Raw genomic sequence first — 72,089 nt, forward strand, 5'->3', positions numbered from 1 at the left:
GACACCCACAACATGTTAAAGCATGGATGCAATGATATATTATGAAACTACCTAAAATTTTAACCAAGTTTAAATAAGGCCAGAACAATGAACGAGAATTCGAAAAAGTCCCCATATGTAATTTTGTATTTGCTACAGATCAGCCTAAAACACAATTTTAGAGTTGTTAAGCAAAAAAATGAATGTCATTATGTTGTTCTACACATTTTCTAGCCAAGTTACATATATGAAACATTTTAATCATAGCTACGGTTAAATAGTTTTGAATTAATTCATTTTGACAAGGCATCTAAATTTTTTAATTAAACATCAAGTTTAAACATTTTAAACATGGTTGAAAGTTGGATATTGTGAAACTACACATAATTCTAAGCAAGTTTCATGTATGAAGTTTTTAAATTTGATGCACGGTTAAATCGTTATTAGCAATGCAAAATGATGCAATGAATTGATATTGTTGAAAAACATAGGGGCCAAGAAACAATATAACTCGACCGAATTGCAACATAGTGAACTAGTCGAGGGTGATTTGGCCCAAGTGGTGGTGTCTGTGCAAAAGAAAAAGGGAAAAACATGGAAGAAGAAAATGGCGAGTGTGAGATTCTAACCGAGATCCCTTGGTTCGATGGATCAATGCTAAACCACTAAGCTAGCTGGGAGATCGTGGCCAAGGAACATTTACGGTTGAAGTGTAGCTTGTGTGCCAAATTTTAACACAACAACAGGAAAAATTGAGGTGGGTGGGACTCGAACCCCTGCTACTGCATATGTTTGTGAGGAAACATGACAACAATGCAAAATAACCCCTACACACAACAGATATAGGAAAAACGAACTTTCAGGTATGGGCTCATAGCGGAAAATAGAGGTGAGCGACATGGCGATGGAGAGACGGTGATAGGGGAGGTCCTGGCCATGGGGCTGTGGTCGGGGACCGATCCGAGGGCGCCCGTCCCGTTCCCAATCGGCAGCGAGGGGCAGGGCAAACGACGGCGAGGTTTGCTGCAGCGGACAGGAAAACGAGATCAGGCAGAGAGCTCGTGCAGAAGATGAAGCAGAGGAAAAACATGGAAGCTTCAGGTGCGGCAGCGCTGCTGCTTACCAGCGACATGACCAGTGGTCGAGTGGAACTACTGTGGTGACGGCTTAGCGCTTCATGACGAGGTTGATCCCGATGACGGCAACCTAAGCGGTCAGGTTCGGGGCAGCCATGGCGTTCGTCTCCTACACGAAAGAGCGAGGAAGAAAAATATGAGAGGAACGAAGGAGAAAGAAAAGAGACGGGGCACGATGCGATGCGGGCACTGCTTACCGGCGCGAGGACGGGGAGCCTCGCACTACCTACAGGCGACGGAAGCGTCCATGAGGAGACGAGGGGAAGGATTGAGGTTGGCCCAACACGAAATTCAAGGGGCAGAGGTGGATGCATCTGGGGAGCTAGTTGGCCGTGGTGGTTGGAGGAGGATCCCGATGAAGGAGATGCTAGTGGCGGCGGGTTGGAACAAGGTGGAGGATTTTTAGGGTTTGGTATGATTTGGACTATGAGTAGTCTATATATAGTAAGTTAGACTAGGTTTGGATCCTCCGATTTAGATTGGACTGTCGGGAAAATTAGGTTAGGGGCCCAATTGAAAAATTGATGATGGTTTGGGGTATTATGGGGTTGATCCGGACCCAACGATCACGACTGTATGTTTCAGGTTCCGGGACGTTTTTGGGCTAGGTTGCACGTAGGGTTTGTGCACTGTGTAGAGGGGCTAGGCATAGAAGAGAGGGAAAATGGGCAGCCCGGTGACAAAGTTTAAAGGGCCAATTCCATTTCCCCCCTAATTTTGGCCCGACCTCATCTTTACCCCTAAATAAAAAGAGTGCCCAACTATAGAAAAACCCTTCCGTACATTTTCTGTCCAGTCAAAGGCCTTTGACCGTTAAGTGCACGTATAGAAAAATGTAACGGTCAAAGGCCTTTGACTGGACGGAAAATGTACGGAAGGGCATTTCTATAAGTGCACTTAACGAAAGAGGGGTATAGTTGAGCACTGTTTATATTTAAGGGTAAAGATGAGGTCGGGACGAAATTAGGGGGACATATGTAAATGTTTGTCGGGACCCCGATCCTAAGCCATAGGAATCCTGCCTGTAATACATCGCATCTCTTTGCAGTCTCACGCACGGTTAACCCCACGGCTGCAGCCTTACCTTAGCCGGGACCGTTTGCGCCTTTTGACTCGCGTATGAATTTGTGTCGCTAGCAATCCAATGACAAAGAACCCGGATCAACATGTCTAGTCATAAACCAAAGTGGCAGTTCCGCACAGGAACATGCATACATGACCCAGCAAAGCAGGTGTTGGTCACCAGCGAATGTAGACGAGTCGTAGCAAGCTACAAGGACATCATTACATCGCGTGACATTTCCCCAAAGGGGACAGACACAACAGCTAAGAAGGACACATGCCGGTCAACCAATGTATCCGGAGCATTAGCGAACTACCATGGCTCGTTGGATCACAAAGGGGCATTTCCCTGTAAGGAATGCTACTAAAGCCTACGGCTAGGTAATCGAACCCCATACATATCAAGTGCGACACACGTACGCATGGCATACTGATATGTATAGATACATCGATGGCATCACAACATAACCATAAACATACATGCTTTATTTAAAAGGCTCGGAAGAGCCTCACACATAATATTACACAGTAGGGGTCTCACGACCCATCATAACAGTCATTCAAGTTACAAGCCAGCGGAAGTAGATAAACTGTCTGAGTACAGACAGATGAAACTAGAAGGCACATGGCCTGACTATACTACAGACCCACCCTAGGGCCAGATCATAGCTGGGATACTAGCTACTCGTCGTCGTCGATGTCTACGAAGAACCCTCCATTAGGGTCATTAACAACCTCTGCAACAAATTATTAAACAAACATGAGTACAAGAGTACTCAGCAAGACTTTAGGATAACTATCTACTCATGCAATGTATCAATAAGGAATTGTGGGGTTTCATGCGGAAAGCCAGCATTTGACTCGTGGCTAGACAACTTGCATTTTTAAATAATTTTGACAACTTGATTTTTCGCACACGAGTCCACTAACACCATAACAATACTCCATTGTGGAATCATTCCGTCTCCATACGGAAATGCCGTCCACGACACCCACGCTTATCTTGACAATTTTATGAGTAGCCATTAAAGTTATCTGTGAACAACATATGTCTCCAAGTAGTCCATATCCGCGGACGCGGCTATTCGAATAGATCATAACCCTGCAGGGGTGTACTTCTTCACACACGCTCTCGCCACTTATCGCCATGTGCACGTCATGCACCTCGGCAACCTTCAAGTGGAAGCCCAACGAGGGAGTCGGCCACAACCGTTAACCACACTAATACTTAGTCCAGGTCTATCGCCTATCTGAGGGTAACCTGCACGGAAGTCCGGCCGAGGTTTCCTCCACGGCCCCAAAAAATGTGCGCAGGGTTTCCAAGCCCACCATCCGGGTGCCACTTGGTACACCGTGCCACTGCCTACCGCATCATAGCCCACCTCTCAGGTCAGCGCTATGCACGGCCTCCAGTATGACTATAATCACCAGAAACTACTTGCAACTCCTGGACCGAGTACTAGGCGATTAATAAGTCGAGCGGGGTCATATTTCAGGGCCCAGCAGGTGGTAGTATCTCGTCTTGGATTACATACACGGAACTCAGTTCCTAAGGACGGTTCCAATGAAACAACCCACCATGTACTCCTACATAGCCTTTCACCGATACCTTTACCAAATCAGGTTCAACACACAACCTTTACTTACTAAACACATTCTCACAATTCTGTTCATCTCCCAGATGACAGACCATACACAACTCTAAGCATAGCATGCATAGCAGGATAAGGCACATCATGGCTCAAGCATCTACCAGGTATGCTAGGTTGCAAGGTTGAGCTATTTACTGTGACAAAGACAGGTCATGCAAAGGAAGTGGGTTCAAGTAACGTGGAAAAAGCATTTGAGCATTTGATCCCAATGCAATAAGTAAGTGCAGGAGCGAGAACATGGGATTTATCGGGATGATCAAAATGGTTGCTTGCCTTGTTGCTCAGAGGAGGGGCAATATCCGTCAGTCGGACATTCGGTGGAATCCGGAGGAGCGGAGCCTACCGATAGAAATGACATCAATCAATAACAATCATATGCAACAAAATGATGCATGATCATGGCATGAAGATGCATGGTGGTATGCTAATGTAGCTATCATTTATTATGTTTGAGGTTGATTTGAATCAGATTCAATTATCACTTCAAACGAGGTATTCTTGAATACCATTTTAATTGATTCGACCTGATGCTCAGATCAACTTGTTTTTAACATGCATGGAAATGATATGTTAAGTTGCTGGTTGTGATTGAACAATGTTTGATCATAGCATTTGAAGTGGAATTCAAATGATTTTCAAATTCCATCTCCAAAGCACTTATTAAATTTAACCTATTCATTATTCTACATGGTTGGTCCAGTAACATTTTCAAACATGTTTGAAAATGAGATATTCAGATTCCTTGGATTTTTTTGATACCTTTTCATATATAAATTATTTTCATTGGAGTTACAGATTAATTTCTATGATTTTTTGAAGTTTTGGGCATTTTCTGGAATTCTTTTAAATCAGAAAATCCAGTTATTGCGTCAGGCCCACGTCATCATGGCGTCAGCCGTCGGCTGACCTGATCAGGTCAAACCCGACAGGGAGGCCCACTGGTCAGCCTCACAGGGTTAACCCCCGCGCTGACCAGCCCCTGATTGCGTTTGACTTAGGCCTGGGCCCACTGGTTAGTGACTACTTAACGTTTTAAACATGGACTAGCGAGGCCAGGTCATCCCCCGCGGGAGACTGACCGGCGGCGACCAGATCCGCGACGGATCTTTGCCGGAGAGTCGCCGGAGATGGCTGTAGTGCTCGGGATCGAGAGCCGAGAGCACTGGGAGGATCCCCACGCTCGGTCTCATCCAGTATTGGCCTCAGGGAGGGCTGGGAAGGACCGGAGGTCACCTGCGACGAGCTGAGGCGACGGCCGGAGCTCAGGCTCGTCGGTCCAGTGGCTAGGGGGCACGAAACCGAGGGGAGGAAGAGGGAAAACGAGCGCAAGCTCATGGGGAGTGGAGTGGAGGGCTTAGACGGCTCGAGGAGGCGTTGTGGGCGACGAATCGAACGAAGCTCACCGGCGGCCGAAGCTTGAAGACGACGGTGCCGTGGGCGTTGCAGGGCTCGGGGGATCTTCTGCTTCTGCAAGGATGGCCAGCTCGTCGAGGCGGAGCGAATGGAGCACTCGGGGGGGGGGGGGGAGATCCTGTGGCTAGAGGCACGGGCAGCTCGAGCTCGAGCTCCTGTCAATGGCGGCAGTGGGGAACAGAGCAACCGAGAGGAGAGGGGAGGAATGGATCGCGGGGATGGATAGGGTCGACTGCGGGGAGGTTATCCCCGTCTTGCCAGCGCACCGGAACGTCGAGGCAGGCAGGGAGCTGCGTGGAGGCGCCGGGCGTCGCGGCGGCCACCTCCTGCTCCTACTGGCGAGGAGGAAGACGACACGGGAGCTGGGCCTGGGCCACGTAAGCGACATGTAGGTGTTTTGCCTTTTTTTTCTTGTTTTGTTTTCTGATTTACTAACTATTTTGATTTGCTATTTATTTCAGCTCCAGAATAGTTTATAAAATTATTTTTAACACACCAGAATATTAGTTGGAATATATCCAACCATTCTTGAAGTTTTCAACATTTTTGAAAACATAAAGTTTTTGAATTCAAATTTAAACTTGAATCCAGTGGCTTTTTGCATTTAAATAAAATGCCAAAAGTGTTATGAAAATAGTTTTCTTCACTGCTTATTTGCTTTCAAGAATTATCAAAAAAGTTGAACTTTTCTTGAGGCCATTTTGGGTTCATTGATTTTAACTAGTTTGAAATTTCCTTTAAATTGAGAAGTGGCTAGGGTTTTTGAGTTTTTCTTCACCACTTGCTTTGATCTTGTTGAAATTTTCTTGGATGCAATGCAAAGAAGATATGAGCACAATGCTATACTTTGGTTAGGGTTCCAGGGATGTGACAACTCACCCCCACTCAAAAGAATCTCGTCCCGAGATTTGGAAGTCGTTGGGAATAATGCGTGATACTCAAGTCGGAGACGATCCTCTCTTTCCCTTGTTGCCTCCTTTTCAGAATGATTTGACCATTGAACTTTAAGAAACTTAAGGTTTCGACGTCGAGTGGTATGCTCAGCTTGATCAAGAATACACACAGGGTATTCTCGGTATGAAAGGTTATCTTGGAGATCAAGCGTTTTGTGGTCCACTTCACGGATAGGATCTGAAAAGCAACGTCTGAGTTACGAGACGTGGAAGACATCATGAACCTTGGAAAGATGCGGAGGAAGTTCCAATTGGTAGGCAACTTCTCCTCGTTTAGCAAGAATGCGAAAAGGACCCATGTAACGAGGAGCCAACTTGCCCTTGATACCGAATCGATGGGTACCCTTCAAAGGTGTAACCCGAAGGTAAGCCTTCTCGTCAACTTCAAAGTTCACAGCCTTATGATGACGATCATATTGGCTCTTTTGACGAGACTGGGCTGTTTTCAACTTTTCACGAATAATGCGAACCTGCTCTTCTGCATCCTGGATCATATCCGGGCCAAAGAGTTGCCTCTCTCCGGTTTCTGACCAATTAAGAGGTCTTCGACATCTTCGTCCATAGAGAACTTCGAAAGGGGCTTTGCGAAAGCTTGATTGATAACTATTGTTATAAGCAAATTCGGCGAATGGAAGGCACTTCTCCCAATTCATACCGAACGATATAACACAAGCTCGGAGCATATCTTCTAGGATTTGATTCACTCTTTGTACTTGACCACTTGATTGAGGATGGAAAGCAGTGCTAAAAGATAAGTGAGTCCCCATGGCATTCTGAAAACTTTCCCAGAAGCGAGAAGTAAAGATACTCCCACGGTCTGAGTTAATCTCTAGGGGAATACCATGAAGAGACACTATTCGAGAGATATATAACTCTGCTAGCTGGCTAGCTGTTATACTCTCACGAACTGGAAGAAAATGAGCTACTTTGGAGAGACGGTCAATGACCACAAAGATAGCATTATTTCCTTTCTTGATCTTGGGAAATCCGGTAATGAAATCCATACTGACTTTATCCCATTTCCATTCAGGAATAGCTAAAGGTTGAAGGGTGCCAGCAGGCCTTTGATGTTCTGCCTTAACTCGACGACAAATGTCACAGTTAGCAATGAACTCAACAATTTCTCTCTTCATCCTAGTCCACCAAAACCTCTGGCGTAGGTCCTGATACATCTTAGTACTACCGGGATGAATGGTGAGAGGAGAATCACGAGCTTCCTTAAGGATTAACTGCCTTAGATGTGGATTCTTAGGAACCACTAGATGATTCTGGAAGAACACAACACCTTGATCATTCATGGAGAATTCATTAGCGTTTCCGTTAATAATATTCTCCTTGATCCATGATATACCCTTATCACGCTTCTGGCCAGCTATAATTTGATCCTTAAGGGTAGGCTTCACCACCAGGGTAGAAAGGAATCCTTGAGGAACAATATGAAGATTTAACTTCCGAAATTCCTCATAGAGATGTGGTTGACCTCGTTGTAGCATCAGATTGTTACAATAAGATTTACGACTTAGTGCATCAGCCATAACATTGGACTTCCCCAGGGTGTAAGTTATCCCTAAGTCATAAACCGAGATCAACTCAACCCACCGTCTTTGCTTGAGATTCAAATCCGACTGGGTGAAGATATATTTCAGACTTTGGTGATCAGTGAATATTTCACAACGATTACCCAGAAGGTAATGTCGCCAGGTTTTAAGTGCATGGACTACAGCTGCAAGCTCAAGATCATGTGTGGGACAATTATCCTCATGTGCACGCAACTGTCGAGATGCGTATGCAATCACATGACGATCTTGCATGAGAATGCAACCTAATCCTTGTCGCGAGGCGTCGCAATAGATAACAAAGTCCTTAGAGAAATCTGGTGGTAGCAACACTGGTGCGGAAGTGAGGTGTCTTTTCAGTTCCTGAAAACTATGCTCACAGTGTGGTGTCCACTCGAACTTTTTTTATCTTTCTTGAGGAGTTCAGTTAGAGGCTTTGCAACCTTGGAGAAATTCTCGACAAAGCGGCGACAATAGCTTGCTAGACCAAGAAAACTCCTAACTTGCTTAACCGATTCAGGTTGAGTCCAATCAAGGACGGCTTGAACTCTCTCAGGATTGACAGCAATACCCTTACCAGAGATTACGTGACCTAGATAGGTCACTTCTGGTAAACAAAATTCACATTTTGAAAACTTGGCATAAAGGCGATGCTCTCGAAGTTTCATCAATACCAGCCTTAGATGCTCGGCATGTTCTTGTTCGTTCTTTGAGTTGATGAGAATATCATCGAGGTATACCACGAAGAATTTATCCAAATACTCCATGAAGATTGAATTCATCAAGCGAGAGAAGGTGGCTGGGGCATTGGTTAAACCGAAGGACATGACGGTGTACTCGTATTGGCCATAACGAGTAACAAAAGCCGTTTTTGGAATGTCCCCGTTCTTGATCTTGATTTGATGGTATCCCAACCTCAAATCCATTTTTGAGAAGACTGAGGATCCATCGAGCTGATCATACAGGTCGTTGATCCTGGGGAGCGGATACTTGTTCTTTATGGTGACCAGATTAACTGGTCGGTAATCTACAACCATCCGATCTGTTCCGTCTTTCTTCTTGACGAAGAGGACGGGACAAGCCCAAGCAGAAGAGCTAGGACGAATGAAACCTTTATTCAAGGCCTCATCTAGTTGCTTCTTAAGTTCGGCTAGCTCGAGGGGTGCCATCTTATATGGTCTTTTGGCTATTGGAACAGTTCCCGGAACAAGATCTATCATGAACTCTACATCTTTGTCAGGTGGAATTTGTGGCAGTTCCTCTGGAAAAACATCCGGGAAGTCACGGACTACCGGAATGTCTTCAAGTTCCGGAAGGGGTTGGCATTGAGGGAATAGAGTTGGCAGTTGGCAACTCGAGTAGAGACATTGACTATCTCACCCGAGGGATGGGTAAGCTGAACATTTCTGAAATGAGTATCAATCTTGGCATAGTGAGCTGACATCCAGTCCATACCCAAGATGATATTAATATCCGAAGATTTCAAGGCTATCAATGAGGCTAGGAAAACTAGCATGTCTACTAGAATTTCATTGTCATAGGTTATCCTAGAGGTTTGCCACTCACTACCAGGAGTTTGGACAACCAATGGAATTGGCATATCACAGAAAGACATGTTATGCAACTATGCATAACTTTCTGAAATGAAGGAATGAGAAGACCCAATGTCAAAAAGAACAGACGTTGGGTGATGATTAACAAGGAGCGTACCCAGTATGACGTCGGGATCCTCTGCAGCTTCTTCTGCTGAGACATAGTTCACACGGCCACGTGCAGGAGTTGGCTTCACATAGTAAGCTTTGCCCGACTTGCCTTGCCCGACGGACTTTCCGGGTTGCTTGGCACCCACATTCTGAGGACACTCACGGGAATAGTGCCCTGGTTCTCCACACTTGTAACATATCACTTGGTTGGCACGTGGTGTAGCATTGCTAGCTGGACCACCATAGGTTTTTGCTGGAGGGTTGGTCTGATTCGTCTGAGGCGCCACATAGGATGTCCTCGGAGTGTATCTTGGCGGCAAAGAACTATTTGGAACCCACAACCTGCATTTTGGAAACTTGGAACCAGATGACGAGCCAAAATCACGGGAGTGCTTCTTTCTGGCTTCGTAGTCGGTATGACCAGTCTCGGCACTGATCGCCTTGTTGACCAGGGCTTGGAAGCTTGTACACTCATGGAGGCGCAAATCACGATGAAGCTTAGGGCTCAGACCCTTACGGAATCTTGCTTGCTTCTTGGCATCAGTAGACACCTCCTCTGTTGCATAGCGGGCGAGGTTACCGAACTCGCGGCTATAGGCATCCACGGTCAACTTGCCCTGGGTGAATGCACAGAACTCCTCTCTCTTTCTGTCCATCAGGCCCTATGGAATATGGTGCAGACGGAAGGCTGCACTAAAGTCTGCCCATGTGGCTGCTGGTTCAGCAGGACGCATAGCTTCAAAGTTCTCCCACCACAGATTGGCGGGTCCTTACAAAAAATACGCCGCAAAGGTCACCTTGTCGGCCTCAGAAACATTCGCAGAGCGAATCTTACGTGAAATACTGCACATCCAATCATCAGCGTCGAGGGGATCGACGGAGTGATGGAACTTTGGAGGATTCAGCTTCACAAAGTCATTGAGGGACACTGCAGCATTCCTAGGCTGACGAGCCGTATTTTGCTCAATACGCTCTAACAGTCGGTTAGTCTCCCTTTTGTTTCTCTCTGCCTCGAGCATAACTTCCGCCAGAGAGGGCGGGTGAGGCAGGTCTTCCTGCGACGCTTGACTACCCTCGCCTTGCTCATGAGCAGGGGCACGGTTCAACCTGGTGAACACCATCCTAACAAACAAACTCACAGCTTAGACCAATATCAACATCAATGCTAGCTATGGATTAAGAATGCACTGAACACATGGAATGCGGAAATGAATATCCGAACAACATGGTAACAAGCAACTGCTATATATACACCATGGTTCATACACACCCTTACATAGTTCAGTACAACCTTAACCGAAGAGCAAAGTACTGAAATTATGAAACTACTCATGAGAGGCTTAAAGCTTCCTATACATTATTTATCTATGCCCCCGGAATTCATTTCACGTCACAAGCATACTACACAAGTCACACAGGACTGTGAAAGTACAGCTACTACCATACTATCCTTCCACTCACGGTTCAGGCATCCGCATAGAACATCTCATAAAGATTGCCTCCATGGCCTGGAAGCTCAACCTGCGGATCAGGAAATACTCTAGCCTGAGATCCCTGGGATCCGTAAGGACACGGATGTGGCCTTGGTCCCGTGACTGGTGGTAGTAGGGGTCCCCGAAGAGGGGTGACTCCTCCTATAGCGGGCCAGTCAACATGGGCCGGAAGATGGGTCCTAACAGGGTTCAGCATCTCCATATCTCCATACCCTGTCTGGACTACCGGTGCCAGTTGCGTCAAAGCCGTCCACAGACGGGCACGTGTAGCATAAAGCTCCATGCAGAGGGCACGAGCATCCCTGTCTCTATTCTCTAGCATCTCAGCAGTGGACTGCAGTAGCGGATCCTCCATAGAGGAATCAAAATAGACCCCACTGAGGTATCCTTCTTCACCTGGCTGAGAGGCAAGAACATAGCAGAACTCTGAATTCTGCAGGAGTGCATGTCTCGCCCTCATAATGGTCAGCATTGAATAGGCAGCATCTTGTACTGCCATCTCAACAGTGACTCCCAATCCATAAGACCAATGGATTGGCTCCTCAGCTCCAGGGTAGTCTGGAAATACCCTAACAGTGCAGATATACTGGCTCTGGTTGAAGTCTCGGTACTGTTCCTCCACTGTGTACTCTGGGTACCAGCGGTAACCGCACACCGACATCACCCTGACCAGCATGGCCGTATGACCCGACACATCAATGCACCTAGACAGACGAACCACCTGACGAGAAGGACGGTCAGGCATCTGAAAATAGAGAGTAATGCAAAAGCATTAGAGCTCTGAATGCAAAATTGGGCAGCATAACGGCTGTAAATGCTCAAAAACAATTTTGAGACAACCCAGAAAATAGAATAGCGTAACCACTCAACTATCAAGTTCAATTCTCTGATCATCAAACTTACTTCCTTTTCCTAGGGATAAAATAAACCCAAAATATCTCTCGACCCGTAGTCTTATAATCTACCGATCAGAAACACGAGCCTAGAAGAAGATGAGTAACCTAGTCCTTAATTCCCACAGAAAAGACGAGGATGACCAGAATAGAATAACTTGAGAAGAGAACAAGAGTCTTACATTCCCTTCCACAAACAATTCCCTTATATATAACTAAAGCAATTCTAGACTCAACTTCGACCAGTTTGGCTTAGTAGTCCTACAGTCAGTCAGGCTCTGATACCAACGCTGTCGGGACCCCGATCCTAAGCCATAGGAATCCAGCATGTAACACATCACATCTCTTTGCGGTCTCACGCACGGTTAACCCCATGGCTGCAACCTTACCTCAGTCGGGACCGTTTGCGCCTTTTAACTCGCGTATGCAATTGTGTCGCTAGCAATCCAATGACAAAGAACCCGGATCGACATGTCTAGTCATAAACCAAAGTGGCAGTTCCGCACAGGAACAGGCATACATGACCCAGCAAAGCAGGTGTCGGTCACGAGCGAATGTAGACGAGTCGTAGCAAGCTACAAGGACTCCATTACATCGCGTGACATTTCCCCAAAGGGGACATACACAGCAGCTAAGAAGGACACATGCCGGTCAACCAATGTGTCCGGAGCAGTAGCGAACTACCATGGCTCGTTGGATCACAAAGGGGCATTTCCCTGTAAGGAATGCTACTAAAGCCTACGGCTAGGTAATCGAACCCCATACATATCAAGTACGACACACGTACGCATGGCATACTGATATGTATAGATACATCAACGGCATCACAACATAACCATAAACATACAAGCTTTATTTAAAAGGCCCGGAAGAGCCTCACACATAATATTACACAGTAGGGGTCTCACGACCCATCATAACAGTCATTCAAGTTACAAGCCAGTGGAAGTAGATAAACTGTCTGAGTACAGACAGATGAAACTAGAAGGCAGATGGCCTGACTATACTACAGACCCACCCTAGGGCCAGATCGTAGCTGGGATACCAGCTACTCGTCGTCGTCGATGTCTAGGAAGAACCCTCCATTATGGTCATTAACAACCTCTGCAACAAATTATTAAACAAACACGAGTACAAGAGTACTCAGCAAGACTTTAGGATAACTATCTACTCATGCAATGTATCAATAAGGAATTGTGGGGTTTCATGCGGAAAGCCAGCATTTGACTCATGGCTAGACAACTTGCATTTTTAAATAATTTTGACAACTTGATTTCTCGCACACGAGACCACTGACACCACAACAATACTCCATCATGGAATCATTCCGTCTCCATACGGAAATGCCGTCCACGACACTCACGCTTATCTTGACAATTTTATGAGTAGCCATTAAAGTTATCTATGAACAACATATGTCTCCAAGTAGTCCATATCCGCGGACGTGGCTATTCGAATAGATCATAACCCTGCAGGGGTGTACTTCTTCACACACGCTCTCGCCACTTATCGCCATGTGCACGTCATGCACCTCGGCAACCTTCAAGCGGAAGCCCAGCGAGGGAGTCGGCCACGACCGTTAACCACACTAATACTTAGTCTAGGTCTATCGCGTATCTAAGGGTAACCCGCACGGAAGTCCGGCCGAGGTTTCTGCCACGGCCCCAAATGATGTGCGCAGGGTTTCCAAGCCCACCATCGAGGTGCCACTTGGTACACCGTGCCACTGCCTACCGCATCACAGCCCACTTCTCAGGTCAGCGCTATGCACGGCCTCCAGCATGACTATAAACACTAGAAACTACTTGCAACTCCTGGACCGAGTATTAGGCGATTAATAAGTCGAGCGGGGTCATATTTCAGGGCCCAACATGTGGTAGTATCTCGTCTTGGATTACATACACGGAACTCAGTTCCTAAGGACGGTTCCAATGAAACAACCCGCCATGTACTCCTACATAGCCTTTCACCGGTACCTTTACCAAATCAGGTTCAACACACAACCTTTACTTACTGAACACATCCTCACAATTCTGTTCATCTCCCAGATGATAGACCATACACAACTCTAAGCATAGCATGCATAGCAGGATAAGGCACATCATGGCTCAAGCATCTACCAAGTATGCTAGGTTGCAAGGTTCAGCTATTTACTGTGACAAAGACATGTCATGCACAGGAAGTGGGTTCAACTAACGTGGCAAAAGCATTTGAGCATTTGATCCTAATGCAATAAGTAAGTGCAGGAGCGAGAACATGGGATTTATCGGGATGATCAAAATGGTTTCTTGCCTTGTTGCTCAGAGGAGGGGCAATATCCGTCAGTCGGATATTCGGTGGAATCCGGAGGAGCGGAGCCTACCGATAGAAATGACATCAATCAATAACAATCATATGCAACAAAATGATGCATGAGCATGGCATGAAGATGCATGGTGGTATGCTAATGTAGCTATCATTTATTATGTTTGAGGTTGACATGAATCAGATTCAATTATCACTTCAAACGTGGTATTCTCGAATACCATTTTAATTGATTCGACCTGATGCTCAGATCAACTTGTTTTTAACATGCATGCAAATGATATGTTCAGTTGCTGGTTGTGATTGAACAATGTTTGATCATAGCATTTGAAGTGGAATTCAAATGATTTTCAAATTCCATTTCCAAAGCATTTATTAAATTTAACCTATTCATTATTCTACATGTTTGGTCCTGTAACATTTTCAAATATGTTTGAAAATGTCATATTCAGATTCCTTGTATTTTTCTGATGCTTTTTCATATATAAATTATTATCATTGAAGTTACAGATTAACTTCTATGATTTTTAGAAGTTTTGGGCATTTTCTGGAATTCTTTTAAATCAGAAAATCCACTTATTGCGTCAGGCCCACGTCATCAGGGCGTCAGCCGTCGGCTGACCTGATCAGGTCAAACCGGACAGGGGGGCCCACTGGTCAGCCTCACAGGGTTAACCCCCGCGCTGACCAGCCCCTGATTGCGTTTGACTTAGGCCTGGGCCCACTGGTCAGTGACTACTTAACGTTTTAAACATGGATTAGCGAGGCCAGGTCATCCCCTGCCGGAGACTGACCGGCGTTGACCAGATCCGCGGCGGATCTTTGCCGGAGAGTCGCCGGAGATGGGTGTGGTGCTCGGGATCGAGAGCCGAGAGCACTGGGAGGATCCCCAGGCTCGGCCTCATCCAGTACTGGCCTCAGGGAGGGCTGGGAAGGACCGGAGGTCACCTCCGACGAGCTGAGGCGACGGTCGGAACTCACGCTCGTCGGTCCAGTGGCTAGGGGGCACGAAACTGTGGGGAGGAAGAGGGAAAACGAGCGCAAGCTCATGGGGAATGCAGTGGAGGGCTTAGACGGCTCACGGAGGCGTTGTGGGCGACGAATCGAACGAAGCTCGCCAGCGGCCGAAGCTTGAAGACGACGGTGCCGTGGGCGTTGCAGGGCTCGGGGGATCTTCTGCTTCTGCAAGGATGACCAACTCGTCGAGGTGGAGCGAATGGAGCACTCGGGTGGGGGGGGGGAGATCCTCTGGCTAGAGGCATGGGCAGCTCAAGCTCGAGCTCCTGTCAATGGCGGCAGTGGGAACAGAGCAACCGAGGGGAGAGGGGAGGAATGGATCACGGGGATGGATAGGGTCGACTGCGGGGAGGTTATCCCCGTCTTGCCAGTGCACCGGAACGTCGAGGCAGGCAGGGAGCTGCGTGGAGGCGCCGGGCGTCGCGGCGGCCACCTCCTGCTCCTACTGGCGAGGAGGAAGATGACACGGGAGCTGGGCCTGGGCCAGGTAAGCGACAGGTAGGTGTTTTGCCTTTTTTTTCTTGTTTTGTTTTCTGATTTACTAACCATTTTGATATGCTATTTTTTTCAGCTCCATAATAGTTTATAAAATTATTTTGAACACACCAGAATATTAGTTGGAATATATCCAACCATTCCTGAAGTTTCAACATTTTTGAAAACTTAAAGTTTTTGAATTCAAATTTAAACTTGAATCCAGTGGCTTTTTGCATTTGAATAAAATGCCAAGAGTGTTATGAAAATAGTTTTCTTCACTGCTTATTTGCTTTCAAGAATTATCAGAAAAGTTGAACTTTTCTTGAGGCCATTTTGGGTTCATTGATTTTAACTAGTTTGAAATTTCCTTTAATATTGAGAATTAGCTAGGGTTTTTGAGTTTTTCTTCACCACTTGCTTTGATCTTGTTGCAATTTTCTTGGATGCAATGCAAAGAAGATATGAGCACACTGCTATACTTTGGTTAGGGTTCCAGGGATGTGACAATGTTCCAAGTTTAAAATACCGAAATGTCAGACAATTTGACCGGTTATAGTGCCACTTTATGTTTATCCAATGGGATATCAAATGACCTCCAATTGCATCGAAATTTGGCAGGCGGTCTACCTACCCGACAATAAGACCGCACACCAAGTTTCAACCCAATCTGAGAAAGTTTTATACACACTTTCAAAAACAACATTTATTGATGTCGGGAGCACGTGCGTGTGTGGTTGGTCTCAAAACGGTGAGCGACAAAAATGGAGAGAACTGGCAATTAATAACGGATGCAAGTTTTGAGAAAAATGGCGAGAACGGAGTGCCGATGAAATGCGGATGATGCGAATAATGCGATGATGAATGCATCAACCAAATAAGTCACACGGGGATAATGAAATAAAAGGGGAGTCTTCCGGAGCGTCGGTTCCGGGCTGTTACATTTCCCCTAGTGGCCGGCGGCCAAGGGGTGGCGCAAGGGTTTGGGTTCCCCCCAAGGTGCCTTGCGAGGCAAGTTTAGGGTGGTCGGCGGCCCTAGGGGGTGTGACCCCCTCCTTAGCTGAAGTGGGCTAGTTTGGGTGGCGCCCGACTCCCTAGTGGGATGGTGTGGCCCCTCTCCTTGGCCCATGAGGCCCCCCAACACTTGTCGCCCCCCCCGAAACACCTTTCGGTACTCCATCGATTCATTGGAATGCCCCAGAACACTTCCAGACTCCGATGCCCTTCATCGTATATATCAATCTTCACCCCTGGACCATTGCGGAGTTCCTTGTCACGTCCGGAATCTCATCCGGGACTCCGAATAACCTTCGGTCACCAACATAATAACACGACTATGCTTATGTCGTCACCAAACGTTAAGTGTGTAGACCTTGCTGGTTCGAGAACTATGTAGACATGACCGAGACACCTCTACGGCAATAACCAATAGCGGGACCTGCATGTCCATATTGGTTCCTACATATTCTACGAAGATCTTTATCGATCGAACCTCGATGTCAAGTATTTAGCCAATGTTGTACGTACTTTGCTTTGTTCATCGGTATGTTACTTGCCCAAGATTCGATAGTCGGTATATCCATACATAGTTCAATCTCGTTACCGGCAAGTCCCTTTACTAGTTCCGTAATACAAGATCACGTGACTAACTCTTTAGTCACATTGCTTGCAAGCTCATTATGATGTTGTATTACCGAGTGGGCCCTGAGATACCTCTCCGTTGCACGGAGTAACAAATCCCAGGCTTGATCCATGCCAACTCAATAGGCACCCTCGAAGATACGTGTAGAGCATCTTTATAGTCACCCAGTTACGTCGCAACGTTTGATACATATAAGGTACTCCTCAGATGTCACTAAGTTTCATGATCACATGGTCATAGGAACACATACATGACATGCCGAAAACAATATCAATAAACTGACATGATCATATGCTACGTTCATAGTTTGGGTCTTGTCCATCACATCATTGTCCTAATGACGTGACCCCGTTATCAAATAACAACTCATGTCTATGGCAAGGAAACCTTGACCATCTTTGTACTTCTTATACGACATGTTCTTACAGTGAGACTTATGACACATCGAAAGAGCAACATTGAGAACTTTTTTCAGATCAGTTCACAACTTCTTAGGGTCTCTCTTGGAATCAAAAAAATAAGCTCGGTCGCTGCGGCATTAGTGCAATGACATGATGACGATCTAGTGTTTACTGCTTCGCAAAAACAATCAAACTATGTAACATGAATGAGATTGACACTGAAGTACTCAGTTGTATATGTGCAATCATAAAGAAATGAACTTGCATTTTGAAGTAAGGCATGATAAAGTTCTGCTTTTACTGTGGAGTATCAATAATGGTCTTGTGGAGGTAATTCAAGATACGACGATGGCCTTTATAAGAATCCACATTGTCACGCCCAAGATGCGACCCTATCCTCAATTTGGCACGAAGGCCTCGTCAGGGATAGAAGCGCATCTCGTCGTGTCGCAAGAATGGATATCGTTACAAGTACATGTACTGAAAAGAAGAGATATACATAGAGAGTTGGCTTACACTCGCCACAAGCTACATCAGAGTCACATCAGTACATTACATATTCATCAAGAGTAAGATCAGGGTCCGACTACGGACGAAAACAAACGAGAAAAATAAGAACGACGTCCATCCTTGGTATCCCAGGCTGCCGGCCTGGAACCCACCCTATATTGATGATGAAGAAGAAGAAGAAGCAACTCCAAATGATCAATCAACGCGCTCGCGTCAAATACCTGTACCTGCAACTGGTGTTGTAGTAATCTGTGAGCCACAGGGGACTCAGCAATCTCATTTCCAAAGGTATCAAGACTAGCAAAGCTTATTAGGTGAGGCATGGTTAAGTGGTGAGGTTGCAGCAACGACTAAGCATATATTTGGAGGCTAACTTACGAATACAAGAAATAAGAGGGGGAAGATCTACGCATAACGGATGTGAACTACTGATGATCAAATGAATGATCCTGAACACCTACCTACGTCAGACATAACCCCACCGTGTCCTCGATCGGAGAGAGAAATCACAAAAGGGACAGTCACGGTTACGCATACAATTGGCATATTTTAATTAAATTACTTCAAGTTATCTAGAACCAGTGTTACACAAAGTTTCCACGTTGCCACATAACCACGGGCACGACTTTCCGAAAAGATTTAACCCTGCAGGGGTGCTCCAACTAGTCCATCACAAATTACCACAAGCTGCATTGAAATCCTCAATCACGAAGCTCGCGATCTCGTCGGATTCCCTAGTGGAAAACCTCAACTCTGAGATTACCCAAAGCATCACCGGAATCCCGATGCACAAGATATTTCGTCAAAGGTAAAACAAATCCAGCAAGGCCGCCCGACGTGTCGACGATCCCGATAGGAGTCGCGTACCTCGTTCTCAGGACACGGCGGATGGAAAATCCTACAGGTACCAAACCTCGAGTTGCCCCGTGGTGGCCCCGCAGTCTGTCCAGTTTGGACCAACACTCATGAGGAGCACCGGCCCGGGGGTTGATTAAATTATCGTCGGGTGTCGGCAGGTCCCTATGCATTATTATTAGGTTATTAGGCAAATGTAGTACCAAAGTTGGGCCTTGCCAGACCAGTCTTAATCTAAAACGAATTATCAAGGGGGTCCCCATAACAACCCCGATCATGTTAGGAGCGCTCATTTATGGAACATAACACCGGTAGCCGAAAACTAAGGGGCAAAGGTGGAACAAAACACCAGGCTAGAAAGGCCGAGCCTTCCAACTTTTACCAAGTATATAGGTGCATTAAATTAAATAGCCTTTAAAAAATATGGTGATATAACAAGGAACCCATGTTTTCACATGGAAGCAACTGCACCTGCAACTAGCAACGCTAACAACAGGGTTAAACAAGCAGTAACATAGCCAATCAGTGGTTTGCTAGGTTGAACAGGTTGAAGGTTATCATGGCATTGTTGAGAGGTTGATATTTAACATGTGGTAGGCAACGATACATAATCGATAACATCGAAATAACCAGCATGGAAATGATAGTAATGGTATCTAGTTAAATGGTCATCTTGCCTGAGATCCCGCTTGGAAGAAGAATGCCTCCGTGAAGCAGACGAACCGACGTAGTCGAACGGGTCCTCACAATCCGGCACGCTGCGGAACTCTATCGAGACGGGGAAAACCGGAACAAGCATCAACACACGATATTCACCACACGAAGCACAACACAAATGATGCATAAGCAGCTGAATACATGCAAGTCATGGCATGCCAATTCACACAAACAGACTCTACACATTAAGTGAAGTTCAATATGCAACGAGTTGCATATTGACGAAACTCCACGTTAATTATTTAGTTCTATCTCGATTAGGTACACGGCAATATTAAATGTGGTTAAACATGGCAAGAGGTGAAGCGTAATTAAACTATCTATCTAGGCATTTTAAATGAGGTCGGAAATGACATATAGCATCTCCGAAACGACCTCACATGTTAATTTACAATTCTGTCCAGATCTGAACTAACACATTTAATTAGTTATTAAACAGAAAAACAAATAGGTTCACGTGATTCTACGCGTCAAGGCAAGCAATTTACACATAGAGAACCTCTCCAACGGAGCTAGAATTCAAAAGTTACAAGCACCGCAAGATATGATGACATGAATGCAATATGTGTGCAACGACGGTTACAAGTACTTCAAAACACACAAACAGCAAGAGAAAATGAAACTACACGGGATTCTAAGCAAGTTTCATGTAGGACACGATCAAAACGGAGCTACGGTTCAAAAGATACGAGCAACACAAGAAATCACTACAATCTGCCAAAATCAGCCACATAGCATTTTCTACGCCCCACAACTATGGGCTACACTACTCCGAACTCAAGCAAGGCATGACGCGAAAGAAGGCAAGAAGCACTACTACAAACAACTAACAACAACTAGCATGGCATCACGGATCACTAGGGAAAGAAGAGACAAAAGGGCTTCCCACACACTATTTCAGACTTAGTGAAAATTACACCTCATGAAAGTGCAGTTTTCAATCTGAAGCAATACTCACAGCAGCAAAACCTATAGCTACAGGACTCCAAATGGCACGAAAATTCATAGCACGCTAGAGAAACACAAGGGCTACAACTAACTCCATTGGACCAACCTCAAAAGAGCTACAGATCTAAAGATAGAAGCAAAACAAAACAGCAACAAAATATAACAGAATTCCAGACTTAGAAATATTTCAGCACCTCAAAATCAGCACTATTTCTAGCAACTTGAGGGCAATCAAACAACACCTAAACATGCATTTCTATTGCAACCAAAAATACCAGGGGCTAGACAAAACATCCAAGATCAAATCTCTAGTTGACAACTCCTTCAAACGAAGCACGGAATAAATCCTACGAAATAAACAAAAGGACATCACGGCAATATATCGCGCGAACTAATTTAGTCAAAAGCTAAAACTAATTGCACAGAAAAATCACATGGATTTTTCTACCCCGAAAACATATAAAATATGTGGGGTTGCAACACAAAAATAAAGCCACACATAAATGCGGGAAAATAATCTATACACGGGAAAATAAACTACCGGCAATCCCTACACGCAAAAATACAAATGTCCGCTCTAAATGCATGGAAAAATGGTCCCTAAAACATGGACATTTTATCTAAGGCATACGGGCTATCCGGACACGCGCGAAAAATATTACGGGACGCAAACAAAATAGGACAGCATGCTAAACTAAGTGTTAGGCACGCTAAACGACTTCAAACAAATATGCAAGTTGTAAAAACGGATACTACGCGAAATTCTACACCAAATCCATATAAAGATCACCTCGATCCGACTTACGGAATATAAGTTACGGGGGTTTTATTATATCTATTTATCTGGAATTTATATTAATTCCGAAATATATTCCTAAAAGGAAAAATTACCTACGGGCCTATCGACTAGACGCAGCATAACTAAAATGCAACCGGGTGAGGAATAGGAGGGCAGGGAGGAGGTTCTCACCTCGGCCACTTGGGCCGGCCTGAGGTGGGCCTTGGGGAGGCCTGGGGTCGGTGGAGAGCAGACTGGGCCTGGGCCGGCTCGGGGGGAGGGGTCAACGGCCCACGCGGGGCGAGGCCCAGGCGCAGGAGCGCTCGTCGTCTCCTCGTCCCCTCGTCCTCCCGACCAGGAGCTTCTGGCGGCGGCGGTTGCCGACGGGAGGGAACCGACGCGGGGCTATGAGGGGAACCGGCTCGGCTTGCTGCCTTCTCCCGGCGAGATCTGGCCCGGGAACCTCCCCTCGGGCAGCTCGGAAAGAGCGGGGCGACGGCTCGGTCCGGCGAGGACCCACGGTGGTGCGATGAGGGAACCTCGGGCAGGAGCTCGCGAGGGACGCTAGCATACGGCTGCGGGGCTCCGGCGGCGAGGATGGCCGGCGAAGAGGCGAACCCCGGTGGCGAGGAGGCTCGGGCTACTGCGGGCAGGAGGAGCTGCGGGGCTCGACGGGAGCAGGGAGGCTGCGGCGGCGGCGGGGCGATCCGGACCCGGGTGGGCCCCAGATGGGCTTCGCGGGCCTGGCGGCTGGAGAGGGAGAGAGGAGGTTGGCTAGGGTTTCGGGGTTGGCACGGATTTCGAGGAGAGAAGGAGAGAGGGTGTCTAAATTAAGAGGGGGTCTATATATAGACAAATGGGGGGCTAGGTTAACCGGAATTTCGTTCCGGATCCAACCATGCGGTCGGATTCGGACGATTCCGAACGCGGGAATGGGTACGCGGCCGTGTAGAGGGGATAACCGGAGACGAGAGGGAGAACGGGCGGTGCGGCAACGAGTTTTAAAACACCGGCAAATGTCCGACGAATAACCGAAGACGGTGCCGCTACGGTCGACCGTTCGGGTACCAGACGGACTCCGATCGGGACGAAATTCGACAGGCGGCCTAGCTATATCTAATTACGACCGCATGCCAAGTTTCACCCCGATCAGAGAAAGTTTTCAACACACTTTTAAAACAGGGTTTCGAACGATGCCGTGGGCGCGTGCGAGTGCGGTTGGACTCAGAACGGACAACGACGAGAACCAGCAACTGCTAATGAATGCAAGTTTTGAAAACTGGCGACAACGGAGATGCCGATGCAATGCAGATGATGCGCATGATGCGATGATGATGCGACAAATAAAATAAATCACACGATGAAAACGGAATAGAAGGGGAATCTTCTGGAACGTCGGCATCGGGCTGTCACACACATAGGCATAATGTACGTAATACAGATCAAGGAAGGCAACTTCTGCATTTCTGTCTAATGGATTTGTAGCATGCCAGAGCAACCAAAGCCTCATTAAACATGATTTGATGGTACAAAATATTATCGTTGACCACACTCTCAAACTCAAGATATATTTTTATCACCAAGGTATTCATCGACAAATTGAAAGACATCTATAACATTGGTGGTGTAATACTTCTCACCCTTTCCCAACCTAGCTACTACATCACTGTGTAGAAGCTGTTTTTCAATGCTTAGTGCACTCAACTTGTGTTGTGGTAGCATCAGTTAACTGAGCTTAAAATTTTTCTATGTGTGTGATCTAGGACAATCTTGCAACACATTTCCTCCTGGTGCCTTAATGGCGGTAGGTTTAGTGACTGATTTCTCATTTCGCTTTGTACCCTTTTCACGCTGTTGAGCTGAGGGGTCCATAGAAGATGGTTCTCCCAAATCCATTTGTTGTGTTTACTAAAAATTAGTCTCGCAATTATGAGTCTTGAAGCATAAATAAAATTAAATATTTTTTTTGACATTACCTTTCCTAAAAATAGGACATAAAGAGTGCTAGAAATTTGGCGAAACAAAAATGAATCGACGTTTCGACAAAACATTGGCACTCATGCCAATACATGCAAATAGAAGCAAGTGATACTAGAATTGATACTAGGTAAAAATGGAAATAAAAAGTTGACATGACCCTTGATAAAATAAGGACATAAAGAGTGCTAGAAATTTGGCGAAAAGGAAATGAACCAACATTTCTCCAAAACATTGACACTCATGTCAATAATGCAAATACAAGCAAATGATACTACTCAAATTTAATCCATGTGAAGACACTACTCGTAGTCATTCGGGATGAACTCTGCGGTGGCGACAACAGCGACATAGTACTCAAAATGCCACTCATGTCTATTCGCCCTTACCCTGACCACAAATAATACAAAGACACACTACTCAAATTTAATCCATACATCCTACACATCTATTTACTCTAAACACAAATGCATACCGAAGAGCGCTTGTCGTTTGAAGGCGGTGCATGGTCTTCCATGTTGGTGGAGGGAGCGCCATGGCCAGAGGGGTTGCCATCGGGGACGAGCTCGGTGGTGGCAGTTGAAGCGTGATGCCGCCAATGATGAAGGAGGAGGCCATACCTATGGTGATGGTGAAGAGAGGCGGCAACGAGGGGCACGGTGGCGAGTCAGGCGAGTATTGAGAGGAGGCGGCGTGGGGCCGGGGGAAATGAGAAACTTTGGAGTCGAATCGGTTTTTGGGAATGGGGAAAACTGAAACCGTCGTGCCTGTAAGAATGATGGGTGTTTCCCAAAGCCTGCCACTCGTAAGTAAACAACGGTGGTGGGCACATACAATCACCCGCCACTACTAACGATGCATGTTTTATGAAGTTTTGGCCCTATGGACCATGATTTAGTTTGGGCAGGCAAATGTATCGTCTGTCACTGTTATCTTAATAAGCAGTGGCAGGTGCCTACCAACATACGCCATAGTTATATTTGCTAACGTGGCAAAACCTAAAATGGTCTATCTATGATGGGTGAGGGAGTCTAGGATTAGGTGGTCCTTGGGCCGTCTACCTATTCTCATGGGCCGGACTCTGCGGCGTGTTCGACCGTCAGCAGAAGTATTGGAATCCAGATGGACTCTTCCAAAGACTTGGCATGCAATCCAAGGCGATGTAGTAATCAACATATTCTTTCTCTATTGTAACCGACCTTGTGTAACCCTAGTACCCGTGGCATCTATATAAGCCAGGGGCCATAGCTTGTAGGACACATTAAGATCATTATGATTAGGGTTTAGATCATAACATCCGATATCGCAGTAGATCAACTCTGTACTCTATACTATTCCATCAATAATAGCAAGAGCACGATGTATGGTTTTACCTCCTTCAAGAGGGCCCGAACACGTGCAAAACACCGTCTTCATCGTCTCCTCTTATCCATCGACCCTAGATCCACAGTTCGGACCCCTACTCGAGATCAACCGATTTTAACACCAACATTGGTGCTTTCAATGAGAGCTTTGCTAGGAGGTCCCAAAAAGGCTCGATGGATCGCTTGGTCACCAGCGACAACGTCAAATCCGAGGATACCTTCATCTCCGGTCAGTCCTTTTGCTTTTAGCTGTACCACCCTACACTTCAAGGCGGCTCATCATCAAATCAATGGAGTCACCCTGGGTAAGAATTTATGTTTGGGGATATGGAATTTATTGCCAGCACCTGGGGCGACTTGATGCCGTGCGAGGTTCCGGCCATGGCCGAAAACCTCGAAAATTCTGAAGCTTTTACTTTGGGTCCTCTTCCTGACCTAGAGTCCGGAATACATTTTAACCTTGATTCAGCCTTGAGCCACGATCTGGCTATGGAATTCGGAGGCACGAGGGTCATCCAGGCTGAACAGATGTCCTACGCTGAAGACGAGGAATACAGTTCCGTTAGGGCTCCGAGCGCCAGTCCGGCAAATCTCTCATGGTCAAATGAGAAAAACACCCAAGCCCAAACCGATGACTATTCGGACGAGCTGGCCCCAATCCAGGACCTTTCCGGCCCTGGAACCAGGTGCAGGGAACTTTATTCCCCACCACCACCCACTTCATCACCACCATCGAAGATCTAACCAATTTGTTAGACTTCTCTTCTAAAGAAGCCAAAGATATGGACACGACTATTCAATCACCAGGCCCTCCCGTAACAGGATGATGGACCACCACCTCCAGGTATGACATCTACATGATGGACACCCCCAGGGACGAACATGATACGGGAAAAAGTGGTGATGACACCCTAGCCAAGAATAGTGGTGACGAACCTATAAAGCACCGCCACCAATGAAAAAGGCCTAAAGATCGTAAGGGAAGTTCTAGATCCTAAGGCTGAAAACCTCGCCGAATCCCCAAAACCTTCACACCCCGCTGACACGTCCATTTTGCATCATGTTTTCCTGCTGTTATTTATGTTGTTTTATTGTATAATAATTCTTTTTGGAGTAATTCTAATGCCTTTTATCTCATAATATGCAAGGTATACACAAAGGGGGGGGGGATTCTGGCAGCTGGAAATCTAGACCTAAAAAAAGCTACGTCAAACTACCTATTCTTCACCACTCCAAATGAGCTAAAACTTTACGAGGATTTTTTATGTAATATTTGAGGAATATTGGAGCCACTATTCAAGAATTCATCCGATTAACCAGTTAACTTGCCAGTTAATTGCTACTCTTAGAGTGACCGAATCGAATATCACATATTCATCATGTTAACTTGCCATGCCGATTAATTGGCCAGTTAGACCGATTAATTTGTTGTCATACCAATTAATCAGTTGCCACATTGATTAATCGCTGCTGGCCCGTTAACTGGTGGGCGAAGAATCCCAAAATTTTGGAACATAACCCCCCACCCCCTCTCGCTATTGGATACCTAGGGTTTGGCCCTCCTCCCTTTTCCTCATGCTCCTCTCACCCTCTCCTAACCTGGTTGGTGGCTAGCCAAGTCCTCATTAGTCCTAGTCAATGCACTACATGTGGGAGATCTAATTGCTCCGCCATTCTGGTTGCCTGCCTTGATCTCACCCCCCTTGGCCACTCCCCAACCTCTCCCATGGGATGCTCCCCAATCTCGTCCTCCATGGCGAAACCAGCAGGCAAGGTACTACCATGTTTCCCCCTATCTTAGTGGAGGATCCAGCATTCATATATTAGTAGATTATGAATTATAATTTTGTAGACGAGTGGAAGGAACTATTGGTTTTGGTTGTTATGTGTAGTATATCGTGTGATGTATATTTGCAAGTATATGGATAAGTTCAAATGTTTAATTGATAATTTTGAATTCTGAGATTTTATAGATTTGGATGTATAATGACTATTAATTTTACCTTTTGTCTATTTTTTATATGCCTACAATAGAATATTTTGGTATATTACATAGCTAGGTGCATGGAATTATGGTATAATACATAAAAAATCTATATACAAGTTGGCAAGTTTTTGTTTAATCTGCTGATTAATGGTCAACTGATTAATCCAGTTAATAGGACGATTCACCGATTAATCGCTACTCCCAAGCCCACAGAGCAGCTACCAGTTACCGATTTCTTAAACATTGATTGGAGCAAATAAGTACCATAGGGGCCCCACCACGTGGGCACAACCCACATGGGTGAGCTAGGGAGCCCACGCGCACCCCGGTGGGTTGTGCTCACCCAGGCCCACCTTTGGTGCCACTCTTCTGGTATATAAGTCATTTTGACCTAGAAAAAAGGAGGAGAGGCCTTTCGGGACGAAGCGCCGCCGTCTTGAGGTGGAACTTGGGCCGGAGCACTTTTGCCCTCCGGTGGAGCGATTCCGCTGGGGGAACTTCCCTCCCGGAGTGGGAAATCATCGTCATCATCATCACCAACAACGCTCCCATCTTGGGGAGGGCTATATTCATCAACATCTTCAATAGCACCAACTCCTCTCAAACCCTAGTTCATCTCTTGTGTTCAATCTTTGTACCGGAACTATAGATTGGTGCTTGTGGGTGACTAGTAGTGTTGATCACATCTTGTAGTTGATTACTATATGGTTTATTTCGTGGAATATTATATGTTTAGATCCATTATGCTATCTAATATCCCTCTGATCTTGAGCATGATTACCATTTGCGAGTAGTTACTTTTGTTCTTGAGGTCATGGGAGAAATCATGTTGCAAGTAATCATGTGAACTTGATATGTGTTCGATATTTTGAGGATATGTATGTTGTGATTCCCTTAGTGGTGTCATGTTAACGTCGAATACATGACACTTCACCATATTTGTGCCCAAGGTAATGCATTGTGGAGTATTTATTAGATGATGGGTTGCGAGAGTGACAGAAGCTTAAACCCTAGTTTATGCGCTATTTCGCAAGGGACAGATTGGATCCAAATGTTTAATGTTATGGTTATAATTTATTCTTAATACTTTTCTCATAGTTGCGGATGCTTGAGAGAGGTTTAATCACAAGTAGGAGGTTTGTTCGAGTAATAACAACACCTAAGCACCGGTCCACCCACATACCAAATTATTAAAGTAGCGAACATGAATTAAGCCAACATGATGAAAGTGACTAGATGAAATTCCCGTGTACCCTCAAGAAATTTTTTCTTATCATAAGATACGGTTTTGGCCTGTCCTTTGCCTCAAAAGGATTGGGATACCTTGCTGCACTTTTATTACTACTATCGTTACTTGCTCGTTACAAATTATCTTGCTATCAAACTAATCCGCTACTTACAATTTTAGCACTTGCACACATTACCTTGCTGAAAACCACTTGTCATTTCCTTCTGCTCCTCGTTGGGTTCGACACTCTTACTTATCGAAAAGGCTACAATTGACCCCATATACTTGTGGGTCATCAAGGCTATTTTCTGGCTCCGTTGCCGGGGTGTGAAGCGCTTTTGGTATGAAAGCATTATTACTACGTGCTGAAATTTATTGTCACTTGCTACGATGGAAAAGAATCCTTTGAGGGTTTTGTTAGGGGTATCTTCACCTCAACCAGAACCACAATTAGTTTCCCCTCAACATACTGCACCTACTGAAAATATTGAATATGAAATTCCTTCTCGTATGGTGGAACAACTGCTTGCTAATCCTTATGCAGGGGATGGAACCAAACATCATGATATGCACTTGATATATGTGGATGAAATTTGTGGATTCTTTAAGCTTGCAAGTTTACCTGGATATGAAGCTAAGAAGAAGCTTTTCCCTTTATCTTTGAAGGGAAAAACATTGACATGGTATTGGCTATGCGATGATATTGGATCTTGGAAGTGGAATCGGTTGAAATTGGAATTCCATCAAAAAAAGTATCCTATGCATCTAGTTCACCGTGATCGGAATTATATATATATATTTTGGCCTCGTGAAGGAGAAAGTATCGCTATAGCTTGGGGGAGGATTAAGTCAATGTTATATTCATGCCCCAATCATGAGCTCTCAAGAGAAATTATTATTCGAAAATTTATGCTCGGCTTTCTCGTAATGATGAATCCACGCTCGATACTTCTTGTACTGGTTCTTTTATGAAGAAGACTATCGAATTATGGTGGGATATTTTAGAAAGAATTAAACGCAACTGTGAAGATTGGTAACTCGACGAAGGTAAAGAGTCAGGTATTGAACCTAAGTTTGATTGTGTTAAATCTTTTATGAATACCGATGCTTTTCAAAAGTTTAGCACTAAATATGGACTTGACTCTGAGATAGTAGCTTCCTGCTGTAAATATTTTGCTACTCATGTTGATCTCCCTAAGGAGAAGTGGTTTAAATATCGCCCACCTATTAAAGAAGAAATTAAAGAACCGATAAAAGGTAAATAAGAAACTATCATTTACAACGTTGATCCAGTTGTTCCCACTACTTATATTGAAAAACCACCTTTCCCTGTTAGGATGAAGGAACATACTAAAGCTTCAATTATGGTTAACAAAAGTTATGTTAGAACACCTAAACCAGCTGAAAAAAATCAGAGTTGAACCTAGTGTTGCTATGATTAAAGGTCTCTTGGTCGATAATATCGATGGGCATGTTATTTACTTCTGTGATGAAGCTTCTAGAATTGCCAAACCGGATAAAAAAGTTAAACATAGACCAGTTGTTGGCATGTCTGTTGTCTCAGTTAAGATAGGAGATCATTGTTATCATGGGTTATGTGACCTAGCTAGGTGCTAGTGTGAGCGCTATTCCTTTTTCCTTATATGAAGAAATTAAGAATGAAATAGCACCTGCTGAAATAGAAGACATAGATGTTACTATTAAACTTGCCAATAGAGATATTATATCACCAATTGGGATTCTCAGAGATGTTGAAGTCTTGTGTGGGAAGATAAAATACCCTACTGATTTTCTGGTTCTTGGCTCCCCTGTCCCATTATCTTTGGTAGATCTTTCTTGAACTTCGTCAATGCCAAAATAGATTGTAAGAAACAAACTGTCGGTGTTAGCTTTGGTGATGAATCTCATGAATTTAACTTTTCCAAGTTTAGTAGACAACCACATAAGAAAGATTTGCCTAGTAAGGATGAAATTATTGGTCTTGCTTCTATTGTTGTACCTCCTACTAATCCTTTAGAACAATATTTGCTAGACCATGAAAATGATTTGCATATGCGTGAAAGAAATGAAATAGATAGAATATTTTTCGAACAACAACATCTGCTTAAGCACAATTTGCCTATTGAAACTCTAGGAGGTCCCCCACCACCTAAAGGTGATCCTGCGTTTGAATTAAAACAATTGCCAGACACTTTGAAATATGCTTATCTTGATGAGAAAAAGATATATCCTGTTATTATTAGTGCTAACCTTTCAGAACATGAAGAAGAAATATTATTGAAAGTTCTAAGGAAGCACCGAGCTGCTATTGGATATAATCTTGATGATCTTAAGGGCATTAGTCCCACTCTATGTCAGCACAAGATTAATATGGAACCTGATGCTAAACCCGTTGTTGATCACCAACATCAGTTAAATCCGAAGATGAAAGAAGTGGTAAGGACAGAAATATTGAAACTTCGGGAAGCAGGTATAATCTATCCTATAGCTGATAGTAGATGGGTAAGTCATGTTCATTATGTCCCTAAGAAGGGAGGTATTACTGTTGTTTCTAATGATAAGAATGAACTTATTCCACAAAGAATTGTCACAGGCTATAGAATGGTAACTGATTTTAGAATATTAAACAAAGCAACTAGAAAAGATCATTACCCTCTGCCTTTTATTGATCAAATGTTAGAAAGACTATCTAAGCACATGCATTTTTTTGCTTTCTTGATGGATATTCTGTTTTTTCACAAATACCTGTGCTACTTCTCAAACACCAGTGCCAGAAATTGACACGTTGATGGAGACTTGCTTGCATTGGTCTTTCCCTTGAAGAGGAAAGGGTGATGTAGCACAGGAGCAGTAAGTATTTCCCTCAGTTTGAGAACCAAGGTATCAATCCAGTAGGAGAATCTCGTCAAGTCCAGAGTAACTGCGCAAACACAAAAGAGCTTGCACCCAACGCTATAAAGGGGTTGTCAATCCCTTCAAGATTGATTGCAAAGTGAGATCTGAAGGCGGAAAGTGCAACGAAGTAAAAGAGTAAGGCTGAAAATATGGTGTGAAGTAGACCCGGGGGCCATAGTGTTCACTAGAGGCTTCTCTCAAAATAGCAAATATTACGGTGGGTGAACAAATTACTGTCGAGCAATTGATAGAACCGCGCAAAGTCATGACGATATCTAAGGCAATGATCATACATATAGGCATCACGTCCGAGACAAGTAGACCGATACTTTCTGCATCTACTACTATTACTCCACACATCGACCGCTATCCAGTATGCATCTAGGGTATTGAGTTCATGACGAACAGAGTAACGCCTTAAGCAAGATGGCATGATGTAGAGGGATAAACTCAAACCAATGATGAAAACCCCATCTTTTTACCCTTGATGGCAACAACATGATGCGTGCCTCGCTACCCCTTCTATCACGGGGTGAGGTCACCGCACGGTATGAACCCAAAACCAAGCACTTCTCCCATTGCAAGAATCATAGATCAAGTTGGCCAAACAAAACCCACAACTCGAAGAGGATTACAAGGATATGAAATCATGCATATAAGAGATCAGAAGAAACTCAAATAAGATTCATAGATAATCTGATCATAAATCCACAATTCATCGGATCTCGACAAACACACCGCAAAAGAAGATTACATCGGATAGATCTCCATGAAGATCAGGGAGAACTTTGTATTGAAGATCCAAGAGAGAGAAGAAGCCATCTAGCTACTAGCTATGGCCCCGTAGGTCTATGGTGAACTACTCACGCATCATGGGAGAGGTCATGGTGTTGATGAAGAAGCCCTCCGTATCCGAATTCCCCCTCCGACAGGGCACCAGAACGTGCCCCAGATGGGATCTTGCGGAGACAGAAGCTTGCGGCGGCGAAAAAGTACTTTCGATGATCTCCTGATTTTTTCTAGAATTTTAGGGAATATATAGGCGAAAGACCTAGGGCAGTGGAGGCCGAGGGAGCCCACAAGCCTAGGAGGCGCGGGCCCCCTCGCCACAGCTAGGGGGCTTGTGGGGTCCCTGGTGGACCCCTGCCTTGGTTCTCAAGTCCCTCGGTCGTCTTCTGTTTCGGAAAAAATCTTTTTGGAAGTTTCGTTCCGTTTGGACTCCGTTTAAAATCCTCCTCTGAAAAGGGTCAAAAACACGGAAAAAACAGGAACTGGCACTAAGTTAATAAGTTAGTCCCAAAAAAGATATAAAAGGCATACAAAACATCCAAAGTTTGACAAGATAATAGCATCAAACCATCAAAAATTATAGATACATTGGAGACGTATCAAGCATCCCCAAGCTTAACTCCTGCTCGTGCTCGAGTAGGGAAGTGATAAAGACTGAATTTTTGATGTGGAATGCTACCTAGCATAGTTGTCCTTTGTAACTTCTTTCGTGTGACATGAATGTTCAGATCCGTAAGATTCAAAACAATAGTTTGCTATTGACATGAAAACAATAATACTTCAAGCAAACTAGCAAGGTAATGATGAACTTTCAAAATAACAAGGCCAAGGAAAGTTATCCCTACAAAATCATATAGTCTGGTTATGCTCCATCATCCTCACACAACTAGTTTAAATCATGCACAACCCCAGTATTGGCCAAGTAATTGTTTTCGCACTCTTACTTTCTCAAAAAATTTATAACTATCACGCAATACATGAGCGTGAGCCATGGATATAGCACTGTAGGTGGAATAGAGTGTGGTGGTGGTTGTGAGACAAAAAAGGAGGAGATGATCACATTGACTCGGCGTATCAAAGGGCTATGGAGATGCCCATTAATAGATATCAATGTGAATGAGTAGGGATTTCCATACAAAGGATGCACTAGAGCTATAAGTATGTGAAAGCTCAAAAGGAGAACTAGTGGGTGTGCATCCAACTTGATTGCTCACGAAGACCTAGGGCAATTTTGAGGAAGCCCATCATTGGAATATACAAGCCAAGTTATGAAATAAAGATTCCCACTAGTATATGGTGGTGACAAAAAAAGAGGCTCTCAATCATGAAGAACATGGTGCTATTATGAAGCACAAGTGTGGAAAAAGATAGTAGCATTGTCCCTTCTCTCTTTTTCTCTGTTTTTTTATTTGGGCTCTTGGGCCTCTTTTTCTCTCTTTTTTTATTGTGTGCAACTTTGGCCTCTTTTTTTTCCTCACATGGGAAAATGCTCTAATAATGATGATCATCACACTTTTATTTACTCACAGCTCAAAGCTCACAATGATGATGACTCTATAGAAAATGCCTCCGGTAGTGTACCGGGATGTGCAACGATCTAGCTTGGCGTATGATGTTGAAACATCTCGCTAGCTATCTTACGATCATGTAAAGGCAATATGAGAGTGACGGCACAAGTCATGAGACGGAATGATGGAAGTTGCATGGCAATATATCTCGGAATGGCTATGAAAATGCCATAGTAGGTAGGTATGGTGGTTGTTTTGAGGAAGGCATACGGTGGGTTTGTGCACCGGCGAAAGTTGCGCGGCACTAGAGAGGCTAGCAATGGTGGAAGCTGAAAGTGCATCTATACCATGGACTCACATTAGTCATGAAGAAGTCACATACTTGTTGCGAAAGTTTTTATTAGTAATCGAAACAAAGTGCTAAACGCATACTCCTAGGAGAAGGGTTGGTAGGTGTTACCCATCGCGCGATCCCGACCTCAACACAAAGGATGACAATGAATAGATCAATTATGCTCCGACTTCCTAACATAGTTGTTCACCATACGTGCATGCTACGGGAATCACTAACTTCAACACAAGTATTTCTAGATTCACAACACCCTACTAACATAACTCTTAATATTACCAAATCCACGTCTCAAAACTAATTGATAGGAATCAAGACTTCTCTTTCTACTCAATGCACATGAAGATGGAGGTTTTTGTATACTCTTTGGGTACCTATCACCTTTGAGACTACTTTCATAGCACAAGCCAACTACCAAGTCATGCATCGCCGTGCTCTAAAAGATCTAAGTGAAGCGCATAGAGCAAAATTATCTAGCTCAAAAGATATAAGTGAAGCACGATGAGCATTCTAGCAAATTCACGATGAGTGCATGTCTCTCTCAAAAGGTGTGCAACAAGAATGATTGTGACACAACAAAAATAAAAGACTCCTATGATACAAGACGCTCCAAGGAAAACACATATCATGTGGTGAATAAAAATATAGCTCCAAGTAATGTTACCGATGGATTGAAGACGAAAGAGGGGATGCTTTCCCGGGGCATCCCCAAGCTTAGGCTTTTTGGTGTCCTTGAATTTGGCTTGGTATGCCTTGGGCATCCCCAAGCTTGAGCTCTTTCCACTCTTTATCCCTTTGTCCATGAGAACATCACCCAAAACTTGAAAACTTCACAACACAAAACTTAAACAGAAACTCGTGATAACATTAGCACAAGAAAACAAACTACCACCTCTTTAGCTACTCTAGAAATCTTGATTTCTATTTATATTGGTGTTATATTACTGTATTATCACTTTTCCATGGCTAGTACCCCCCGATACTATCCATAGTTTCATCAAAACAAGCAACCAACTCAACAAAAACAGAATCTGTCAAAAACACACCAGTCTGTAGCAATCTGTATACTTCGTATACTTCCGGTACCTCAAAACTTCTGGAAAATTACGAATGTCTGGGAAAAAGGAATATAAACCAGCAGCAAAAAGAATCAACTCAAAAGATCTTTCTGAATAAAAATGGAAAAATAATCTCGTGAGCGAAAAGTTTCTGTCTTTTTCCAGTAGGATCAAACAACCATCACCAAGACTAGTCATAAAGGTTTTTCTTGGATAAAACACAAAAAAGAAACACAAAAAACATAATCATAATATAATTATGATTGTGTGGATGCAACAAAACAGAAATAAAAATATAAATTCATTGGGTTGCCTCCCAACAAGCGCTATTGTTTAACCCCCTTAGCTAGGCATAAAGCGATAGAACCACGTATCGTCGTCTTTGGTGCTCAAACCATAAGTAGCCCTCATCATGGATTCATAAGGCAATCTTATTTTATTTCTAGGAAAGTGCTCCATGCGCTTCTTTAAAGTAAATTGAAATCTAATATTCCCTTCCTTCATATCGATGATAGCACCGATAGTCCTTAGGAAAGGTCTACCAAGAATAATAGGGCATGTAGGATTGCAATCGATGTCAAGCACAATGAAATCCACGGGTACATAGTTCCTATTTGCAATAATAAGAACATCATTGATCCTTCCCATGGGTTTCTTGATAGTAGAATCCGCAAGATGCAAATTAAGAGAACACTCCTCAATCTCATTAAAACCCAGAACATCACATAAAGACTTTGGAATCGTGGAAACACTAGCACCCAAATCACACAAGGCATTGCATTCATAGTTTTTTATTTTGATTTTGATAGTAGGTTCCCACTCATCATGAAGCTTTCTAGGGATAGAAACTTCCATTTCAAGTTTCTCTTCAAGAGATTTTATCATAGCTTCGACGATATGATCGGTAAAGGCCTTGTTTTGGCTATAAGCGTGTGGAGAGTTTAGCATGGATTGCATCAAGGAAATGCATTCAATCCAGGAGCAACTATCATAATTGAATTCCTTGAAATCCAAAGTAGTAATTTCATTACTACTCAATGTTTTAATAGCTTCTACTCCACTTTCAATGCTTTTAGCATCAAGATAGATGGACTCCGAATCATTGGGGCGTTTTTGAACCAAAGTGGATTCATATCCAGCCCCATCATCATTAGGTTTGAGACAAGAAAACAAAGATTCAATGGGAGTCACACCAAGCACTTTAAGATCTTCGTGATTCTTAATACGAGAACACGCCCTTTTAAGCCATTCATATCTAGCACGAATTTGGGCGGTTCTTTCTTTGCTCTCACTCATGGAAAAACGCATAGCTTTCAAAGTTTCATCCATATTGATCTTGGGAGGAGCACATCTAACTTTCAAAGCATCAATATCACTAGGCATTCTATCAACGCTCCTAGCCAAATCGTCAATTTTGAGTAGTTTTTCCTCTATGGACGCATTGAAAATCTTTTGTGAGTTGATAAACTCTTTGATATTACTCTCTAGACCAGAGGGTAATCTATTGTAATTTCCATGAGTATTGTTGTAGGAGTTGCCAAAGTTATTAGAGGGGTTACTAGGACAAGGCCTAGGAACATAGTTTCCTCTAAAAGCATTGTTGTTGCCAAAATTATTCCTACCAACAAAATTAACGTCCAAGATAGCGTTGCTACTCTCAATCAAGGAAGACAAGGGCATATCATTAGGATATAAAGGAGCACTTCTACTAGCAACCAAATTCATTAACTCATCCATCTTAGCACTTAACGAGTTAATTTCTTCTATAGCGTGTACCTTCTTACTAGTAGGTGACCTTTCAGTGTGCCACTGAGAGTAGTTCGTCATGATATTGTCTAGGAGTTTTGTGGCTTCTCCTAATGTGATTTCCATGAACGTTCCACCGGAGGCGGAGTCCAAGATATTTCTAGAAGCGAAATTCAAGCCAGCGTAAAAGATTTGTATAATCATCCAAAGACTCAAGCCATGAGCAGGACAATTTCTTATCATCAATTTCATTCTCTCCCAAGATTGTGCAACATGTTCATGATCAAGTTGTTTAAAATTCATGATATCATTACGGAGAGAGATAATCTTAGCCCACGGAAAATACTTGGATATGTAAGTTATTCCAAGAATCAATACTATTTTTGGGCAAAGATGAAAACCAAGTTTTTGCTCGATCTCGCAACGATAAAGGAAAAAGCTTCAATTTAGTCACATCATTATCCACATCTTTCTTCTTTTCCATATCGCAAAGCTCAATGAAGGTATTAAGATGGGATGCGACATCTTCACTAGGAAGGCCGGAGAATTGCTCTTTCATAACAAGATTCAGCAAAGCGGCATTGATTTCGTATGACTCCGCACTAGTGGCGGGAGCAATCGCAGTACTAATAAAATCATTATTATTAGTATTCGAGAAGTCACAAAGTTTGGTGTTTTCAGTCATGGTGACTTCAGCAAGCAAGCAAGCACACAAGCGAACAAAGAGCAAGCGAGAGAAAAGGGCGAACGAAAAAGGAAAACGAAAAAGGAAAACGAAGAAAAGGGCAAATATTTTTTTTGTAAATTTTAGTTTTTCAGAAATGGGGGAGAGGAAAACGAGAGGCAAAAGAGTAAATGCAAGAGATGAGTTTGCGACACTTACTTGGATGAGTTCTTGACTTGATCCTCCCCGGCAACGGCGCCAGAAATCCTTCTACTACTTCTCAAACAACAGTGCCAGAAATTGACACGTTGACGAAGACTTGCTTGCGTTGGTTTTTCCCTTGAAGAGGAAAGGGTGATGCAGCACAGGAGCACTAAGTATTTCCCTTAGTTTGAAAACCAAGGTATCAATCCAGTAGGAGAATCTCGTCAAGTCCAGAGTACATGCGCAGACACAAAAGAGCTTGCACCCAATGCTATAAAGGGGTTGTCAATCCCTTCAAGATTGATTGCAAAGTGAGATCTGAAGGCGGAAAGTGCAACGAAGTAAAAGAGTAAGGCTGAAAATATGGTGTAAAGTAGACCCGGGGGCCATAGTGTTCACTAGAGGCTTCTCTCAAAATAGCAAATATTACGGTGGGTGAACAAATTACTGTGGAGCAATTGATAGAACCGCGCAAAGTCATGACGATATCTAAGGCAATGATCATACATATAGGCATCACGTCCGAGACAAGTAGACCGATACTTTATGCATCTACTACTATTACTCCACACATCGACCGCTATCCAGCATGCATCTAGTGTATTGAGTTCATGACGAACAGAGTAACGCCTTAAGCAAGATGACATGATGTAGAGGGATAAACTCAAACCAATGATGAAAACCCCATCTTTTTAACCTTGATGGCAACAACACGATGCGTGCCTCGCTACCCCTTCTGTCACTGGGTGAGGTCACCGCAAGGTATGAACCCAAAACCAAGCACTTCTCCCATTGCAAGAATCATAGATCAAGTTGTACAAACAAAACCCACAACTCGAAGAGAATTACAAGGATATGAAATCATGCATATAAGAGATCAGAAGAAACTCAAACAAGATTCATAGATAATCTGATCATAAATCCATAATTCATCGGATCTCGACAAACACACCGCAAAAGAAGATTACATCGGATAGATCTCCATGAAGATCATGGAGAACTTTGTATTGAAGATCCAAGAGAGAGAATAAGCCATCTAGCTACTAGCCATGGACCCGTAGGTCTATGGTGAACTACTCACACATCATCGGAGAGGTCATGGTGTTGATGAAGAAGCCCTCTGTATCCGAATCCCCCCTCCGGTAGGGCACCAGAACGTGCCCCAGATGGGATCTTGCGAAGACAGAAGCTTGCGGCGGCGGAAAAGTACTTTCGATGATCTCCTGATTTTTTCTGGAATTTTTGGGAATATATAGGCAAAAGACCTAGGGCAGAGGAGGCCCAGGGAGCCCACAAACCTGGGAGGTGCGGGCCCCCCTAACCGCGGCTAGGGGGCTTGTGGGGTCCCTGGTGGCCCCCTGCCTTGGTTCTCAAGTCCCCCGATCGTCTTCTGTTTCGGAAAAAATCTTTTTGGAAGTTTCGCTCCGTTTGGACTTTGTTTAATTTCCCCCTCTGAAAAGGGTCAAAAACACGGAAAAAACAGGAACTGACACTTGGCACTGAGTTAATAAGTTAGTCCCAAAAAAGATATAAAAGGCATACAAAACATCCAAAGTTTGAGAAGATAATAGCATGAAACCATCAAAAATTATGGATACGTTGGAGACTTATCAACTTCACAACCTGATCAAGAAAAGACCACTTTTACTTGTTCTTTTGACTTATGCTTATAGACGTATGCCTTTTGGTTTTTGTAATGCACCTACTACCATTCAAAGATGTATGACTATTATATTCTCTGATTTCTGTGAAAAGATTGTTGAGGTTTTCATGGATGACTTTTCTGTTTATGGGAAGTCTTTTGATGATTGTTTAAGCAATCTTGATCGAGTTTTGCACAGATGTGAACAAACAAATCTTGTCTTGAATTGGGAGAAGTGCCACTTTATGGTTAATGAAAGTATTGTTTTGGGCCATACATTTTCTGAAAGAGGCATTGAGGTGGACAAAGCCAAGGTTGATGCAATTGAGAAAATGCCATGTCCTAAAGATATCAAAGGTATTCGTAGTTTGTTTCTATAGGAGGTTTATCAAAGACTTTTCTAAAATTTCTAGGCCTCTTACAAATGTTTTGCAGAAGTATATTACTTTTTTGTTTGATGATGATTGTTTGGAAGCGTTCAAAACACTAAATAAAGACTTAATTACTGCACCTCTTGTTCAACCACTTGATTGGAACTTGCCTTTTGAGATTATGTGTGATGCTAGTGATTATGTTGTTGGTGTTGTTCTAGGACAAAGAGTTGATAAGAAATTGAATGTTATCCATTATGCTTGTAAAACTCTAGACAATGCTCAACGAAATTATGCTACTACTAAAAAAGAGTTATTAGCAGTATTGTTTGCTTGTGATAAATTCAGATCTTACATTGTTGATTCTAAAGTTATTGTTCACACTGATCATGCTGCTATTAAATATCTTATGAAAAAGAAAGATGCTAAACCTAGACTCATTAGGTTGGTTCTTCTACTACAATAATTTGATTTGCATATCACTGATAAGAAAGGAGCAGAGAACCCCGTAGCTGATAACTTGTCTAGGCTTGAAAATATTCTTGATAACCCACAACCTATTAATGATAGCTTTCTAGATGAACAATTAGCTGCAATAAATGTTTCTAATAGTACACCTTGGTATGCTGATTATGCTAATTATATTGTTGTAAAATACATACCACCTAGCTTCACATACCAATAAAAGAACAAATTCTTCTATGATTTAAGACATTACTTTTGGGATGACCCACATCTTTATAAAGAAGGAGTAGATGGTATTATTAGACGTTGTGTACCTAAGCATGAATAGGAACAAATCCTACGGAAATGTCACTCCGAAGCTTATGGAGGGCATCACGCGGGAGACAGAACCTCTCATAAGGTATTGCAATATGGTTTTTATTGGCCTACTCTCTTCAAGGATGCCCGTAAGTTTTTCTCATCTTGTGGTGAATGTCAAATAATAGGTAATATTGGTAAGCGTCAAGAAATGCCTATGAACTATTCACTTGCTGTTGAACCATTTGATGTTTGGGGATTTGATTTCATGGGACCTTTTCTACCTCTAATTGGTATACACATATTTTGGTTGTTGTTGATTATGTTACTAAGTGGGTAGAAGTTATTCCAACTAGTAGTGCTGATCACAACACTTCTATTAAAATGCTTAAGGAAGTTATTTTCCCAAGGTTTGGAGTCCCTAGATATTTAATGACTGATGGTGGTTCACACTTTATTCATGGTGGTTTCCGTAGAATGCTTGCTAAGTACGATTTTAACTATAGAATTGCATCACCTTATCATCCACAGTCTAGTGGTCAAGTTGAACTTAGGAATAGAGAAATAAAACTAATCTTACAAAAGACCGTCTATAGGTCCCGGAAGAATTGGTCTAAGAAATTAGATGATGCACTTTGGGCTTATAGAACAACATATAAAAGTCCTATGGGTATGTCTCCTTATAAAATGGTTTATGGAAAAGCTTGTCATTTGCCTCTTGAGTTAGAACATAAAGCATATTGGGCAATCAAAGAACTGAACTATGGTTTCAAACTTGCTGGTGAAAAGAGGTTATTTGATATTAGCTCATTAGATGAATGGAGAACCGAAGCTTATGAAAATGCAAAGTTATTTAAAGAAAAAGTTAAAATATGGCATGACAAAAGAATCCAAAAGCATGAGTTCAAAGTTGGAGAATATGTTCTTTTGTACAACTCTCGTTTCAGATTCTTTGCAGGAAAACTCCTCTCCAAATGGGTAGGACCCTATGTTATCGAGGAGGTCTATCAATCCGGAGCTATCAAAATAAATAATGCCAATGGTACTAACCCAAAGGTTGTCAATGGGCAACGAATAAAACAGTATATCTCAGGTACGCCCATTAATGTTGAAAGCAATATTATCTAAACTATGACACCGGAAGAACACATAAAAGAAACCTTTTGGAACACTCCAGAATCGTGAAAAAGGGAGGTACGTGATACGGTATGTAAACGGACTCCAAAAAATCCGCAAAAATATTTTTTGTCAGTTTTGGAATATTTAAAAAATTAGGAAAATAAGAAACTTCTAGGAAAGTGACCCTGGTGGGCATGATACACCAGGGCGCGCGTGCCAGGCGTACCCCGGTGGGTTGTGCCCACCTCGGGTACTCTCCGGACTCCATTTTTTGTATATTCTGCTTGTTCACCAAGATAAAAAAATCTTTATATAACTCCTGAACCAGTTGACCTCTATATCGCGGAGAAATCTCTTGTTTTCTTTTCTTGCTGTTTTTTGTCAGATCCAATCCACCATGGTCGGTTCAAGCTCCTCCAAGGACAGGTTCTTCGACAATGTCATCAACCCATATCTACGGGAAGTGATGTAGCACCCTCAAGATATCTAGATGAGCGATGGGGTGCTGCACATCCACGAAGTGCAAGGACCCAAGGGGACTAGATCTGGGGAGGCCAAGCTTGAAGCTATGGAGCAGTAATTCTTTCGGTGCAAGGGGATGGTGGAACGTGGGCTCAATGCCAATCACCTCATGATCGCGGACTACACCCGTGATATCAAGATGGATGGCAAGTCCATGAAGGACATCGTCTTCTCCCTCAACGAGCAAATAAACTTCCTCCATAGCCAGATCCACGACCTTCAAAGCCAAGTCTTTGAATATCAGGCAAGGTTTAAAGGTATGAGTTTGTCTGCCAGTTGCAGGATCTAAGAGACTCACTCTTCCTATTATGATGGTGAGCCTCTGCCATGGAAACAGGAGGAGAAGATTGCTTATACTTCATCACCACCACCTCCTTCTTCATCACCAAAAGTATCGGGTATGGGCACTCCCTTTAGCTTTCGCCACGCTTGGGGGAGGTGGTGGTGACATTACACAAGGGGAGTTTCTCCACTATCTTTTGAATTTACTTTTCTTAGTTTGATCCATGGTTATCTTTTGCTTTAGATGAATAAAAGTTTGGTTCAATCCTTTCTTTACAAGAGTTTGCTTAGTGATCAATCTATGCAATCGTGTGCGAGATATATAATAAAGTTTAGTTTGAGTTTTGCCTTCTTCACTTTCTTGTTTCAATAAAAAGAAAGGAAATAAATGAAAAAGATCATATGATAATCTTATGTTAAGTGATGACATTACACAAGGAAAAGTATAAGTAGAAAAAATTATTGTAGATTGACAAACATAGCATTGGTCAATGATGCAACTCATGAAAGAATTAATAAGGGAGGAGAAGATACACATGCAAATACACTATCCTGGAAATATTTTGTGATTGTGAGAACCCATCAAAATATTATACGACAAAATTGCTGACGTTGGACAAGGAAAACAACGTAATGAATTATGTTTGTTCATATTCACGTAGAAGTTATATTGTCATGGATCCTTCAACATGTGGTGCTTGCCCCTATCTTTGCTAGCCAAAAATTCCGCACTAAGTAGAGATACTACTTGTGCATCCAAAACCCGTAAACCCAAATCTTGTTTGAGAGTCCACCATACCTACCTATGGATTGAGTAAGATCCTTCAAGTAAGTTGTCATTGGTGCAAAAAGGGCAATAAAATTGCTTCTAAATGTGTAAGATGATTTAGTGTAAGGGAAAATTGAGCGTTGTACGAACTGGTGATGGTGAAGAATAAAAGCGACATACTGCATAATAAAGGTCGCCATCACAAGGGGCAATATAACGTGACATTCTCTTGCACTAAGGGGTTGAGCATACAAACAAAAAGCGCATGGCAACCTATGCTTCCCTCTACGAAGGGCATATCTCTTACTTTTATGTATTTACTTTCATGCAAGATTCAAAGTTTTTCTCTCTATTCCTTTTTATTTTCTCCTTTGGCAAGCATCATGTGGTGAGGAAAGATCTAGGCACATATATCCAGTTGAATATGTGTAGCATGAGTTATTATTCTTGACATCACCCTTGAGGTGAATTCGTTGGGAGGCGAAACTATAAGCCCCTATCTTTCTATGTGTCCGGTTGAAACATTTTGCTCATGTGTACGCGGTGAGTGTTAGCAATCATAGAAGACTAAATGATGGTTCAGTATGTGGACTTGCCTAAAGGCTCCAATATGTGACCCTTCCTGAAAAGATGATGAATTTTAGTTGCAAAGTTGACTAAGAACATAGTTTATTGGTTTCCAATAGAGTTTATGCTTTATACTTCGATGTTGTGATGAATTGTCACTTGTTCATGAGAAGCCTATGACAAAAGTTCTATGATAAAAGTTTTATGTTGAAGTTTGTTACTGTTATAATAAGTTACAAGATGTTGCTATGTCCATATTTTTGTTTTTAACAACACCTCTCTCTCTAAGCATGTGGACATGTTTCTCGATTCTGGTTTTAGCTTGAGGACAAGGGAGGTCTAAGCTTGGGGGAGTTGATACATCCATTTTGCATCATGTTTTCCTATTGTTATTTATGCTGTTTTATTGTATAATAATGCTTTTTGGAGCAATTCTAATGCCTTTCCTCTCATAATATGCAAGGTATACACAAAGGGGGAGAATTCTCGCATGTGGAAATCTGGACGTGGAAAACCTACGTGAGGCTACCTATTTTGCACCACTCCAAATGAGCTGAAACTTTACAAGGAAATTTTATGGAATATTTGAGCAATATTGGAGCAAATAAGTACCACAGAGGCCCCACCAAGTGGGCACAACTCACCTGGGCAAGCCAGGGAGCCCAGGCGCGCCCCGGTGGGTTGTGCTCACCCAGGCCCACCTCCGGTGCCTATCTTCTGGTATATAAGTCATTTTGGCCTAGAAAAAAATGAGGAGAGGACTTTCGGGATGAAGCGCCGCCGTCTCGAGGCAGAACTTTGGTAGGAGAACTTTTGCCCTCCGGTGGAGTGATTCCGCTGGGGAACTTCCCTCTTGGAGGGGGAAATCATCGTCATCATCATCACCAACAACTCTCCCATCTTGGGGAGGGCTATCTTCATCAACATATTCAACAACACCAACTCCACTCAAACCCTAGTTCATCTGTTGTGTTCAATCTTTGTACCAGAACTATAGATTGGTGCTTGTGGGTGACTAGTAGTGTTGATTACATCTTGTACTTGATTACTATATGGTTTATTTGGTGGAAGATTATATGTTCAGATCCATTATGCTATTTAATACCTCTTTGATCTTGAGCATGATTATCATTTGTGTGTACTTACTTTTGTTCTTGAGGTCACGGGAGAAATCATGTTCCAAGTAATCATGTGAACTTGATATGTGTTCGATATTTTCATGATATGTATGTTGTGATTCCCTTACTGGTGTCATGTGAACGTTGACTACATGACACTTCACCATATTTGGGCCTAAGGGAGTGCATTGTGAACCCTAGTTTATGCGCTATTCCGTACGGGACCGATTGGATCCAAAAGTTTAATGCTATGGTTAGAATTTATTCTTAATACTTTTCTCATAGTTGCGGATGCTTGCGAGAGGGTTAATCATAAGTACGAGGTTTGGTCAAGTAAGAACAACACCAAAGCACCGGTCCACCCACATACCAAATTATCAAAGTAGTGAACACGAATTAAGCCAACATGATGAAAGTGACTAGATGAAATTCCCCTGTACCCTCAAGAACACTTTGCTTATCATAAGGGACCGTTTTGGCCTGTCCTTTGCCTCAAAAGATTGGGCTACCTTGATGCACTTTTGTTACTACTATCGTTACTTGCTCGTTACAAATTATCTTGCTATCAAACTACTCCGCTACTTACAATTTTAGCACTTGTAGACATTACCTTGCTGAAAACCACTTGTCATTTCCTTCTGCTCCTCGTTGGGTTCGACACTAGTACTTAGCGAAAAGGCTACAATTGACCCCATATACTTGTGGGTCATCACCCGCATACGACCCCGACCTACCGGGGTACATGGATACATACCAGTATGAAGATATCGGCGATTTCGAAGACAACAACTATCTCCCTCCGATGGAGGAGGATAAGAGCCTGGAGCCGAAGATTTTATCATTCCCGAAGACCAACTGGATCAGTAAGTATTCAGGAAACAACTCATTGCCACTACTCGGGGACTTAAGCTAAAGCAGAGACAACTCAGAGCCTAACAAGACTGCATCAATGAAATATGGACCAAAGTCTTGCCTGCTGAAGAATGGTACGAACAGGAGAGACACAGGCAAACCAAGAGTTACCCAATTCGACACTTGTTGCCAGAGTTCGAAGACGAGGCCTTGGAGCCGCACCACTCAGATTCGCACAAGATGATCAACCACACCGTTCTCCTCGAGGACAGGACAAACAAAAGGAACCGGTTCAACCCAGAGACCGATATGATCGCGACACAAAATTAAGTCTAAAGCACAACAAACTAGATCCATTTACGGATACAGAAGTCGCACTCCCGCAAGACAAGATAGATACGAAGCACGACCCAATCAGAACGATGGAGTTCGGGATATACAACACAATAGAACCTCATACAATCTCCAGCATGTCACAAGTCGGATAAGGGGGGCCGCTCACCCAATGTGCTTCACAGATGAAGTAATGCGACATTAGTTCCCCGAAGGGTTTAAACCCTTAAATATCGAACCGTACGACGGGACGACGGATCCGACGGTATGAATCATAGATTTCCTCACGGAGATGATCTCCACACCATCAAATACCTACTACTTAAGCTCAAAGGCCTGGGTATGCACTAGTTAAACAACCTCCCAGAAAACTCCATCGGGAGTTGGGAGGATCTTGAAAATGCCTTTCGAGATAACTTTCAAGGCACTTATGTTCGGCCACCTAGGTCCGATGAATTAAGCCACATAATCCAGCAGTCCGATGAGTCATCTCGGCAATTCTGGAACAAATACCTCACCAAGAAAAATCAGATCGTTGATTGTTCGGAGGTTGAGGCATTAGCTTCCTTCTGCAACAATATACGGGATGAATGGCTCGCCTAGACACTTAGGCAGGAAAGGACGAGGACAATGGCTTCCCTCACCTCCCTCATGACCCGCCATTACGTGGGTGAGGATACTTGGCTGGCTCGACGGAATAACCCTCCCTCAAACCCCGACACTTCTACAGTCCGGGATAGTAATGGAAAGCTAGGATGCAACAAGAATAAGCGTTGTCACAACAACGGTGAGGCCCGTGACACGGTGGTCAACGCCGGATTCAGCAACTCTTGGCCTGGACCCAAGAAGAAACCTTTCAAGGAAAATCGGGATGGGCCGACTGTGTTGGAAAAAATACTCAAGATGCCCTGTCAGATACATGGCACTCAGAATAAGCCTGCTAGTCACACCAACCGTAACTGTTGGGTGATCAAAGCGGCAGGCAAGAGCATGGCGAAAGATCGGGCTAAGAGCCCAGGTAGCGAGGTCGATGAAGAACCTCGTCGCCCGAACAACGGAGAACATGATCTTGGTCACCCACTTGCCCAAAAAGGAGAGGAAGCGTGCGCTTTCGAACGTATATTCCATAGACCAGTAGCCCCGGAGTACAATCCATGGTAGGCATGCCCGATCACTTAGGATCGGACGGACCACCCTACTAGTATTTGGCATGGGGGGTCAGCGGCCTTGGTACTCGATCCCATCATTGATGGGTACCACCTCACACGAGTCCTCATGGATGGGGGCAGCAGGCTTAATCTTATTTACGAGCATACGATATGGAAAATGTGTATCGATCCATCACGAATCATACCCAGCGGGACAACATTCAAAGGAGTAATTCCTGGCGTCAAAGCTCATTGTTCAGGCACGATAACCCTAGAGGTAGTTTTCAGCTCACTCGACAACTTTCGCAACGAAGATTTGATCTTCAACATTGTCCCTTTCTGCAGCGGGTACCATGCACTCCTCGGTCGAACGACATTCACTTGCTTAATGCTATCCCCCATTATGCATACCTCAAGCTGAAGATGCCAGGACCTAAAGGTGTTACTATAGTCAATGGTAACACTAAGTGATCCCTTCAGTCCGACGAACACACTGCTGCTTTAGGAGCCTAAGTACATGCCAGTGAAATGATTCCCAAGCCAAAGGTATCCATCAAAGAGTATAAACAACCTCGTGCCCCGTCACAGTCACATACCACAGCAGGTAAATAGGGATACACTCCTCATAACAACACCTTGCGTCGAGTAAAGTATGTACCTCGAAGACACAACTTTGTGCTCAAGATACCATGGGAAGCTATGGGGATTAATAATATAAGGCTTATTGTTCGTATAAACCAAATCATGGCTAGTATAGTCTTTGGACATATACAGGTCCCATTAAGGACCGATCTCTGCATCAAGCACACCTACACATCAACAGATTTTCAAGACCGCCATTGTTCACAAGATCTGCTGATTGAAGTTCTCTTTTGTTCAAGGAGTATTCTCCGACGAGTGAAGGCGCATACGTGCAGCAGGGTGCTTATATAGTAGTGGAGAAATCGCTAGCCACAACTGTTATTTGTGGCGCACCATTTTTCACCAACGCCAACACTAATGTTTTCAAATAGTGTTGACATCGACCAAATTCGCATGCCATAGCTATTTGCTTAGTGCCGGTGTTGCCAAATTAGGCCCGGCGTGGCTCGTTACGCCCATTAGGCCCACGCCAGCACTAGGCTCCCCACCGATGCAACTTATCATCCTAATTTCGTCCTCCTCTCGATCCCAACTCCACCGGCCCCGTCCTCCTTTCGATCCCCCCCACCGCGCGGCCCGACATCACCGCCGCCTCTACCCAACACAACCATCGCCTCCGCCACACGTCGTTGCCGCCTTCGCCAAATGTTGCTGCCGCCTCCACCCGACAACATCGCAACCTCCTCCCAACGCCGTCGTCCTCGCCCGACGCCCCCGAGCACCTCCGAAGTAAGTCTCGTGCCCCTGCCCTAAATTGTTGATTGAACCCAAAAGCAGTTCATGGTTTGGCAAATACTCTAGTATCAAACTTAGGACTGAGTTTGTTTTTATTATGCACAAAAAATACTGTGGTTTTGCAAATACTCTTGTATCAAAACCACAATTTTTAGGCGCAACCAAACAACCCTTTGTAAATAAAATTATAGTAATATGAAAAACTGTAGTATTCTTAGAATACCTTTAAGATACTTTGCTATCAAACGGGGCCTTAGGCTGTGTTTGATAGCAAAGTATTATATAAATAAAAGTATCCAAAACTACAGTAATTTTATCTATATGTACATGGTACCATGGTTTGCCGTAACAGAGTATTTTAAAGTATTCAAAATACATAAAACTTGCTTGTGTGTTGCCGCAAAACACAATATTGGTTGTTGCCGCAAAACATAGTATTACTGCTAGCCGTTGCGTTGAAATGCAAACACTCGCAGCTACCCACCCGTTAGCACAAACAGCTGGCCGGTTATTTGAATATTGTTTCTCTTGAGCTTTTGTAGCTAGCTAGCTGGATATCCGTGATGATGTGCATACATAACAACTGAATGACTATCTAGTGTATACAAAAAAGACCACCCATGGCATGACGTCTCCTGTGACTCATCTGGTGGTGAAGCTACACATAGACGGAGCAACTTCCCTTCTTCGCATCACTATCGAGGCCAGTCCCTTCTTTCGACTGCTCTATTGTTTAAAAAGTGGTCTCAGGTTCTTTTTATTATATAGAGAAAAATCCACAGTTTTTCCAATATTGCAGTATCGAAAACACTTTTGTTAGGGCAACCAAGTAACTTGTTGCAAATAAAACTATGTTAATCTTAAAAATGGAGCCTTAATTATTTTTGGTTGTATAAACTTAGTTCTTTTTGTTCTATAAACTTAGTTATTTTTTGTTGTACAAACTTAGTTATTTTTAGTGGTATAAACTTAGTTCTTTTTTGTTGTACAAACTTAGTTCTCTTTGCTAGCAATTCTACGGTGCTTAACTATGTTCTATTTCTTTTGTAGCTTTCACTACAAGTTTTAATTCGAAACAAAGATATGGAAAATTCACCGAGCAACGAGTTGGTGGGCGATGCAAAGAAGTGGAATCAGTGCAGATTAGAGGGGTTAGAGTGCCTTATCAAAAACCTCAAAGAAGACAATGCCGCTATGAAGAATGAAAGGGATATTCTGCTCACAGATGGTGCTAATGCCCACACCAAGTCAAAGAAACTCTGGGAGCTGGGGGTTCAGTTGAAATATGAGAGGGACATCTTCAAGAAGAAGAAAAAAACTCAGGATAAAGAGCGCTAACCTAAAGACAAACGTTGCTCAATCCAAAAAAGAAGGAGAAAACAATAGGAAGAAGCTTCGTGAGCTGAGCATAATCCTTGATTAAGAGTAAGTTTGAACTCTGAAGTTTAATTATGAGTATGTTAAGGTGATCAGTATTAAGTTTTAAACTCTGGAGTTTATAAGTATGTCTAGTTGATCATTACCTTTTGTGAAGTTTAAGCTCTTAGTTTCTAAAGTAGTATTTTTTATTACCAATAAAACAAATTGGTGGCATTTGACAAAGCTGGACGCCAGCAACATGTCACATACTGCTGGTGTAGGATCCAACCCCACCACTATTTGCTAACTGTGGCGCCGAGGTTCCACCCTAGCAAGGCCATTTTTGCCATGCCATAGCTGGGATTTTCTGCACTAGTGATAGGAACATCAAGTTAGTTATACCAAACACTGTGTGAACTTCTATTATGTACACTTTTGTTCATCTATACTTATACAGCTGCTTGTGGAAGTTTGAATTATACGATTCAAGAAATTTCGGAAGTTCGGAACACTCTGTGATTTATGAGCTTTGCAATGACTTTTTTGCTTCCTACTTTTCCCGAACTGTTTCTCAAACACTTGTACAAGTTTGTTTTTACGCACATATTGGCTGAATTAACGGGGGCTTGACTGTCACGACCACCCCTTTAGAACTGTTACATTACTATTTGGCATTTCACATGTGCGGCGTCTTGGATTTGCGTTATCGGTTCCGAATTACGTGTTTGGCCAAATGTTGGGTTTCCCTCATCATGTGTTTACCCATTTACGTTCTGCTAGTTCAGCTAAAAGGGTAAAGGGAGCACCACTGCAATTATATTTCCAGCTAGTCTGGTTAAGTACCTCACTTGAGAAAGCTGAAAACTAACCTAATGATGCACGAGAACTGGTCCGAGATTCAAAGACAAGTTTTAAACTAAAGAACTATTAGGGGTTCAGCATGTTCTGCAAAAGATTTGAAGTCATTCAGACCAAGTGATTACACGTTGTTACACCATGACATAAGCTGGATATCACAATTTTCAGAAGGGTTCTACTTAGCACGCACGGTCAAGCTCTTATGGTTAAATGAAAGTGTTGAAGCCAAATAGTCTGATTGCCTGGTTTTCTCCCACATTTCCGCCTTAGGGTGCCAAGACGTTGGCTAAAAGTAACTACGCGGAAGCCAAGAACACCCCCACTAGAATCTGGCAGGGGGCTGAAGACGACGACTGGAAACTTTCAATATCAAGAAAACCAAACAAGAGTTGCAATTAGAAGTACATGGTCTAGCATGCAAAAAATTAGAAGGCATTGTATTATACAACCACTTTTACAGGATAGTATTTTTAATCAAAGACTATGTCTTTAGAGCATTGTGCCTCTATAGCTCAGGCACCTTCCATAGCAGTGGAGAAATACAGTTCGGGGCGTCTGTGCTCCTTCCCAGGCGATGGAGGTGCAATGCCCATATTCGAGGGCTCTAACTTTGGCAAGTGTGTCATTGTTTTCGCAAAGGCCATATGAACTCCTTCAATGCAGACCGAACGCTTCATGACGTCGATTTGAGGCGAAGCATCAATTAGCTTTTGAACCAAGCCGAAGTACCTACTAGGAAATGGTTTGGCTCACCACGGCCTAATGCACAAGTCCTTCTTGGTAGGCTCGGTCATCTTGTGCAGCTCCATCAGCTGCTTCAACTGATCAGATGCTAATCGAGGATGCTCCGGATTTTGGAACTGTGCCCAGAAGAGCCTTTGCCGCACCTCGCCCTCCTAAGAAGCGTAGTACTTCTCAGCTTCTTCCGCACTCTTTGTAAGATCGGCAATCACACATGGAGAACTCCATATTCGAGTAAGAGATACAAATCTTCGTCCTCCAAAGGTACATTGTAGTAAATATCGCTTACCAGTTGCGATTTGCTTTATCTCATGGGCTTCTTTCCAAAGATCGTGTGCCTCCTTCCGCGCTTCTTGGAGTGCAGCAGAGACCGACGTCAGTTGGGTCGATTTTTCTCTTTCTTTTTGCTCAATGGCCACATTCTTCATGATCACATCATTAAGTTCTTGTTGAACTTCGCTCACCCGGGCCTTAGATTTGTCGTTAACAGCTTTGGCCTGTGCGGCCGTGGCCCTCCGTTCGACGACCTCTTTCTTGGCTTGGCCCAGTTCGGCTATAAGCCGATCAACGTCAACAACAACAATTGTGACAATCATTTGTACAACACACATTTAGAGACAAAAATTACAAATAATTCCATAAGAGAGCTAAGGCTTGCACACTTACTTTGAGCACGTTCAAAACGCTTGTTGATGCAATCCAGCTCCTCTTCGAAAATTTTAGTTTCCGATTCATTTCCGCCAACTCCAAACAGTTGAGGGCTATGACTACTGTAGAAGCCTGCAGAAGAAGATATTTTGTAAGTTTTCAGTTTTTTTCGAAATATTTTTCTAGGGTGTGTTCTCATCAACCCACCAAAGCCTTGGGGCTACACTCACTTATTTTGAACTATGCTAAATCCCGCATGAGTCTTTCAAAATCACACATGGCTTGGGAGTTACTAGGCATAATAAACATTTTAGAAAATGCATAATTACAAATGAAAAAGTATGCAGATTATCAATGGACTGAATGCTTTGCAAAACCGCACTCAGATGAGTACGACATTCTTCAGGAATGGAAGGATCATTCAGACCTTCCTCCCTTAAGTTAGGCCATCCATTTCGGAGTGGCTACGTCGGGGATGGCTTCGGGTGCGTCGTAGGAGTCTCCCTCCATGGAGAGACTACTATTGATGGTGTCAGCGAGAGAGGACCATCCAGAGTTGTCTTCGGAGGATACCCAGAAGGTATGAGCCCTCCCTCCTTTGTCTCCAGGAGAAGCTCATTCTCCTAGTCCTTTGTGGCCGATGTGTTAACCTCAACCATAATATCGTCACCCCCGGTCGTAGTCTCCGGCGCGGGGGGGGGGGGGGAGCTCCCTGGATACCACCTCCCCTGTCTCCTCTGCCACAGGGGAGGTGTGTGGGGCGAGCCGTTCCTAATTTCATCTAGATTGGCTGGCAGGGAACCCCCCCTCCAAAATTTGCTCGGTGGGGAAATCACGCCGCAGGCTGCAATGCGGAATATGAGCCTAAGTTATAACCGTGGCAATTAGAGGGAAGGTATATTCGGATTTTTTATACGTACCTTTTTGCTCAGGGTTTCACCCCGAGGGTCCTTCAAGGGACCGGCGCCTCATTTGCGGACTCCTCATATGAGTCTGGAATGTCATCGAATAGGGCGATAGGGGCCCTACGTAGCTTCTTCAGGGCAATGGGAGCTTGATCTCCCACAACATCTTCAGACACCGCTCTTTTCTTTGTATGGCAGGAGTCGCTCACCTCCTCCTCATCCTCTTCTTCCTCTCCCTCCAAATTGGAGGGAGCCAATGTCTCATCGGACTTAGTGCCCGGGGGACCCTTCAACCGAAGGCCCTCTCGGATCCTCTTCTTCCCCTTCTTCTGTTCCTCCTTCTGCCTCGAAGCTGTGCATAGCTTCTCGGCTAACATAGATGCCATCAGAGGGGTCATGATGTCCTCAGGCAAGGGCGCTAGATAGTTAATCCGTCCGGATTTCTTCAGCCAGATCTGCAGGTACTGGGGGAGGAAGGAGTGAGTTCCTTGTTAAAAAAAGGAAGGGATGAAATCTAAAAAGTATGGTAAAAATATTACCGGTCTCGCGGCGTTGAGGAGGGAAAGGACTTTGTATTCCTCCTCATCAGGCCAAGTCTTTTGTGACTTAAAAAGTTCCTTCCTCAGCTTCTTGAGTGTAGTGCGGAAAAAGATCCGCACATGGACAGTCGAACTGTCCGGATTCTCCGGATTATATTCCCACATTCGGAGAGGTCGGTGCTGGCAGGGGAGAAGGCTGGGAAGCAGCATCACCTAGATCATGTTGGTGAGGTCGATTTTCTCCATTAGATCGGAGATCCTCTTTGTGAGCTCCTTCACCTCCATGGCCTCCCCCCAATCTAGGGCATCTTCCGTCCTTCTCCCCAAATGGAGGGGGAGCTGCCTCGCATGTGTTGTGCGTCTTGTTGATGTAGAACCACTCCTTCTGCCACGACATGATGGTGTTGATGAATGTTCCCTTCAGCCATGTGGCCCCGTTGATCTTGCCGACCATCGCCCCTCCGCAATCAGCCTACTTGCCATTCACGACCCTGGGTTTGACATTAAGAACCTTCAGCCACATGACAAAGTTGGTTTGGACCTACAAGAAGGCCTCACAGACCATGATGCAAGCGGAAAGCTGGGTGATGGAGTTCGGGCGGAGATCGTGGAAGTCAAGCCCATAGTAGAACATGACCCACCGAACAAATGGGTGAAGGGGAAAACTTAAGCCTCTAATGAAATGAGGAACGAAAACTACTCTTTCCCGATCTCTAGGAGTGAGGATGACCTGGTCCTTCTCTGGTGTGCGGTGGGCTATGTTCTCTAGAAGACAGGTGCAACTCTTTAGCTCCAAAATGTCCTTCTCACTGACAGAGGAGACCTCCCACTTTCCCTTGGAACCGGCAATGCCCATTGTCGAATTGGTAAAAGGATTTGAAGGCTGGGAGGAAGAGGGGAGCCGGGGCGTTGGAGCTTCGGGAGCAAGGAATGGCGATGGTGTGCGAGATCTCAGGAGCATAAGGAGGATGAGGTGATGGTTTTTGCCTTTTATGGCTCACCAGAATACCGAAGCCCCCACCACTACACCATAAACTCCCACTTCCCAATGAAATCATGCGATTATGGGTTCGTCAGATAAACCCGAAGCATAAACCATATCCGCGGAAAATAGGGACACGATCTCCATGATGGAACGTGTGAGTAAAACGGCCTCGAACCGCTTGTTCATAAAAAATAGGCCCTGGCCAACCGTGACCTTTCGAATTGGGAAAGATGTTGCTCGTCGTCAAATGGTCGGTCTGGGGATTGAAATTTATATATATCTTTAGCTACGCGTTCGAAGGAGAAGGAGTCATTGGTAGGCCGAGCCATCGTCGGTTAAAGGAAAAAAGAGGAGCTCGCCTTGCAACCCAGAGCTCCCATGACGCCATCAAAGGAGGAATATTTCGGTTTTGGAGGCCGGTTCGGGAGCTACTGAGGGTGTCCGGGATTAGGGGATCCTTGGGACGTCTACCTATTCTCATGGGACGAACTCTCTCGCCTGTCCGACCGTCAGCAGAAGTATTGGATTCGAGATGGACTCTTCCGAAGATTTGGCATGCAATCCAAGGCGATGTAGTAATTGCCATATTCCTTCTCTGTTGTAACCAACCTTGTGTAACCCTAGTACCCATAGCATCTATGTAAGACAAGGGGCCATAGTTCTTAGGACACATTATACTCATTACGATTAAGGTTTAGACCACAACATCCGATCTCACAGTAGATCAACTCTGTACTCTATACTATTCCATCAATAACACCAAGAGCAGGGCGTAGGGTTTTACCTCCATAAAGAGGGACCGAACCTGGGAAATACACTATCTTCATCTTCTCTTGTTACCCATCGACCCTAGATCCATACTTCGGACCCCCCCTACTCGAGATCAGTCGGTTTTAACACGGACAACAGGCACGAATAAGGGCTTGCCAGTGCACCTCACATGGTAGAGGTGGGTTTGTCACCCGCTGCAACAACTTTTCCAAATTAGCTGTGGCGGGTGCTAGGCCACGCCCATCACTAATTAGAGCTCACATATAAACCCTTTTCTAGTAGTGTTATATTCAGTTATCTGTGGCATTGCACACACAATATAAGCTCTTGTTCAAATTTTATGGGCCATTTGAAATGCAAGAACGAGTGAGTTCTTCGATATATCGCACGAGTCTTCAATAATATAGCCGCATCCACCGGATGTTGCCTGGCTTACAGGAGAACCAAGCGCTAGGAAAAAAATACTATCAGGTACAACCATACCCTCCGCCTACTCATGCTCAATTGGCATCTCCATTCGGTGTTGCAACATCGTCTGTGCTAGCAAGGTTGTACAACCATCCCTCAAGGATTTATTCAGTGGTCTAACCAACTTGATTCACTAGCGACATGGGAAGACCTCTAGGAACTTCAGCAATGCTTTCCGCGTGCGCCAGCTTGGCGACAAGCTAGTGTCCATGGAAGTGTTGGAAATATGCCCTAGAGGCAATAATAAATTTGTTATTATTATATTTCCGTGTTCATGATAATTGTTTATTATCCATGCTAGAATTGTATTGATTGGAAACTTGAATACATGTGTGGATACATAGACAACACACTGTCCCTAGTGAGCCTCTAAAGGACTAGTTCGTTGATCAAAGATGGTCAAGGTTTCCTGGCCATAGACATGAGTTGTCATTTGATAACGGGATCACATCATTGGGAGAATGATGTGATGGAAAAGACCAAAACTATGAACGTAGCATCTAAAAATCCTTCCTACTAAAGATGTCGCATCCCATCTAAATACAAGTAGATAAGTATTTCTCTTAGTTTGTCGAGAACCAAGGTATCAATACAGTAGGAGGAACAAGCAAGGCTCCAATAGTAGTACCTACACAAAGAATCAAACACTTCCACCCAACGCTACAAAGGGGTTGTCAATCCCTTCAGAGTTATTTGCAAGGATGAGATCTGATAGAGATAGATAAAAAATATTGATAGATATAAAAGTAGAACTAAAGTAAATAAATTTCAGAAAAGTATTTTTGGTTTATAGATCTAAAAATATGATAAGGAAAATATAAGGGGGGGCCATAGGTTTCACTAGAGGCTTCTCTCATAAAGGAAAATAATACGATGGGTGAACAGATTACTCTCGAGCAATTGATAGAAAAGCAAATAATTATGAAGATATCCAAGGCAATGATTATGCATATAGGGATCACATCCGTATGAAGTAGTCCAAAACGATTCTGCATCTATTACTATTACTTCACACATCGACAAACTCATGCCTGCATCTAGAGTATTAAGATCATGAAGAATAGAGTAACACATTAAGTAAGAAGACATGATGTAGAGGGATAAACTCAAGCAATATCATGAAAACCCCATCTTTTTACGCTTGATGGCAACAATAAAATACGTGCCTCACTACCCCTACTGTCACTGGGTGAGGACATCGCAAGATTGAACCCAAAACTAAGCACTTGTCCCATTGCAAATATTACCAATCTAGTTGGCCAAACAAAACAAATAATGCAAAGAGACTTGCAAAGATATGAAATCATGCATCTAAGAATTCAGAAGAGACTCAAATAATATTCATGGATAATATGAACATAAACTCGCAATTCATCGGATCTCAACAAACACACCGCAAAAGAGTATTCCATCAGATAGATCTCGATGAAGATCATGAAGAACATGGTATTGAAGATCAGAGAGAAAGAAGAAGCCCTCTGGGTACTAGCTATGGACCCGTAGGTCTGTGGCGAACTACACACACATCATCAGAGGGGCAATGAAGTTGATGGAGATGCCCTCCATGATCAATTCCCTCTCTGGCAGATTATCAGAAAAGGCTCCCAGATTGGATCTCTCAGGAACAGAGGCTCCCGGCGGCGTAAAAGATTTTAGTTGCTCTTTTTGGCAATACTGGAATATTTGGGAATTTATAGGCCAAGAATTAGGGTTAGGAGATGTGCAGGGGGGCCACAAGCCAGGGGCGCGGCCACCCCCCAGGGCGCACCCTGCAGACTTGTGGCCTCCCAACAATTGCCTTACCCCCTACTCCAAGTCTGTTCCGTATCTTTTGGCCCAAGAAAAATCTTTCGAAGATTTTATTTCATTTGGACTCTGTTTAATATTCCTTATCTGCAATATTCACAAACGTGGAAAAAAACAAAAACTAGCACTAGGATCTAGATTAATAGGTTAGTCTCAAAATTAAATATAAAACAACATTTAAAACATCCAAAACATATAATATAATAGCATGGAGCAATAAAAAATTATAGATACATTGGAGACGTATTAGTGCCGTCCGTTCGAAACTTGATCGGGACTTCGCGGGACAGTTCGTGATTGGATCGCGAAGATGTACCACTACATCATCTGCTTTCTTGAACACTTCCGCTTAGCAATGTACAATGGTATGTAGATTCAATCTCTCCTCTCGTAGATGTGCATCTCCTAGATTGATCTAGGTGAGCATAGGATTTTTTTTGTTTCCCATGGAACATTCCCCAACAGTGGCATCAAGAGCTAGGTTTATGTGTAGGTGATATCATGAGTAGAACACAAAGGAGTTTGTGGGCGTTGATATTCAGATTGCTTCCCTCCTTAGACTTTTCTTGATGCAACAGTATTGTGGGATGAACCAGACCGGACCAACTTTACTCGTCCACGTACGAAAGACCGGTTCCATCGCTCACATGTAACTCATTGCATAAAGTTGGCTGTCGGGTGTCTATCTCTCCTACTTCAGTTGGATCGGATTCGATGGAGGCGACCCTTGTAGAATGTTAAATAGCAACTACCATATCACCTTGTGGTTTTTGCATAGATAAAAAATGTTCTTACTAGATACCCATAGCAGCCACGTAAAACATGCAACAACAAATTAGAGAGCATCTAACTTGTTTTTGCAGGGTATGTTGTGATATGATATGGCCAAAGACATGATGATATGTATTTTTATGTATGAGATGATCATGTTGTAATAGTTAATATCGACTTGCACGTCGATGCTACAGAAACCGGCAGGAGCCATAGGGTTGTCTTTAATTATTGTATGACATGTGTGTCAATTCATTAAGCGCTATGTGATGCTTTACTTTATAACTAAATGGTAGCAATAGTAGTACAAGCATGGTTGGCGCGACGACCTTGATGGGAACACATTGACGGAGATCATGGTGTTGTGCCGGTGATGATGGAGATCATGCCGATGCTTTGGAGATGGAGATCAAAAGCAGAAGTTCATGGCCATATGATGTCACTTATGATTTGTATGTGATGTTAATCCTTTTATGCACCTTGTTTTGCTTAGGACGACGGTAGCATTATAAGGTGATCCCACACTAAAATTTCAAGATAAAATTGTGTTCTCCTCGAGTGTGCGTCGTAGTGATAGTTCATCGTTTGAGACACCACGTGATGATCGGGTATGATATACTCTACGCTCACATACAACGGGTGCAAGACAGTGTTGCACACGCGGAACACTCGGGTTAAACTTGACGAGCCTAGCATGTACATACATGTCCTCGGAACACAAGAGACTGAAAGGTCGAACATGAGTTGTCATGGTTTTATCACGGCAGATGTCCTCGTGAAAGGACTTAAAGATGGAGCCATCGCACCTTGGTGGCGACTCAAAGGGGGTGAGTGAAAGCGAGACTCAGATTTACCCAGGTTCGGCCCCTCGTGTGGAGGTAAAAGCCTACGTCCTGCTTTGTGTGGATTAATGGTGGTTTCGATTACAAGGATGGCGTAACTCGCCTAACCTAGCTCTCGATTCTCTTTAACTCGCCTGACCTTTCCCTGGGACTCGCCTTTATATACAGGTCGAGGCCCTAGGGTTTACAAAGTCCTGCCATCCTACTCTTGGTAGCCTTCCTTATCTCTAAATCGCCGTGTTACCCATGATTAGGAGCTTCCTTGACATTCCATCATCCACTTGATCTTTTTGAACCGCCCTACAGCTCATGGGCCACTGGACGCATAATTAAAGGTGAGTCGCCCCTTTGGTGACCCGGCCCACTCAGGGCGGGTTACCCACAGGTAATATCCCCAACATTAGGCCCCATATTGTCGTGAATTCATTCGTGTCAATAAACTCCCATCAATCTCGGAGCGACTCTCCTCATTTCCGGCCTTCGACGAACGTTGAGCCGCCATCCGTGGTACTTAACCTGAGTCGCCATACAGTATTAAAGGGCGTCGCCTCATCCCCTTGGTTCCACACCCCAAACACTGTGACCATCAACGAATCTTTTGCCCATAATTGCTTATCCCGAAAATCTAGGCGCCATCATCGCGTCCTCTGACTTGTCGCCTCGATTTCCACCTCGACAGCCTCATTTTCCGTTCCTGCCCTTTAAATAATAAGAGAAATGGGGGGAGAGAAGCCCCGTCGCCAACCTCCATCTCATATTCGTCTTCGTCTTCCCTGTGCTCTTCGTCTCCGTGCACCGGCACCCCGACATCGTCTCCAAGCTCCAGCGCCCCGCCGTCGTCCCTGGCTCCTGGAGTTTTTCTCCGTCGACCGCGACTCTTCGGGCGCCAAGGAACATAAAGCTCCGAGCATTCGTTCCCGACGGCGATATCCTATCGACAGGTACACACCTTCCCCCACTTAGGTTTAGACCAAGAACGCCATGACCGTAGCTTGCTTGCGAGCTAGCTCCACAACGTGATGAACACCTCGAACTGCTTCAGATCTGTTCCCCGCTCAATTGATTGGCTTTAGGTAGCAACAGGCGTCGGCCATTTTAATCACGTCCTCTTGCCAGTTTAAACCTAAGTACTGTTGACCAACACTGTAGTTGCACTATATGCGTAGTTCATCACCATTACTTCAGGCGATATCTTCCTATTTTAATCCGTCCGTAGATCCATAATTTACCGCATGTCTGTAGAAACATGTTCATTCACCCGTTGAGAATATCTCTAAGGAAAAGCACACTTTGGAGAGTCGCCATTTAGCTTCAGCCTTCGTAGCGACTTAATTTCATTACTGTAGCGTGGATGCCTTTTCTTCCAGTCAAGAGGGCGAGTTAGAACACCACCGAAGATATACTCGTAGATCGCCCAAATAACGGGCTACGATGCTCGTCAACTGTTGGCGGGTTAACAAATCTTTTGTGAACACCATAGGCCCGTACCAGCGGGTTAGAATATTTTGGTGGGTTAACAAACCTTTTGCCAACACCATAGGCCCGCACCAGCGGGCTAAAATATACTCTAGTCTTTTACTGAGTCGCCCCGTACTCCATTTGTTTGTAGTCATGGCCATTACGAGGTGTGATTGGTTGCCAACCAAAGTCGACGATGCCATGCTAGAGAAATTTGTTAAGGCGGGTCTCCTCGACAGTAAGGAAACTATTGGTTGGAGAACCGCCCCGGGCAAGCTGACCCCCAACCCCGCTCCAGGAGAAGTAGTGATTTTCATCGATTACCTTGAGCGTGGATCCAAGCCGCCTGGGTCAAAGTTTTTCCGGGACGTCCAGCATTTCCTCAACCTCCATCCTCAAGACCTGGGACCCAACTCCATCAGCAATTTATGCCAGTTCCAGGTCTTCTGTGAAGTGTATTTGTAGAGAGAACCCATGATCCCCATGTTCTGGAACTTCTTCCATCTAAACTGCCAGACCGAGTTCCCCAATGGTCCCAACCACGAGCTTGGAGGAGTTAACATCCAGAGACGCCGCGAGCGTGGATTCTCGACAGTTCTTTTGCCCAGCCATCCCAAAGGCTGGGCCGAGTCATGGTTCTACTGCCGAGACACTTCTCCACCAGGCGAGAACCCTCTCCCGGGTTTCAGAGCAGACCGCCTGCCTATGGATTTCAAATTCCCTGACAAGATCACGGAAGAAGAAGAGTCGGAATTCATCCCACTCTTTTCAGATTTGAAATTCCTGAACAACAATGGGCTCATCGGGATCGACCTGTTCTGCTGCTCATAGAATGGAATATCCTTCCCTTGAGTCGCCGCGATGGGCTGATGTATGATTACGATGGCACTTTAGACCATCCAGAGCGCGACAGTCTCCGCCAACTCTCAGAGAGCGAAATCGTCGGAGTCATTAAGAAGCTGACCGGCGAGTCTCTAGAAGAATGCGCCAAGATCAGTCTTAAAGCCTTCTGCCGTGCCAACCCGGTGCCACCAGTAAGAATCTAAGCCACCGCTTGTCTTGTTTATACTTAACAACCTTTGTGGCTAAAGACCTACCTCCATCTATCAAAAAACCGATGTGTTTTGGCGGAGGGGCCCCAAAACTGTTGCCTCGAAGTCCACCAAGGTGCCAACCAAAAAGAAGAAGACGGTGAGCAAAAAGAAAACCGACACACAAGATTGATCTTTTATTGGCGACTCTCACGCAGACGAGGCACATTCAGAGGTAAGGATTTTTCCCTTGTCCCTTATCTATGTGTTCCGACTTAAGTTTATACCCTATATCCTTACATGTAGGGCGACGATGATGAGAGCAAGAATGATGCAGTCGAGATAATTTCCATTTCCTCCGACTCACCTTCTTCTTCCCCTAGACCAGCCAAGCGGATCTGTGGAAAAGTGGCCATGTCTTACCCTCATGCTTACATGGACCCTCATTTCCTTTTGAAGAAAGCAATATTCACCCCCTCACGCAAGACCTGTAGTCGCTCTGGCGACTTGATCACTGGACTGCCCGAGAAGACAACCAGTCGGAAACGAACCAGTGAGGTACATCTTTGTTTTGTTATATCTTTTGCCGTGTGAAATATGACTCGTCACTTTTGTGAATTTGAAGTCTTTGTCCTGTCAGACATCTCCTCCCACATCTGGCGACTCGGCCATCTCTGCTCTCCCACCGATGATTCGTGTGCAAGGGTAGGTCTTCTTTGTTAACCCAATTTTTCTAAACAATGACATGTGCTTTTAACCTTGGTGCTTTCGTCGCACGGCACAAGCGAAGAGGAGAAAAACAAGCGACTCTCCTTCTGCACACCGAACATCTGATGCCTTAGGCACGGGCACCTCTGTTCCTGAGGCTGAAGAGGAGCAAAAGGCGGCTTGTGACATTCCTGCATGCGATATTCCCAACGCCGGGGATGACTCGCCCGTCAGTTTGAAGGAGACCGCTGGAAAGAGTAACCCGCCAAGCCCTCTCAAGGCGACCGACAATCCAGACATCATGGTTACCGGCGTTGGCTACTCCACTCCCCCAACTGTCGTGCTTTCCAAACATACTTCAAAGGCGAGTCGCCTTTCCCCTGATGGCGACGCGGAACCCCTCAAACTCCCAAAATACGAGAAGCTGGAATTCCACCAGCTTTGCTCCAGCTTCACAAGTCACCTGGAGAGGGATTTTGAGCTGAACAAAAGCTTTCTCCGCCTTATGAGGACCAAACACGAGGTATGTTGATGTATTTTCCTATACCCATTAGCCTTCCAAGGACCGGCTCTTCTTTTGGAAGATGAGCCGGATCTTGTATTAGAAAAACTTCAACCTCTAGCCCCCAAGGGCCGGGTCATCTTTTTAGAAGATGAGCCGGGTCTTGTATTAGAAAACTTCAACCTGTAGCCCCCAAGGGCCGGGTCATCTTTTTAGAAGATGAGTTGGGTCTTTTATTAGAAAACTTCAACCTGTAGCCCCCAAGGGCCGGGTCATCTTTTTAGAAGATGAGTCGGGTCTTGTATTAGAAAACTTCAACCTGTAGCCCCCAAGGGCTGGGTCATCTTTTTTAGAAGATGAGCCGGGTCTTGTATTAGAAAACTTCAACATGTAGTCCCCAAGGGCTGGGTCATCTTTTTAGAAGATGAGCCGGGTCTTGTATGTGGTATGACTTTTGATAAAAAATCGTACATTAGCCCCCAAGTGTCAGGAGTATTGCTTGCAAAAATTCTGAGACTTGTCTCCCCAAATATGATGTGCAGGAGTCTATGGCCCAAACTGAGTCGGCGGTAGCCGACTTAAAGAAAAACCTGTCTGGTCAACAGGATGCTTACTCCGAGTTGGAGGCAAAATTCCGTTTGCTGCAGGCTGATTTAGAAAAAATGAAGGTCGACTAGAAGTTTTTTGAGAAGAAAGCCAAGGCCGATCAAGCCGCCATCTTGAGCGTGCTGAGCAGGCAGAACAGAAATAGGAAGCTGCCTAACAGGAGCTGACCGGCTTAAAAAAGCATGTACCCAATATGACAGTCGCCATGTTTGGTAAGCTTGATCTTTGAACTCTTTTGACTAACCAATTTGGGATCAAAAGTTATCAAATACTTATGTCCCCTTTGCAGGCGCCCGAGCTGTCAATCTGCCAGACGACTGCCTGCTTAAATTGAGAGCCATATACACCATTGCTGAGCAGCTGTACACCGGAGGCGTGTTATCAATCAAGGCATTGATGGGAAAGAAGGGACCAATAATGACCATCAAGCAAATGCTTGGCTTCTTGTCCACGCTGCCTCCTCAAATAGAAGAATTAAAGAGATCAGACGCCCGAACGGGAGTGTTGAACACACTGAGTCGGTGCCTAGCGTACGCCCCGGAGCTCAAAACTGAGGAAATAGTCGCCGGCTACCCCGAGCTAAAAGACGATGGGTCAGAATTCACCGAGATGGACTACCACCGGACCATCGTAGAATCTCGCTATGCGGCGACTCAACTGGCAGCCAGTTTGGATCTGAAGAAGTATCAAGCCGCCTACAACGAAAACAAAAAGAAGGTGACGCCTCCTTCATATGAAATTGCTAGCCTAGTTCCTAGTCGTCCCAAGAATCCTTTTGATCTTGACTTGGACCTGTCTCTCTTCCTGGATGAGAAAGACGAGTTCATCGCCTTGTCCAAGTGTAACTGGAAACTGGGCGACTTACGAATTGAAGGCGGAGAAAGCTCAAGGCAAGGCGACTCGATGGCGGCCTGACTCACCCATGGATCCTTCCTTTGTTGGGGAATTATACTCATTCTGGCCATGTGAGCCATGTAATTATCTTGCTAGTGTGTGTGTAACAAAAAACATGCCGTATTGTCTTTTGGATAGAACCATTTGTAGTCCTTGAATCCTATCCATGACTCGCCTACAACTTTTTCATAAACCAAGAAATGGCTCAAAATTTGTCCTGGCATGTTAGGAAAATGGCAGCTAATTCAGCAAGTGCATGTCCAGGAATAAACTAGCCCCCTGGATCATGGCAAGAGATAAGTTAGCCCCCGGGATATGGCGAGAGAGAAATCAGCCCCCGGGTCATGGCGAGAGATAAATCAGTCCCCGGGTTACGGAGAGAAATATGAACCGGGGCGAGTTATAATCAAAACCAGTTGAAAGGAAAAAAAATTATCGACTCAATGAGTTTCGATAGGATAAGATGAGTTTGCAAAACTCTAGTGTTACCCTTAGGAAACTTTTGCAAAAAAGCCTCGTTATTTTAGACCGGCTGATCAGGCGCGAGTCAAGCTTCTATGAAGCAGGTTCAATGAACCAATGGTTTCTCTATTTTCCATGTGTGACTCTGGCCGGTACCTTTTATGTTTTAACCAAGACGAGTTCAGGGTCCAAATAACGGATTGACTCGCCTTGAGTACATAGGTCCATGTGGCGACTTGTTCAACACATAGTCCAGTATAACCATTTGTAATGCGGCATTTTTTCGCTAGCCAAGAGGGTATTCAGGCTAAACTCAATGAGTGGAAGCCCCCAAGTGACCTATGGTTTAGGAAGAAACCAGGCATAGGATTACAGAAGCGTATACGCTCTTACTGCAAAACGACTTCGGGACTAGTAGCCCCCAAGTAAGCCGGTTTACTTCTCAAAACCATATAAGGCACCTATGTTTGAACCGTGCGACTTGGTAACGTTGGTCCTCTTTGGCGGTTTATCAAAGCCCATTTTTGAAGCAAGTGCAACGTGGCGACTTACGCTCTTTGACCATGATAGCGTCCATGTTTGGGCGACTTATAGAACAATAAAGACTCATGCTTTCAAAAGCTGAAACGGTAGAGGACCCCGAAATTCGTGGGTGTTGGCTTTATTGCTTTCATAATTCATGGATTACAATTTGCTAAAAACTGATAAAAGAAAGAGAGGGAGCTCATGGCTCTCAGTATAGTAAGGCCGTAGATGGGCTATGTTCCACGGGCGAGTTGTCTCAACCTCCGTAGTTGGCCGATCTGGGCGAAGATCCATCAAATAGTATGAGCCGTTCCGAAGATTCTTGCTGACGACAAACGGTCCCTCCCATGGAGGTGACAACTTGTGCATACCGGTATGATCTCGAATTAAACTGAGCACTAAGTCGCCTTCTTGGAAAGCTCGGCTCTTGACCCGGCGACTATGATAACGGCGCAAGTCCTGTTGGTAAATAGCCGACCGTGACGCAGCCAAGTCACGTTCCTCCTCCAAGGCGTCCAGCGAGTCTTGTCGTGCCGACTCGTTGTCCTCCTCCACGTAAGCGGCGACTCGCGGGGAATCATATTTTATGTCGCTTGGTAACACTGCCTCCGCCCCGTAGACGAGAAATAAATGAGTAAAACCCATGGAGCGATTTGTCGTCCTGATACTCCACAGAACTGATGGCAACTCCTCGACCCAACATCCTCGTGTGCGTTCCAAAGGTACCATGAGCCGAGGCTTAATCCCTCGTAATATTTCCTGATTCGCCCTCTCTGCCTGTCCATTAGACCGGGGATGTGCAACCGCGAAAACATCAAGTCGGATATGCTCTCGTGAACAGAACTCTTGCATTGCACCTTTGGATAGGTTAGTACCATTGTCTGTAATGATACTATGTGGATATCCGAACCGGAAAATTAGCTTCTTCAAAAATTTGACAGCCGTATCAGCGTCACAACTGCTAACAGGTTCTGCTTCCACCCATTTGGTAAATTTGTCAACCGCCACCAAGAGATGAGTCTTTTTATTGGAAGACATTTTGAAAGGGCCAACCATATCAAGCCCCCAGACTGCAAACGGCCAAGTGATTGGTATCATCCGCAATTCCTGAGCCGGTACATGCATCTGGCGTCCAAACTTTTGGCAGCCATCACATCGGCAGATGATCTCCTTTGCGTCTGCATGAGCCGTCAACCAATAAAACCCATGTCTGAAGGCTTTAGAAACCAATGATCAGGATCCGGCATGATGACCACAGTCGCCCGCATGAATCTCATTGAGGATCATACATCCTTCCTCAGAAGAAACGCATCTTTGAAATACCCCCGAGGTGCTTCGTTTGTGTAACTCGCCGTTGTGTATGACCATAGATTTGCACCGACGGACAACTTGGCGAGCTAGCAGCTCGTCGGCGGGTAACTCACCTCTGGTTAGATACGCCATGTAGGGAATAGCCCAGTCCGGAGTAGTGTGAAGAGCCACCATGAGTTGAGATTCAGGGTCTGGTACCGCCAGATCTTCCTCCGAAGGCAATTAGCACTGATGGGTTAGCTAATTGCCACTTCAAGGCTTCGAAGGCGTCGTTGGCCTCATATGTCCATACAAAACGATCGGTTTTTCTGAGCAGCTGGTAGAGAGGGATGGCCTTCTCCCCAAGGCGACTTATAAAACGGCTCAAGGCTGCGATTCGACCCGCCATGCGCTGTACTTTTTTAACATTGGCTGGTTTCCCAAGCGAAGTGATTGCTTCAATCTTCTTCGGGTTGGCCCCGATTCCACGTTCTGACACCAAGAAACCCAATAGATTCCCCGCGGGGACACCAAAAACACACTTGGTGGGATTAAGCCTCATCTGGTAAACACGCAGGTTGTCGAATGTTTCTTTGAGATCCTCGAAAAGCGACTCCTTGCGGTGAGATCTGACCACGATGTCGTCCACGTAAGCGTGGACGTTACGGCCTATCTGGCTGTGTAAGCAGTTTTGGATGCAGCGCTGGTAAGTCGCCCCCGCGCTCTTGAGCCCAAAAGGCATGGACACGTAACAGAAAGCTCCGAACGGGGTTATGAAGGATGTCTTCTCCTGATCCACCACCGCCATTTTTATCTGGTGGTACCCTGAATAGGCATCCAAGAAACACAGACGTTCGCAACCCTCCGTCGAATCTATGATTTGATCAATGCGGGGAAGGGCAAACGGATCCTTCGGGCAAGCTCTATTAAGGTCCGTGTAATCAATGCACATGCGGAAAGTGTCGTTCTTCTTGAGTACCAAGACCGGGTTAGCCAGCCATTCTGGGTGAAAAACCTCGATGATGAACCCAGCGGCAAGGAGCCGGGCTACTTCTTCTCCAATCGCCTTACGGCGCTCTTCGTTAAACCTGCAGAGGTACTGTCGCACCGGCTTAACTTTGGGGTCGGTATTGAGATGGTGCTCAGCAAATTCTCTCGGCACACCCGGCATGTCAGAAGGTTTCCATGCAAAGATGTCCCAATTCTCATGGATGAATTCGATGAGCGCGCTTTCCTATTTGGGATCGAGACACGCCCCAATAGTGAACTGCTTGGTAGAGTCGCCCGGCGTAAAATCAATAACATTGGTGTCGTCCGCTGGTTTGAACTTGAGTGGCGGCTCAGAATCGATAGTTGGCCTTTTGAGCGGCGTCATGTCTGCCAGGTCAACGTGGGATTGGTGAAACTTAAGCTCCTCGGCCGCGCAAGCTGACTCGGCATAAGCCGCATCTCCTTCTTCGCATTCTTGGGCTATTTTCCTGTCGCCGTGGATAGTGATGGGAGCCTTGGGTCCAGGCATCTTGAGCTTGAGATAAACATAGCATGGGCGAGCCATGAAGTTGGCATAGGATGGCCGTCCAAACAGCGCATGGTAGGGGCTCTTGATCTTGACTACCTCGAACAAGAGAGACTCGCTCCTCTAGTTTCATTCCATGCCAAAAGCCACATTAAGCTTGACCCGCCCAATGGGGTATGCCGACTTACCATGCACAATACCGTGGAAAACCGTGGATGATGGCATCAGGTCCTTCTCGAGGAGATTCACCCGTCGGAAAGTGTCGAAATATAAGATGTTGATGTTGTTGCCCCCGTCCATAAGGACTTTGGAGAGGGTGTATCCCCCAACTTGGGGAGTCACAGGTAATATCCCCAACATGGGTCATATAGTAGATATGATCAACATCGACATGTGCACCTTTGAAACCACCTCATCTCACGTGATGGCCACACATGGGTTGGTGGATTTGGATCATGTACCACTCGAATGACTAGAGGGATGTCAATTTAAGTGTGAGTTGTTTAGTAATATTATTAACTAAACTCATTATCTTGAACAATAGTCTAAGTAATCTTTGCAAATTTTATGTTGTAGATCAATGGCTCGCGTAGTAGCACCACTGAATTTTAATGCGTTCCTAGAGAAAGCCAAGCTCAAAGATGATGGGAGCAACTTTGTAGACTGGGCCCGCAATCTGAGGCTTATCCTCATGGTTTCCCAAAAGAGTTATGTGACAGCCCGATGCCGACGTTCTAGAAGCTTCCCCTCTCTTTCCGTTTTTCGTCGTGTGGCTTATTTTTAATTGTCGTGTCATCATCGCATCATGCGCATCATCTGCATGGCATCGGCGTCTCCGTTGCCGCCAGTTTTCAAACTTGCATGCGTTGATAGTTGCCGGTTTGCGTCGCTGTCCGTTCTCAGTCCGACCGCACTCGCACGCGCCCGCGGCACCGTCGAAACCCTGTTTTAAAAACGCGTTTAAAACTTCCTCTGATCGAGGTGAAACTTGGCACGCGGTCGCGATTGGTTATGACTAGACCTCCTGTCGAATTTCGTCGCGTTTGGAGACCGTCTGGTACCCGAACGGTTGACCGTAGCGGCACCGTATTCGGGCTACCGTCGGACGTCTGTCGGTGTTTTAAAAATTCGTGCCGCGTCGCCTGTTCTCCCTCTCGTCTCCGGATAACCCCTCTACACGGCCTCGTAACCGTTCCGGCGTTCGGAATCGTCCGAATCCGACCTCGCGGTTGGATCGGGAACGAAATTCCGGTTAACCGAGCCCCCCGGTTTGCCTATATATAGACCTCTTCTAGTTTTCGGACAACCCCCTCTCATATCTCCTCGAATTCCGTGCCAAACCACCCCTAACCCTAATCCTGCCGGATCCTCTCTCCCACCAGCACCGCCGGGCCCGTGAACCCGAGGCAGGCCCTCCCGAGCCCATATCGGCCCGAGGCAGCCGCCGCCGCCTGCACTGGCCGGCGCGCCACCGCAAGCCAAGCCGCCCCCTCGCATCGTGGCGTCCCGGGCCATCCCGTGCCTCGACCTGCGCCGTCCGGAGAGCCCAGTCGCCGGAGCCCCCGCTAGGACCGGCCCGTCCCACGTCGTCGACAGCCGCCGCCGCGCAGAGCCTCCTCCGGCCGCCGTTGCCCCAGATCCCGCGCGCGCCGACCTCGTCGTCCAGGAGTCACCTCAAGCCGCCGCCGCGAGGAACGCGACCCCGACGGTCGGATCTACCCTGCGCCGCTTTCCCCCGCCTTCCTCGACCCGCCGGGAGCCCGTGCCACCCTACGTCAGTGCGACGGCCTGCCGCCGCCATGGCCGCACTCGAGCTGGAGGGCGACAGGGCCAGCGCCGCCCCGCTCCCTGCCCCAAACCAGTGCATGGGCCGGCCAGCACCGGCGCCACGTGGCCCAGCTCGGCGGTCCAGCTCCGCGACCCAGCTCCACCACCGCCGGCCTGCCCAGCCTCTCCACCGGTCGGCCCATCAAGCCCAATGTGAGCTCTCCTGCGAGCCCCTCTAGTCGTGCCCGAGCGTTGTGTAATTAAGTTGTGCTCGCGCCGTGTTGAACCCATTAGAGGTTCGGCCCATTAGTATTGTATTAGGTTTTCAGTTTTATCTTTTTCACGGAACCACTAGATTTTAAACGCCCGTATCTTTAGTTCCGTTAGTCGGATCGAGGTGATATTTATATCGATTTGGTGTAGAATTTCACGTAGAATATGATTTTGAAACTTGCATATTTATTTAACGCCGTTTAGGGTGCCTAATGCTTTGTTTTGCATGCTGTTACAATAGGTTCCGATCCATAGTTATTTTTCGCGCGTGTTCGGGTTGTTCGTATGACGTAGGATAAATGTCCATGCTCTAGGGAGCTATTTTCCATGTATTTTAGAGCTGTCATTTGTATTTTTGCATGTAGGGGATTGCCGGTAGTTGTTTTCCCGTATATAGGTTTTTCTCCCGCATTATTGTGTGGCTTTATTTTGCGTTGCAAACCCCACATATTTTATATGTTTTCGGGGTAGAAAAATCCCGTGGATTTTTCTGTGCAATTAGTTTTAGTTTTTGAGGAAGTTAGTTCGCGAGATATTTTGTCGTGAAGCCCTTTTGTTAAATTCGTAGAATTTATTCCGTGACTCGTTTGAATTAGTTGTCAACTAGGGAGTTGATCTTGGGTGTTTTGTTTAGGCCCTGGTATTTTTAGTTGCAATAGAAATGCATGTTTAGGTGTTGTTTGCTTGCTCTCAAGTTGCTTGAATAGTGCTGTTTCAGAGGAGCTGAAATATTTCTAAGTCTGGAATCTGTTATATTTTGTGGCTGTCTTGTCTTGCTTGTATCTTGTGAACTGTAGCTCTTTTGATGTTGGCCCAATGGAGTAAGTTGTAGACCTTGTGTTTCTCTAGCATGCTGTGAAGTTTCATGCCATCTGAAGTCCTGTAGCTACAGGTTTTGCTGCTGTCAATATAGCTTCAGGATGAAAACTGCACTTTCGCGAGGTGTAATTTTCACTAAGTCTGAAATAGTGCGTGAGATGCCATTTTGTGTCTTCGTGTCCTAGTGCTCCTTGCTGCCATGCTAGATGTTGTTAGTTGTTTGTAGTAGAGCTTCTTGCCCTCTTCCGTTCCATGCCTTGCTTGAGCATATCGGAGTTGTGTAGCCGTAGTTGTGGGGCGTAGAAAGTGCCTTGTGGCTGTTTTTGGCAGTTTGTAGTGATTTCTTGTTTTGCTCGTAGTTTTCAAACCGTAGCTCCGTTTTGATCGTGTCCTACTTGAAACTTGTTTAGAATCTTGTGAAGTATCATTTTCTCTTGCTGGTTGTTTGTGTTGAGGTGCTCGTAGCCGCCGCTGCACACATTTGGCATTCATGCCATCATATCTTGCGGTGCTCGTAACTTTTGATCCGTAGCTCCGTTGGAGATGTTCTCTACGTGTAGGTTGCTTGCCTTGACGCGTAGAATCACGTGAACCTATTTGTTTTACTGTTTAACAACCAATTAAATGCATTAGTTCAGATCTGGACAGAATTGTAAATTAACATGTGAGGTCGTTTTGGAGGTGCTATATGTCATTTCCGACCTCACTTAAAATGTCTAGATAGGTAGTTTAATTTCCGCTTCACCTCTTGCATGTTTGACAACATTAATATTGCGTGTAGATAACCGGGAGTGAACTAAATAATTAACATGGAGTTTCGTCAATATGCAACTCGTGCATATTGAACTTCACTTAATGTGTAGGTATGATTGTGTGATTTTTCATGCCGTGACTTGCATGTATTCAGTAGCTCATGCATCATATGTGTTGTGCATCGTGTGGTGAATTCCGTGTGTTGATGCTTGTTTCCGGTTTCCCCGTCTCGATAGAGTTCCGCACGCGTGCCGGATTGTGAGGACCCGTTCGACTACGTCGGTTCATCTGCTTCACGGGGGCATTCTTCTTCCAAGCGGGATCTCAGGCAAGATGATCATTTCCCCAGATATCATTACTATCATTGCCATGCTAGTTTACCGTTTCTATCGTTTATGTCTCGTTGCCTACCACATGTTAAATATCAGCCTCTCAACAATGCCATGATAACCTTCAACCTGTTCGACCTAGCAAACCACTGATTGGCTATGTTACCGCTTGCGTATCCATGTGTTAGCGTTGCTAGTTGCAGGTGCAGTTGCTTCCATGTGATAACATGGGTTCCTTGTCATATCACCATATTTTAATGCTATTTAATTTAATGCACCTATATACTTGGTAAAAGGTGGAAGTCTCGGCCTTTCTAGCCTGGTGTTTTGTTCCACCTTTGCCCCC

General features: G+C 44.7%; 1 long non-coding RNA gene across 2 annotated transcripts in view; it reads right to left on the bottom strand.

Moving 5' to 3' along the window:
• The window catches only part of LOC123404588, a 2,068-nt gene extending 556 nt beyond the window's left edge, over nt 1-1,512 (bottom strand). The window contains exons 1-3 of one of the 2 annotated variants that reach the window (XR_006611858.1): nt 1,313-1,512; nt 1,103-1,224; nt 837-1,002 (exon numbers count right to left, since the gene is read on the bottom strand). This is a non-coding gene — a long non-coding RNA (uncharacterized LOC123404588). Of the gene's footprint in view, nt 1,003-1,102; nt 1,225-1,312 lie in introns of both variants that reach the window. The other variant, XR_006611859.1, reaches the window with a different exon arrangement.
• Nucleotides 1,513-72,089: the final 70,577 nt, after the last annotated feature.

This window comes from Hordeum vulgare, chromosome 6H (assembly GCF_904849725.1).
Source record: "Hordeum vulgare subsp. vulgare chromosome 6H, MorexV3_pseudomolecules_assembly, whole genome shotgun sequence".
Lineage (NCBI taxonomy): Eukaryota > Viridiplantae > Streptophyta > Magnoliopsida > Poales > Poaceae > Hordeum > Hordeum vulgare.